Consider the following 72,089-nt stretch of genomic DNA (forward strand, 5'->3'; position numbering starts at 1 on the left):
TGCGCGCGCGCGCGTGCGCTGGGAACGAGGCATGGCGTGTGTCAGGTATGTGTGTGGCGTGTGTTTGATATGTGTGCGCGTGCTGTGTGTGGCAGACGGGGAGAGCTGGGAGGTGAACAAGGGAGGCCCCATGGGGGAAGGGAGCTGGATGAGGAAGGCTGAATATAGCGGCCGAGAGGAATGTGGCAAGGCGAGAAGGTAATACAGTATTACAGTCCATAGCAGGAGAGAAAGGACTAGAAGCCAAAAAAAAAAAAAAAAAATTAAAATGGAGGGAGGGAGGGAGGGAGAAGTGGGAGGATCCTGAGAAACAAAAGGGGTAGGGCTCTGAAGGCTGCGGGGTGTGGGGATTTCAGGAAAAGCCAACCCTAGGGGAAATGAGGGGTGGATGACGGCTGAGCTGTTGGAGGGGGGCAGGCTGGAAGGGGCCTTGGAGACGAGGCTTTGCCAAGCTTGGTTGCGGATCAGAATCACCTGATGCGCTTGAGGTACAATACAGATTCCCGGCCTGATCTCCACCACCGCGGAAGAGTCTGGTGGGCTCTGGTGGGCGGCGGGGGAGGTCCAGGAGTCTGCATTTCAACACTCCCACCCCCTAGACCAATGCCACAAGCATCCAGGTTTGGAAGGTCCTGCTTTATACACTGTTTGGACCGGAGGAAGAAGAGATTTTTTAGCTCCTCCGATATGGACACCTCTAAAAACAAGGGGACCCAGGGAGTGTGTCCACTGGTCTGGGCACAGGGGAAGTGTGTAGAAGGCAGCCATCTTTCCTTCGGCCCCACTCAGACTTTGTTATTCTCTCCCAATCCAACTCATCAAAATCAGATGTGTTAAGGTTCTGAAGGAAATCTCCCACTTAGCAGTTTTTCCTTGTGGAAGAGATTCAGAAGACCTACTTTGTAGGCATGTAACTGTCCAAATCATTTGAAAAAACCACACCTATATTATTTGTCCCTGAAGTGGCACACCTGGAGGCATTGTCAGTAAACATGCGAGTGTAAATACCTGCCATTACGGAGCTACACCATAAATGACCTGATGCCTGGAGCAGCAGCATATGATGGTGGTTTGCAGAGTCATCGAGAAGAACCTAGGCCTGTGTACAGAGCACGACGCTGGGAGTGAGGCCGCCTGGGTTCTCCGCCTGGTTGGATCACTGACCAGCCGTGTGGCCTGGGGCAAAGCGCTCTTCTCTCTGGGCCTTCGTGGTCCCTCTTCAAAATGATAAGGATGGCCCGTTGTGAGCTCTCTCAGTCTCTACCTGCACTGTCATCCAGTGAGGCCATGCCTATGTGAGACTGTCACGGGGAAATGATACTTCATGTTATAAAGGATTCCCAAAGGTCATCATGTTTCATGACGTTGTTGTACGCAGGGCACTTTTGTGGCCTCTGGGAACAGAGCAGTGAACAGAACAGGCAAAGAGCTCGGCTCATGGAGCTTACACGCTAGTGAATGTACGTTCTGCTGAATAATATATTAATAATTAATATATAATAATATATTAATATATAATATTAATATATTATTATATATAATAATAATATATTAATATATAATATTAATATATTATTATATATATAATAATATATTAATATATATTATTATATATAATAATAATATTCTCCAACGACTTGCGGTGCTCCCCTCAGATCCTTTTAGTATCCTGTGACCATGGCTTCTGAAACGGCGAGGTCCCAACCCGTGGCCTTGGCCTATTTACCTTCCCTAGTGGAGATGGTACTACGTAATGCTGATTAGAAACAGCTGTTTTTCTTTGGAAACCTATGTGCTTTTAAAAGTTGATCATTAATTTCATCTAACTTGTAAAAATAATAAAAAAGAAAAAATCCCGGCAGATTGAGGTTTCAGGTGACCAGGCCGTATTGAGACTCAGTCTGTTCTTATACTTGGCGTGGTGGTTACCCGAGTCATGAGCTCAGCCTTTCCTGTCAAAGGTGCTGCTCAGTCCGCCTTTGGGGAAAGAACACTGTTTAAAGTACACTGGATTCTTTTCATTTACTTGTGCAATATTTAAATAAGTCTAAAAATCCACTCGAAGGACCTGCAGCATGATTCACTGCTCTCCGAGACTGACGTTTAGTATCACGTTCTATATAATAGCATAATATTATGTATAATGGCATTGAGATATTTTATAGGATTTCCAGTCTTCTCTTCAGCACCCCCAGAACCATGCCATGTCTCTGTTGACAGGGAAGATTATGTAGATTTCTGAACCACCAACCCTCATAACATGATGTCTCCTGCAGATGCCACGTGTTGACGTTGAACACAGATCTCTGGACCTTTGCCACCCAAGAGCTCTATCATTTTGACTCATTAAATTATATTAGAGTACGTGTGAGATGATGTTGGCATTTAAACGAGTTGTTTCTTATCTGCAGAAGCCAGAACTTTCACTGGTGTAGCCCAGGTGCCTAGAGCAGAGCCAGGCCCCCGGCTCAATGTCCAGAAGTTGAATTCTGACCCATGAACTCAGTATTATCTTGCATCATTCTCTGCTAACCCCGCCACCCCCGGCCAGGAGATAATCGTTTATGGCTTTTTGATGAGGTATTTGAAAACATCCCAGGAAATGGATGCTAATATATATAGCATTTTGATTTAGTTTTAGTTAAAAGTTTCATGACCACCCGTCTTTATCCACCACATAATGATCCAAGTATCAACATCCCTTACGATTTCCAGATGGAACTTGATAGTCAAGAAGCAGGCTCTCGCTGTGGTAAGGAAGCCATTTTCTGTATGAGAACTACAGAGCAATTGCATGTCTGATAAAGAACCGGTCTTTGGTCTGGTTTTGTTTTGTTTTGTTTTTAAAGAGGGGCCGTACGGGGTCTTTGCTGGAAGAGACGCATCCAGGGGCCTGGCCACGTTTTGCCTGGATAAGGAAGCCCTGAAGGACGAGTACGATGACCTTTCTGACCTCACTCCTGCCCAGCAGGAGACCCTGAATGACTGGGACTCTCAGTTCACTTGTAAGCATTTTTTTTTTTTATTGTGCCTGGATCAGATTTCTACCAGTAATGGGGTTCAAGGCAGTACAATAGTTATTACTGGGCACCGTGCAACTGGGGAGCATTTTGATAGGCTCCTGAATCTTAAGACGGATCAAGTTCATGGCTTGAAGTAAGTGCAGCAGTGCTGAGTCACTTGCCGTGATTGCATACCACATCCTAGCTAGTTCTCTATGGAAACCTGGGTTTCTGGGGTTTGGATTTTTTTTTTTAAATTTGGGGAGGGTTGCATAGATATCACACTAGGATTTGGTATGCAGGGGAAAAGAGAGTGGCCATCTCTGCTACCAAAAGGGATTTTCATAAGCCCTCGCTTGTAGAACTTGCTGTTTAAAAGCAGCCCACATTTTCTGTTAAAGAATGAGAGACTTGTTTTCTACAAAACAGCTTCTCTTTGAATCTAATTGAGCCTAACTATAGGCCTCATCTACAAATGATGCTTATAATCTGCCCAGCAACAATGGTGTCTGCGTTTTTTAAGAAGAAAGCAAAAAGGAGACATTTGTTTCCTAGCTTACACTATGGGCTGAGGTCTTGGGCGGGGGGTGGGGGGGTAAGGGTGGGGTTAAGTTCAAATTTTGAGAATTGTGGAATGGGCTTCTGTCCACCCTAAGTGTTTAATGATCATTATAGCACTAGTTCACTGCTAAGAACTTGAATACTAATCTTTCCCAGCTTTGAAACCGTATGTAAGGACAGTGACCATATCCTCCAGGGGGGGATTTTTTCATTGCAGGTGTTTTCTACTTGCTGTTCTCAAATAATCAGTTAAATATTACTGGCTTGGGGGGGGGGCTAAATCCAACCATTTTCTTTGAAAATAATGCTGACTTCAGAGAGTTCTGGGTTAATAATTAGCCAGATATGGCTCTACCCTTCGAGTTTGGATCCCAAGCAGACCGGCTATAGCTCGCCAAGTCTAGAGGCAGGCCTTTTGACTTTGAAAACAAAATCTGGCTATCTAACCCAGTCCCTCATTTTTTTTGCATCTTCAGGATGCCTTCAATAACAATAGATTCTTCTCTATGAAACCCATGAGTTGTGATGCATAATTTACAAAGCTCTACTTTCTAGCGCTTGCCCTCATCAGTGGGGTAAAAAACATGGCTTCCCCTTCCCCCTTAAACTAAGGCTCGTCCCAAATACTGTTGTGACACTTGAGCTGCACTCCGAGCTGGCGTGGGTTCCCCTTAAAGCAGGTTTCTCAGGTACCGCCCAGCTTTTATTTGTCTTGCCACAGTCCCAAGCACCCTAGGGACCTTTATATTAGGTTCAAATAGGGAAGTTCCAATTGTTCCTGACAGTTATTTGACACAAAAGCAGCTCCAGTTCCCTGGTTAAACAGGTTGGTTCTGCCTCTCCTTCGTACCCACGTTCAGAAAGAGGAGTCTTGGCCTCTGACGTTGAGATGATCAGCCCTACGTGAGCCTGGCCCCGACCCTCGCCAGTGTGGTGCTCTTTGCTGACCCTGCCCCTTCTCGGGCCTCTTCCTTTCTGCTTACCCTCTGAAATCTGTTTTCTCCAGCCTCGCCAGGGCTTGTCCTGCCTCCTTTACCACTTCCTTGAACTACCTGTAGCTTTTCCCCCACGTGGGGGGCAAGTTCTCTCTCCTGCTTTTATCCTCTTCATCCGCTGGACTATTACATTCCTTCCCTTCGCTGTCAAAGAACCATCTAGTAATTCGTGGTCGTCCCCAACCACTGCTTCATTGCCTCTCCGTCCCTCCTGGCTCCCTACAATGGGGTTTTCTAGCCCCACAATTCGTGGAACTTTCTCAAACATTTCCCGAGGCCTGCTTGTGGCCAGTGCTCATTTCACGTGGCCTGTCCTTGTTCTAAGTCTCCGGCCCCGCGCCCCTCCGAAGGCGCTGCCTCCCCAGAGTCCCCGTTTCGGTCCACAGAATCTCGTCTCCAGTTCATTACGTCCTGTTCCCAGTTTTCCTTCAAAGTATCTCCTGGCTTTCTCTTTTCATTCCATCTCCCCCTCCTCCTGGCTCTTGTTCCTCCACATGCGGATCTGCCCCCTGGCCTCCCGGTGACCTTGCCCGGGTCTCTCCTTCCCATAACCTGCCCTGCCCCCTGTGTACCGTGATACCGTTGTTGCCCAAACACCGCTTTGCCCTGTCATTGCTTTGTCATAAACTTTCAGTGCCCTTTGCCACCCATAGGGTAAGTCCGGACTCCTCAGGCTAGCTTTCCCCATCTTTCCTGATATTTCCCCATCCTGTTGGGCAGCGCTACTGCTGCTCTCCTCCTGCCAGCTTGGTCTCTCTGCTGCTGCCCAGATATGTCCAGTGTCACCTGCATGCCTCTCTGTGTGGTGTTGGCATTGTCTGGAAACCCCTCTCTCCCCAAATCCTACACATTTTCCAAAGCATGGCCTTCTTCTTCTATGCGTGATGAAACCCTTCGCACTCACAAGGAGCCCTTGCTCTGCTCGACACTCCTACACACAAACACAACGCACTTTGCCATTGCCTTGCCCACTCATTGTCAGACATCGCCATCTGCTGTGTGTGTCTGTCTGCTGCGCCAAACTCTTACCTCCTGGTCGGCAGGGACTGTGGTGTAAGCCACCTTGGCGCCCTTCGGGAAGCCTGGCACATCGTGAGCCTGACCATCGTAGGCCTCTAATAAGTGCTTTCAGGTGGGATATGGTTGTGATTTTTCTCGAGCGTGACAGTGACCATGTGTGTCGCCTTCTCTCCTTGCAGTCAAGTACCATCACGTGGGCAAACTGCTGAAGGAGGGGGAGGAGCCCACCGTGTACTCAGATGAGGAAGAGCCCAAAGATGAGAGCGCTCGGAAAAATGATTAAAGCCTTCGGTGGAAGCATATCTATTTTTGTATTTTGCAGAATCATTTGTAACATTCCAGTCTGTCTCTAAAACATGGTGATTTCAATATTTAGAAGAGTTTTGAACTTGCTGTACATTTTTTTAATTAACATCACTAGTGACAGTGATAAAGCTAACCTCTGTCTTAGACTGCATGATGTGTTTGTGTGTCACAAATCCAGAACGTGAACTGCAGTGCTGTAATACAGACGTTATTACTGTTTTTTCTTCTATCCATAGTTAGTACAGGCTGAATTTGGATTCGTTTTTTGCTTGAGAGACAGGTAAGACGTGGGTATTTCCCCCCAAACAGGTAAAAATGTTAAACGTGCAAAGTCCTTCAAGCACCAAGGAACAGGGGATCAACTTTTAGTCGTGAGGTTCTCTAAATGAGACAGCAAATCCCTTATTTCTCAATTGACCCAACTGCATGATTTCTGTTTGATCTACCTCTAAAGCAAATCTGCAGTGTTCCAAAGGCTTTGGTATCGATTAGAGAGCTCTCCAGAAACAAAATGAAATCTCAAAGCTGGGGCTCTGTCGGAAGCAGTTTCCTTGCCGTATTTTCATACTGCATCGCTGTCCTTGTCCACCCTGGGACACTCAGAGGCCCTCACCAACGTAGTCATCCACGGTGAGGACTAAAGCGGGACCTGAGCACCCAGTGGCGAGCCCTGGGGACAAAATCAGCCGGCTTGCCTAGAAACCGAAATATACGAGGAAGATTGAAGTCCTATCTTCCCTTTCCCCGTGTTCACGGCGGGGCAGTGGTTCTTTCACACGATTGGACAGAGAGAGGGGCCCCGCAGAGTAGGACCGGGCGGTGGCTCTCCTAAGAGCCTCCCCCCACACCCCCAAAGCTCAAGGGAACAGTACGCATTACCAGCCAGGCGGTTTTTAAAGTAAAGCGTATTCATAAAGTGAACAGTTACTCTTCTGTTACAAAACTTGTAGCCACTGCAAGAGTAGTAAGCGTCTTGGTCTTTGATATTGGTCGTCTTTTGGTTAACAATAAACTTAGCTGAAGTAGACTGTACAGTTGTTTGAATTGTAAAAGTATTATATGAACAACTAGTGAGGTTTCAAACTCTTGTAATTGTAGTTGAATAGTCATTGTATTTTTCTTGTGAACCGTGTTTAATGGTTTTACCTCAAATCAGAAAACAAAATGAAGTGCTTTGGTCAGTTAATAAAATGGTTTTACCCGGTACAGTGCAGTGGCTTGCTGTTTTTTTAAACCATAATCTAAGGAACCAGATTCAAGAGTTTCTCTCTGGAGAGATTTTTTTTTTTGTATTCTGAAAGAGACAAGCAAAGGGGCCTCAACCGTAACCCAAATAATACCAGCTTGTCCTGTTCAAAAATTAGTGAATTGAATTTATTTCTCGTGACTTGTCAAACTCTGCCTAAGTCAGAATGTCATGAACTCTCAGAGGCAGGTCTAGAGCAAGGTTATTAAGGAGTATCTCTACTAAGGCTGTGAACAAGTGCCAAGCGGGTTTTGTTTTTGCTTTACTGTATCTGATGGGGAAAATGTTCCAGAATCCTTACAGTAGCAAAGTTGATGGGCCTCATGTCAGAAGGATAGCAGATCTGTCCATGCCGGAGGTTGTATGAACAGACAGCTGTTCCTCTGAACGTTAGTGTTTGGCCATTTTCATGTTAAGACGGGCAGACTCCTCTTAGAAGGGAGGTACTCCCTGAACCAAAGAGGGCTCACAGCTTTCCAGCTTTTATGTTCTCAAACCATATTGCCTGTTTTTGTTGTTTTTTAAATGTGTCCTTTCCCCCTCACTAGTTTTCACTCAACAAATAGCCGAGTTGCCTTGTTTGTGCCAAGCAACCTGTTAGGCCGTATGCTTGGGCAGGAGGGGGGCAGGGGAGGGGAGGCAGAGAGAAACTTGGCCACCTCTGCAGCCTGAAATCTCATTTCGATGTGAAAATTACACTCCTCCCTTTACTGAGTGAAACAGGTTTGTCTGATGCCAAGGGGAAAACATCCAGAGCCTGGTTAAAAGTGTCAGTCCCAAAGCCGAGTCCCCTCCATTTGGAACTAAATCAACGTTGTATAGATTGCAAAGGGATAGTATTATGAGGCAGGACTTTGATCTAAAAAACTTCGCAAGTCCAGGAGTTCCTGTCATGGCGCAGTGGTTGACGAATCCGACTAGGAGCCACGAGGTTGCGGGTTCGATCCCTGACCTTGCTCAGTGGGTTAGGCCATGAGCTGTGGTGTGGGTTGCAGACCTGGCTTGGCTCCCGCATGGCTGTGGCTGTGGCATAGGCTTGTGGGTAGAGGTTCAAGAAAAGGCAAAAAGACCAAAAAAAAAAAAACTTCCCAAGTCCAGCTCTCACATTCACAAGCTGTATAATGTAAAAGGTGCCATTTAAGAAGATGAGCTAGGGAGTTCCTGTCGTGGCGCAGTGGTTAACGAATCCGACAAGGAACCATGAGATTGCGGGTTCGATCCCTGGCCTTGCTCAGCGGGTTAAGAATCCGGCGTTGCCGTGAGCTGTGTAGGTTGCAGACGCGGCTCGGATCCTGCGTTGCTGTGGCTCTGGCGTAGGCTGGTGGCTACAGCTCCGATTCAACCCCTAGCCTGGGAACCTCCATATGCTGCGGGAGCGGCTCAAGAAATGGCACAAAGACAAAAAAAAAGATGAGCTAGAGGTTACCACCACCCCCACACCCCCTCCCCACAGGGCAGGAGAGGGGTCAGGTGAACAGCCCTTGGCCCACCCCCACCCCCCTGCCTTTTTCCAGCCCCTGCCCAGGCACTTTGTTCTCAGCCCCAGCATCTATGGGTCCAGCAGCTTTAACTCCGAGTTTACACTTTCTCTGGCTTCTCTACATAATGTCACATAATGTCCTGTTCTTTACTTACCTCAGAGGGCCAAACTGCATGCAAATCCTTGATCCAGAACAAGCAAGAATAGCCCTTGTTGTCTTGAATGAGCTGTTTGAATCCAACGAGAACCCTTTCAGCTCCAAAGTGCCCCGAGTGTGCAGACTGCCTTAGTGAATCCTTAGAGGCGGCTGCTTTACGTGTCACGTGAAAATACAGTTCACTCTTAAGGGCTCAAAGGCTGACTGACTAAAGACCCTCGCTTCTGTGACTAGAGCCCACCCCCACACCCACACTCGTTTTGGGACACTGCACACCTTGAACACTTGCACGCGGGCCTGAAGGGCTGAGATGAAATTCCCTGGCGTCCATTTTGCTACCTTAACTTTAAAACCTCTCCTGAGGGGAGGGCAGTCTTAAGTCCAAATTTGGGATTTTAATTTATCCCAAATGAAAATACACCAGTGGTTTCCAGGAGCCCTGACAGTTGATTCCCATGAACTCACACCATGAAGGGGAAAGTTGCATCAAAACAATATTGATGGCGTTCCCGTCGTGGCTTTGGGGTAACAAACCTGACTCGTATCCATGAGGATGCAGGTTCGATCCCTGGCCTCGCTCTGTGGGTTAAGGATCCAGTGTTGCCATGAGCTGTGGTGTAGGTTGCAGATGCGGCTCGGATCTGACATGGCTGTGGCTGTGATGTAGGCTGGCAGCTGTAGCTCTGATTGGACCTCTAGCCTGGAAACTTCCATATGCTGCAGGTGCGGCCCTAAAAAGACAAAAAAAAAAAAATTGAAATTGAAGCTAGACATGGATACCATCATAGAAAAAACGTCATTGTAGATGTGCCACATCCTAGCCAATACATGAGGTCAATGAACAAAGACTCTTCACTATGACAATTTTATTTTTAATATATTTGAAAATCAAATATGTATTATTTCCCTAACAATGCAAACGAGAAAAAGGATCAGCAACGTTAGAGCAAAGCAGCATATACTGCGGGTAGAAACCCCCCCCACACCAAAGTGGAATTATCAGCATTTATTTAAAAGTTAACATTTCGCATGGTCTTGCAACAAATACAAATACATTTATTTGGTTCTTATTTTCAAAATGACCAGGTGATATGGCTTTCTACCTGAGAAATTCAAGCAAATTGAACAAAAACACATTGACAGATTTTTTTAGCTTTCTTAGAGCACTATTGCAGCACATACAAGGGGAAACATGAAAACATCTATTGAAAAAGACACAGTTTAAAGTTCAGGCCCTTACTTAGTTGGACATCAAAAGACAATGGGAGAAAATACTTCTGCACCACTTAAATAACAGCACAACGAAGAATAACAATGTTATCAGAAAGGGATTACAGCATCTTCCATTCTATCTCGTCCCTTACCAAGCCGCTTATTCGAAAAGTTCGGCATAAGTTGTTCTCTTCTTCGTTCAAGGCTTACATACACCAAAAAAAAAAGAGGTTTACTCAAATCTAGAATGCATTTACCACAAGACATAAACATCCAAGGTTGTACGGAAAGTAAACATAAAACCAGTATTTTCGCTTTCTTCTAGGTCACAGGATGGTGTTTAGCAAACCAAACAAGACAAAAATATTATATGGAAGTGACTTAGCACCAGTTCTATTATACAAAATAACTTTTAATTATACATGCTGTATTCTGCAATTTCTTTTTTTAATGTCTGGTTACTGAGCAGCAAACCGTTTTCATGCCTAACATCTCTGCAAAGAAAAATGAAGTGACAGAAGAGATTGAGATTTTTTTTTTTTTCCCCAAAGCAAGCATAGCTGCTTTCCATTACAAACCCATTACGTTCTTTGTTTCAAGGGCACAAAAACATGAAAAAATAAGGAGGTGGGGTCTCATTGGAGGAGAATAATACCTGGTTACCAAAAGTTATCTGACAAAAATACAAGCTGTTGGTAGTTTAAAAGGCTACTCCGGACAACAGTACACTGAACATTAAGAGTCATTACTAGTCCTCAGAGGAGAAAAGGCACTCATCCTAGGAGCGATTTTTTCAGATTTGACAGAAGCCCAGCCTGGTTTGGATGGCAGAGTCACTGGCTTGCAAGTAGAACCGAATAAAGATCAGTCATTGGTTATCATCATGTGAATAATAAACTTTATCTGCTATGTAACATTCATTTCCGAACTTTTGCCTGTGCTGGCGGACCTCTAGCCCGTGTGATTAGAAGAGATCAACAAAACAACTCTTACTTGAGATTAATTTGAAGATTTTATAGCCGCTTCAGATACCAGGTCGCCTCGTCATTCTGCGCTTGCCTTGGCTTTATCAGCTGGTACTTTTCCAGACCATCAAGACTGTATGAAATGACTCATGTCATGTGAAAATGTTGCCTTCCACTACTTCGGTGGATTAAAATCACCTTTCCCTGCTGCAGGCGGTCTGATCTTACTGATGTCATCAATTGCCACGTCAGCTAACGCTTGGTTGGAAGAGAAAAGCCATCTACTGCCCCCTGAAGTCCGAAATCCAACATAAGGCAGAATGAAATCAGCCGAGCTTTCCACAGAACGTGCGCTGCATTAAGACGTGAGTCTCTACGAATCTATAAAATATCTCAATTTAAAAACATATTCAAGAGGTCCAAAACCGGTAGGTAAAAAGATAAATTGCTTATGTTAAGAGTTTACAAATCCTGCACACATACAATTTTTCCCCAGCTAGAAAACTATGGGCTTTGCCCTTGACTCTTCCTAACTCCATGGCATTGAGGATTGATGAGGCACTTGTTACTGTTTTATAAAAGTCAGTTTGGGGATATTCAGTGGCTTTTTACAAACTGATGTCACCCAACCCTGAGTGAAAAGATTACATAACCTGAAATGGAATACTGTCACGCCCTCTCTTCCCAAGCGAGTGCCATTATGGGTGCCCCAGCATGGTTCGATATTTCCTTTTGCAAATCCCATGCTGTATCACCTCAATCCTGTTGCTTTTCTAGGATGGAATGACAGGGGGTTCTCCCCAAAAAACAACTCTGCAGATGGTTCACTACCTATTTCAGCCTCACAGGGCAATCGGAGCCCCTTTCAGATTCTCCTTCTAAGGCTTTGTTTCTAAAAGGACAACCCTTTGAGTCCTATGAACATATTCACAAGATTAATGTCCTTCGGGTGGGTGCTCATGAAACCCTCTAATGTCATGAAGAAGTCCGTTTTATGTTCTAGCTGTCGTCTCTCTTCTTTTATCTATAAGAATTTTTAGACAGACCAAAGTCAGGAAAAGTTGGTTGCTGAACATGGCGCTCTGACCAAATCAAAGAACAAGCGAAAAGACTCTTATTCTTTCATTGCCATCCCCTTGGAAGATAAATGATACTAAATGATAACGTTATGACAGCTACAGAGCCACAGAAGGCTATCTTAACTCCTCTCCATGTTAAGTTGCTCCTTTGCCGGCACCCAATTAGAGTTGCCCTCGAACTATAGAAATGCCTGTTCTTGAATAAAGAGGTTTTGTAAGCACATTGTTTTACTAAGCTTCAGGATCGGGATGTTGTGCGTTTCCAAAGCCTGCCAACACACCTGCAGTCGCTTTGATCTATCCTTTGGCAAGACCAACAGGGTTTTGCATTTGACCTTGCGCAAAGCTCCTAAGAGTTGCTCTCTTGCTCTGTGGCTGCTATCTATCTACATGGCTACGTTTGGTTTTACATTTTCTTCTTGCAAATCTTTTCACCGTGAATAAGGGTATCCTGGCCTAAGAGACCCTCAAAACATTGGAAAATAGAAAGAACTAGTGTAGTTGTTTCCAATGCAGCTTCCATAGTCCATGTGCTCCTGACTTTTCTGTCGAACATAATAATTGACAGAATTCAGCGTGACCTCTTCGGAATTGTCGTGTCTCTCAAACCTTCTTGCTTCCTGGGTATATTGTGACTTCCGCAGAGTCTCTCTTCTTTTGGGAAAATCCATCAGGTAGGAAGCATTAGCCCTTTTGGATGATGTCATTGGCACACGAAAGGGCCTATAGTCAAAGGTACCGTCAGTCAACCGCCTCCTCTTTCTGGCCATGTTGTCGAATTGTGCGCCGGGACGGGATTCGTGGCAGTAGCCTTTATCAAACAAGTACCTGGGGGCTGGTACTCCCCTCTTTCTGCTGTTGCCCTTCTCATCGGTCATGGACTCGTTTTCATCCTCAAGCCATGAACATCTCGGTTCATACTGAGACCTCTTGCCCGGTTTCCTGAGCTTGTACGGAGAGTGTCTTTTCTCCCCATCATCTTTCCACTGTGCGTACAAGGGCTGCGGACTTGACCTCACTTCTGGATCACAAGGGGTGCCTTCATCTGCATCAAGCGACCCCTGCTCCGGGGAGCTATCCTCTGTGGCCACAGACTTCTCCTTCTCCTCTTGGTTTTCGCTAAGGATTTCGCTGAAGCATTCAGAATCACTGCTGATTTCCTCTAAGAAATCTGTCAGCACCAAATCGAAGTCTGCCGACCTGCTGGGCGAAGAAACCTGGCTCGGACTTGGGGATCTGGAGTCTCTGACCTGGTGAGCGTGCGTCTTTTCCAACAGATGGCTCCTTCCGTCTGGTGGGGACAGCTGATCACCAGCTTCCCTGGCCGTGTCCTTGCAGAGATACTGAAAGTCCTGAGTCCGTTCCGCAGCGTAATCCACGTGCCCTCTCTCTTGGGGTCTCTGCCCAGGATCTGGAAGCCACGTCTTTGGCCAGGGATCATCTTCTTGCACCTGTTCGCTGCTGCCCAGGCTTTGCCTTTGGCTCACACTGGTTGAGGGACACTTCCGTTTTCTCAGACTGATTTGAAAGCCATTTCCTTTAACACGGACAGCCCTCTGCCACTGACACGTGCTTGTTGTGTGACGGGGCTCTAGGCAGATACGGGCATATTTTGGAGTTTGGTAATAGTTTAGAAGATAATCAATAAATTCGTCGGTTTCATAGATCTTCTGTTTCCTGCCACGGTCTCTCTCGGATAATCCGGGAGAACAGGACTTATCAGAACCATGGGGGTCTTCTTTCTCAAGAGACGGACCCTGAATCATTGCAATTGGTGAGGCCTTCGGGTCGGGGACCAAACTGTGGTTGTGGTCATTGGATAATAACTTTCCAGGTCTCTCTTTTCTAGCTGAATATCTTAACTTTTTCCCCCTATGATGGGGGGAAGATTTACGCTGGTGAGCCCTTCCTCTTTTCTTCATTTTTTGTCTTCGTTTGGTGTCGGACTTGGAAACCTGGTATCCTGGCACCTCCTCCTGGTTTTGAAGATACTGTGTGTTTAACTCTTCTTTCGTCGCACCTCCCGATGTGGTCCCTGCAGCGCGGTCAGCTCCGGAGCCTGCAATATCTACCACCTGTGGATGAAACCACATGGGCTCCTTCAAAGAAAAAGGTTCATCATTTCACATGAAACACTAAACAGATTAAACATTTCCAAGAAAAATGGGGCTTCTCTCACATGGTTCTGAAGAGGTCTCTAATTTCGCCTAGACTAGGTCCAAATTAGGAAAAACACTACACTGAAGCAACAGGAGGAACAAAAAATTCATGTCTAAAATGAGCTGTTTTTACCAGGTCTGGGGCCGTCCTTATGTCAGAAGGCACCACGGTTTACCTCCCTTCAAAGCACAGGACCCTTTTGCCTTTGTTCCCAAAGGATGAGTCTACCTAACTGTTCCGGGTACTGTGCTAGGGGCTGGGGACATGAAGAGGAATAAGAAATGCTCTACAGGAGTTCCCATTGTGGCTCAGCAGATTAAGGACCCAGCTAGTATCCAGGAAGACGTTGATTCGATCCCTGGCCCCACTCAGTGAGTTAAAGATCTGGCATTGCCATGAGCCGTGGTGTAGGTTGCGGATGAGGCTCGGATCCGGCGTGGCTGTGGCTGTGGTGTAGGCCGGCAGCTGCAGCTCTGACTCGACCCCTAGCCTGGGAACTTCCACATGCTGCAGGTGCGGCCCTAAAAAGAAAAAAAAAAAATGAACTCTATAAAACGAATGCCATTCACTCTTCATCCTTAAGAATGCTGAATGTGGATTTTTTTCTTTTTGGAGATTAAGCCCTTGTTAGTTGCAACATTTTCACCCATTAGTAGGTTGTCTTTTTTTTTTTTTTTTGGTCTTTTTGTTCTTTTAGGGCCGCACCCACAGCATATGGAGGTTCCCAGGCCAGGGGTCTAATCAGAGCTGGAGCCGCCAGCCTATACCACGGCCACAGCCACACCAGATCCAAGCTGCGTCTGCGACCTACACCACAGCTCCCGGCAACACCAGATCCTTAACCCACTGAGCGAGGTCAGGGATGGACCCCCGCAACCACACGGTAGCTAGTTGGATTCATTTCCGCTGCGCCACGACAGGAACTCCTGAATGTGGATTTTCAAATGAACACTTTAGGAGGCCTTTCTGGCCTTCCCTCTGGCACATCTGCCGAGTCTGGCTCTTTAGGACGACCCTAAATGGGAGGGGAAAAACCTTCCAAAATGGAGACGCTCCAAACTAAACAATTGGCCTGTGATATAAGATATTCCTTAGCAAATAGTTTAAGGTTCGACCAACGTGAGCTTGCTCCATAAAGGTCTCTGTTCAAGGATCTCCCTTCTCATCCAAGCCTGTGGCTGATGAATGGCCGAGGTGAGTTCAGGGAGGACCACCAACCAAACGCCCACGCCATCCACTTCTTCCCCCTGGCATTTGCTGTCATATCCTTGGGAATTGAGGCGAGTAGATACACGAGCTGCCTCACCCTGGGTGAAAGCGTGCTGAGGTTTAGGAGCACAGAGTGTGTGTGCCAGAGGGCCGGGGGAAAGGTGCCCCCGGGGGTCTTAGAGATCTGCCTGCTGAAAACGAACCCCCGTGAATGCAGGGAGTCTTCCACGCAGGGGATGTGAAATAGGCCGCTGTTTAAAAAGGAAAGCGTGGGGCTCGGGAAGGTCAGTACCTACCCAAACCGGAGAACCCGGACAGAGCGCCGCTGCAATCTTCCTCAGGAGCGCCCGCAGCAGCCGGAGGGCCTCCACCCGCCTCCAAGCCAGCAGGTCCTTCGTCTCCTCCCAGTGCTCCGCCGGGGCGGCGGCCTCCAGAGGTGCCTCGCCTCTGGTGGGGTCCTTCTGTTTCCTTTGCCGGTGTCTCTCCTTCAGGGCACGCCTCCTGACCCTGGCCTTTTTCCTCTTTTCCTGGGCTTTCCTCTCCTCCTCTCTTCTTTTTCTGGACAATGATCAGGAAAGTGGGCCATTCAGCAGGTGTGCACCAGGCATTTGCTCCCCCCGCTCCCCAGCCTCCAGAAATCCCTCACTGCGAAACCCCAGGGCCGGACATTAGACAGCTGATGATAGGAGGCACAGGGAACGTCGGTCCAGGGGAAAGACGCATGATTAAGTTGAGCAGTTAGAAACATGGAGAGCTTATGTCGAGAGAGTATCCAAAAAGAAAAAAAAGAACAAAAGAAAAGGGAGTTCCCGTCGTGGCTCAGTGGTTAAGGAACCCGACTAGCATCCATGGGGATGTGGGTTCCATCCTTGGCCTTGCTCAGTGGGTTGAGGATCTGGCGTTGCCGTGAGCCGTGGTGTAGGTCACAGATGCGGCTTGGATCTCTTGTTGCTGTGGCTGTGGTGTAGGCCACCGGCTTCAGCTCCGATCCGACTCCTAGCCTGGGAACCTCCATACACCATGGGTGCGGCCCTAAAAAGACAAAAGACAAAAATTTTAACAAAGGCTACTAAATTCAAAGGAGGGGCCTCCAGCCCCCACCTTCTCAGACCACAAGCAGAGAGCCGTGGATCCTGCTTTCACTGTGATGCTTTCATTGCTCTTGAAATCAAAACTTTCCATGAGTTGCTTTCGAGGAGGCAAATAAAGGTAAGCCAGGGCACTCAGAAAACCTTAAGGGGGAGTTCCCGTCGTGGCGCAGTGGTTAACGAATCCGACTAGGAACCATGAGGTTGCAGGTTCGATCCCTGGCCTTGCTCAGTGGGTTAAGGATCCGGTGTTGCCGTGAGCTGTGGTGTAGGTCACAGACGTGGCTCAGATCTGGCATTGCTGTGGCTCTGGCGTAGGCCAGTGGCTACAGCTCCGATTGGACCCCCTAGCCTGGGAACCTCCATATGCCGCGGGAGTGGCCCAAAGAAATAGCAAAAAGACAAAAAAAAAAAAAAAAAAAGAAAACCTTAAGGGAGGTTTGGTACAGACTGCTTAGTGCACTGTCACAAGAACATCCCGGTTTCGAAGAAAATGGGCTTATTTTTCAGCCGATTTCCGACAAAGTGAGCTGTTTGGGTTAGGCCCTCATGGAACCATGGAAAAGGGGGCGAAGAGGGGGGCACAAAAAGACGAGTAGCGGAGGGAGGACTTGGCCAAAAATTGGAGGATGATCTAAACGGCACGCTCGATCTGGAAAATGGGGGGGATCATTAGCTTGACTGTGCTCAGCTTCTGGCCAAGTGTCACAGACATGACCTCAAGTAACTCCTGGCACTCGACGGCCAGCCAAAAAAAGTGCGAGGCATGCGGAAGGGGATCCTTTAACTCCTCCTTTGAACGCCTAGCATTTGCATAAACAATGGAAGAAGCAACATGCAAAGGGGAGGAGCCGGGAGGTCCAACTGCTTTTGGCAGCCCTGTAGTTCTGGCGCATGTGTCCCCTCCTGGCAAAGCTCTGGCAGGCCAGTAGCCTGTCCAGACACGAGCTCCTACACCCGGCAATGAGACGCTCAGAGAAAGAAATATGGAGGTTCCTGCAATTCACAGAAAGCACTTGGGCCAATAAGAAAAAATAGTCTCAACAAATCCATGCCTTCTGGCCTGTGGGTTAGTTGGGTTACTGACCATTTTTAGGAAGAAAATCTTCTCCAGACCTAAAAAGACTTCTTCCCCCAAATTTCAACTGAGAGGCGAGGTAAAATTTGGTACACTTTAGGGAAATTGGTGACACTTTTAAGGTGGTAGGCTAGCATGTTCACTCTAAAAGTTCCTGGTCTTGGGAGTTCCGGTTGTGGCTCAGCGGGTTAAGAACCCAACCAATAACCACAAGGATGAGGGTTTGACCCCCTCCGCCACCTTGCTTGGTGGGTCAAGGATCCGGCGTTTCTGGGAGCTGTGGTGCGGGTCGCAGACGCGGCTCGGATCCCCCGTGGCTGTGGCTGTGGCTGTGGCGCAGGCCAGAGGCTACAGCTCTGATTCGACCGCTAGCCTGGGAACCTGCATATGCCACGGGTGTGGCCCCAGAAAAGACAAAAAAAAAAAAAAAAAAAAAAAAAAAAAAGGTTCCTGGTCTTTTTTTTTAAAATCACCATTTCCTCCCAGACATCTTAATCTGGCTGGTCCCACTATTTCTCATTACTTGTTCCTCCCGACAAGCCTACTTTTCAGGTCTCTTGTTTTGAACCGTTTTCCCGATTTGGGTTATGTAACAAACAACACAGCAGAAAGACCGCAGGCTTCCACGTAGTTGTCCAAGCTGCGCCCATTCCCGCTCCCCGCCGCCGGGCTATCAAGCGTAGCCAGTCCCCTGAAGGGATAAATCTATAAATGCAAAGGAAAAAAGAAAAAAAGACCCTCGGCATTGACGTCCGTCTCCTCACCTTTCAGCCTCTTCCTCTTCTCTCTTCTTTTCTTTTTTCCTTTCTTCCTCCAGCTCCTGTAATTTCAGCCTTTCTTGATTCCGCCTCCTTATAGCGCCTTCGCTGAAGTGTTTGGTTGTATCGAACATAACCTGCCCCCAAACAACAGAAAAGTGTGTCCTCATTTGTATGGAGTGATGACAAACTAAAGGAATAAAAAATGCCTTCTCTGCATCCCAGGACCTAGACTATTCCATTGCTTCTCAGTCACCTGCCAGACTGTCCTTGTGGTGCTCCAGAATTTTCTTTGGCAGAACCCTTGAAAAGCTCACTTGACAGCCATAGGTGGCATCACAGTGCCGTTAGAGGCACGGGTTTTAAAGGAAATGAGTATATTACCTCTGGTCTGTTATACTCATTAACTGACTTAACATATATATTTTTTAATCCTGGGAGACAAAAACAACCCCAAAAGAGGTGGGGGAGCAAAGATGTAAGAAGACTGACCAAATGAGATAGAAGATCTGACTACAGTGATTATTAAACAACTTTGAAAATCTTTAAATAAAGTGAAAGTCAGATGGAGGCACTACAAGTAAATTTGCTTAAAAGATAAAAGGAGGCAGGAGTTCCCATAGTGACGCAGCAGAAATGAATCCGCCTAGTATCCATGAGGTGCAGGTTCGATCCCTGGCCTTGCTCAGTGGGTTAAGGATCCGGCATTGCTGGGAGCTGTGGTGTAGGTAGCAGATGTGGCTCGGATCAGGCCTTGCTGTGGCTGTGCTGTAGGCTGGCAGCTACAGCTCCAATTCAACCCCTAGCCTGGGAACTTCCACATGCTGTGGGCATGGCCCTAAAAAGCAAAAAAAAAAAAAAAAAAAGAAAGAAAGAAAGAAAGAAAAGAAAAGAAAAAAAGAAAAGGAGGCAGAAGTAGGTAGTTAAATATGCATGGAGTTCCCATCATGACTCAGTGGTTACGAACCCAACCTGTATCCATGAGGACACAGGTTTGATCCCTGGCCTCGCTCAGTGGGTTAAGGATCCGACACTGCTGTGAGCTGTGGCACAGGTCACAGACTCGGCTCGGATCAGGCCTTGCCGTGGGTGTGCTGTAGGCTGGCAGCTACAGCTCCAATTCAACCCCCCTAGCCTGGGAACCTCATATGCTGTGGGTGTGGCCCTAAAAAGACAAAAAAAAAAAGAAATATGCATGAATGATAAACACCGAAATCACAGTTATCTCTGAGGGGAGGGAGGGGGCCTGAGACTGAGGACGGTACAAGAGGGGAGCACGTGCTCATAGGACTGGTGATGCGTTCTTGTGTAAGCTGGGTGTGGTATGCGGGTGGTCAGCAGCGTACGTGCTGTATCGTATGTCTTGTGACCACATCCCTCCTAATTTTCAAATATACATTCTAACCTAAGGAGCTTCACTCCTAAAGCACCCACGCTCGCTCACTCACTCACTCATACACAGGAAGCTGTGGAAGCGGAAAGTCTAAACTCATGCTAAAGACTGATGTGGAGAAAAAGAGGGTTTGGCTGCACTTTTTTCTTCTGCTGAATTAAGGCTCCGAGGAGGTGACCAGGTCCTCGGACAGGGATGACGCGACATGCCTAGACAGACGGGCTGGCTTTGAGAGAAAAGGATCCAGGTTTGCTGGGATTCTGTTTGAGCAACTTGCCTGACAGGCATCACAAAAGCAAACTGAGACCCTGACAGTAAAATGGGAGTAAACCGCTCTCCTCGTGGTTTCAGGCCGCGGGCTGCCCTCTCTCCCAGCAACTTGTCAGATGGAATAAGCACATGAGATGCTTCCATAAGGACCACGAAGAATCCTTTCATGCCCTCGAGCAGCTGGCACAGAGCCCCCAGACTCTAACAAGCGTCGCTTGCAAACTACAGCTGGCAGCAAGGCTGAGAGCAGAATGTTCAAATCGGGAGGATAGCATTTTCCCCCCGAAACAGCCCCTTGTTAGTGAAAACACAAATCTTTACCACGGCTATGGATCAGAGGCTAGCGGGGTCTAAGGAAATGTGTTCCGGATGCTGCCTTCTAGCCTTTACGCAGGGCCACCTGAACGGGGGGAGCCTCTTTTTTTAATACCTCTGGCTGCTCCTTACCTTGATGTTACACGCCAGAGCCTTCCCATCATCCCCTTTAAGCATCAGCTTCATCCCTCGCAGGGACTCCATGGCCTTTACGAAGTCCGTGGACTCCTGGTACTGTATAAAGGCCTCGAACGTCTGCAAGCCGAAGCTGAGCCCCCCAAAGCTCCCACCGGTCATGACTTCTCGGTAGGGGTCGAGCATCGGAATGTCCACATTCTTGATCTTCCCAAAACTTTCAAAGACCACCCGAAGGATCTCCTCGCATGGCTTCTCCCCGCTGGAACCTTTAGGTGCAAACCACTTGCAGGGTAGGCCTTCAAAGTATATGGAATCCGGGCTCTTATCCTGGTCCTGCTCCTCGGGCCCATCAGCCGACGGGGCCCCCCTTTCCTTGGGGAAGTGTTCCCACTCTCCCTGGGCATCTGTGGCCACGACTCTCAGGTCTGTTTTCAGCCCGTTTAGCTTGATGAGCTTCCCGTGTAACTTGGCCTTCAGGATCTGAACCAAACTTCGTGTTTCCGCCTCCCCCTCAAAGCGGATGAAGTCCTTGGTGCTCTTGGAGAGCCGGACGGTGGTGAACTGGTCGGGGCAAATCAGGCTCTTCAGCTGGTCAAGGACCTCCCAGTTGGAGAAGGGCCTCACGGGTTCCGTGCTCTCCGGGAGCAGGACGCTGATCATCAGCTTTGCTATGGGCTTGAGGTAGAGGTGCTGAGCCGCACAGAGCTCGGTGGCCTCGGAGTTATCATACACCACCGTGACCGTCATGGTATCCGCAGGAAACCTTCGAGGGCGAAAGGGAAGATTTTGCCAGAAGTGGAGCAAAACACAGCCTGGGATCTTGCCCGGGGCTAGCATTGGCCGGACCCAGGTCCGACGGTCAGAGGAACAGACACTATCAGGAGAATTAAGACAATAGCTTACATTTGTTGAGTGTGTTTTAGAGGGTGCAGTTTCCACAGACTGTGCCTCTCAGTTTTCTCAACTGTAAGACAGAAACAATAGGATTTCAGGAAGGAGGAAATGAGTGAGTACAGCTGAAACCCTTAGTATCGTGCCTGGCCCACAGGAAGCTCTCCATTGACACAAGCTACGACTCTTTCTTATACGGCTTTATCTCATTTGATTCATGAAGCAACCCGGGAGGTCTTTTCATGCCTGTTTCATAGATGGGGAGATTCAGATGGATTCAGGCAAATGAAATGACTGGCCCATACACTGGGACTCCCAGATTCCAAATCTCCAATCTTTTGCACCATTGAGCTCAAATGTAAAGTCTCAAAGAAACCTGCTGGGGGGCCACAGAAACAGGGCCAGCGAGAAAGACATGTGGCACGTTCATGAACGCACAGCCAGCCGACAGTTCCAACCCAGGCACCTGATCGAGCATCCTTTGCCCAGGTTAGTTCCCAAGCCTGATGTGGCCTATCTACTCTCATTCCTCCGGTCCACCGACCTTCACTAAACCGAACTCTAAGGTCAAGGGAAGAGGAGACAGCCTCTTCTAATGAGCGACAAAGTGAACCTGCCCTCTATTTTGGGACTGGAAAACCCTCCAAACCTGAGTGCTTGGTAGCATTTCATATGAACAAGTGCTCTTAAGCTGTCCCAAGGTGAGTAAGATCACTAATACTGGGAGTAGGGATTTCTGCTCCTATTTTCTTTTCTTTTTCTTTTTATTTATTTATTTTTATTTTTATGTCTTTTTGCCTTTTCTAGGGCCGCTCCTGCAGCATATAGAGGTTCCCAGCCTAGGGGTCCAATCGGAGCTGTAGCCACCGGCCTACACCACAGCTACAGCAACGTGGGATCCGAGCCTCGTCTGCGACCTACACCACAGCTCACGGCAACGCCGGATCCTTAACCCACTGAGCAAGGGCAGGGACCGAACCCGCAACCTCATGGTTCCTAGTCGGATTCGTCAACCACTGCACCACGACAGGAACTCCCTCTGCTCCTATTTTCTGACTTCCCATAGCACTTACTCATGGACTTCCCGTGTGGCTCACAACAATACAGCACTTAGTCATGAAGGGGTTTTTATTTTTTGCCAAAAAGTGGATATATTCAGAATCTGTATCACCTGAGTTTCTCATTAATGCCAACGTGGAGGCGATTTAGACCCAAACGTATATGGCCAAATGATGGACATTCTAACACTAAGTCTTACTACTTAGTCTTACTTACTTACTACTAAGTCTTGGTTAACTTTATAGGTACATATTTCTTTCGTAACAGACCCTGAAGGACAACCCAAGTCAACTCCCTTTAGGTGACTAAGTTTGTCTAAACTGGTTCTGAAATGGCTGCCAAAAGCACTATCTAAGATATTAGGTTCTAGAAATCCTCATGACAGCCAACACTGAACTGGGATGGTGTTAGAATAAACATGTGCTCTTTCTCCAAAAACATTATGTAAAGAGCAAAATGAAGACAAAATCCAGTTCGTTTGCTGTAATTTGCAACAGAAATAAGAGTCAACACTTAACTCCTTTCAATTAATTTGGAATTCAATTAGGATATACTGAACCCCCAAACATTTCTGTAGTCCATAGGTATTTATTTATACCACCTAAAGTAAGGCTTTAAAAAATGTTCCAGAAAAAAACACACACAAAATAGTTAATTGCTTCAAAGTAACTGATGTGTCATGCTCTCTCCATTTAGTCCAGGGATACTGCCTTTGTTTTAAACATTTTAGAATGCTTCGCTTGGGTTGATTGCAAAGTCTGGCTACATTCTTTTCAATATTCTTGATGGAGGTCAATTTTGAAATTCTTTTATCATGGATTGGGTATTTTGAAATCCTCAAAAATTATCTAGAACCAAGAATGTTGGATAAAATGGATGACTAACAGACAAACTGATTTTCTTAATTGGCTTATAACCCACACCGCCCACAAGGAGATTCTGAGAAAGGCTCTACTTTTTTATTTATTTATTTATTTATTTATTTATTTATTTTGGCCATGCCTGTGGCATGCAGAAGTTCCTAGGTCAGGGATTGAACCCAAGCCATAGCAGTGACCCAGGCCACAGCAATGACAATGCAGATCCTTAATCCACTGAGCCATTAGGGAACTCTATTTTTTTTTTCCATTCGTCGGTACATCACTGGACTGGGTAGAGTGCTTTGAAAGAGGGCAAGTTTGAAGGACAAGAGTGGATGTTGTAGTATAACAAACATTTCTGCAGTTGCAAAATGTTTTTGTAGTTGCAAAAATGATCCTGATTTTCCACCATCCCTGTACCCACACCCTTTGTAATGTGACTTTGAGTGGTTGAGTCTATTTTTCCCCAGCCCTTGAATGTGACTGAGCTTTTTTTCCCCTAATAGAATGTGGCAGAAGTGACCAAATGCCAGTTCTAAGACAAGGTGTCAAGTGGCCCTCTCTCTCTTGGAACCCTGCCTTACCATGAGGGCAATCCTGGGCTAGCCTGCTTGAGGATGAAAGGTCACATGAAGAAGAGCCCACCAGTGACAGATGAGCCACCAGCCAGCCCTCGGCCAACCCACCAACTGACAGCTGCCACATAAGCAAACCCCGTCAAGATCAGCTGCAGCCAGCACAGATCAGCAGAATATAGACTTGTGAGAAATAACAAATGTGTTTTGTAATTGGGATTTGGGGACTAGCAGAGGCAAACTACTATGTATAGGATGGATAAACAATAAGGTCCTACTATGTCACACAGGGAACCACACTCAATATCTCATAATAAACCATAATGGAAAAGAATACAGAAAATAATATGTATATGTATAACTGGATCGCTTTTCTGTACAGCAGAAATTAACACAACATGGTAAATAAATCCACTGTACTGCAATCATTTTTTTAATTAAAAAAATAAATGGTTTTTGTTTAAGCCACTGAGTTTGGGGATGGTTTATTATACAACAAGAGCTAACAGATACAAATGTCTAAATTTTAGTCTCAAGATATACAATCCATTTACTAGTTCTTATACAAATAAATAAAAATTATAAAAACTCATTCCTGGGAGAGTTTTGGGAAGAAAGGAAAACTAGGCACCTTCATATCTTGCTAGGGATAGTGAAAATTGATTACATCTTTTTTAGAATAACAGTCCAAGAACCATAAAAATGCTCATCCCCTTTGATCCAGTAACCTCATCTAGAAAAGCATCCTAAGGACATAATTAAAAATAAGAAAAGAACATGTTCAAAGCTGCTTATTGCAGTGTCATTTTAGATACAATTTTGTCAAAACTATGTATTACATAGGAATGAAGTTTAGAAATTGAGTTCTGTTTTTGTTTTTTGGGTTTTTTTTTTTTTTTTTGTCTTTTTGCCTTTTCTAGGGCCGCTCCTGTGGCCTGTGGAGGTTCCCAGGCTAGGGGTCGAATCAGAGCTGTAGCTGCTGGCCTACACCAGAGCCACAGCAACGCCAGATCTGAGCCACGTCTGCAACCTACACCACAGCTCACGGCAACACTGTGAGCAAGGCTTGCTTAACCCACTGAGCAAGGCTAGGGATCGAACCCACAACCTCATGGTTCCTAGTCGGATTCATTAACTACTGAGCCATGACAGGAACTCTGAGTTCTGTTTTTTTTTTTTTTTTTTCAAAGTGGTTTTCATAAAACTTCTTGCTGACTTACACTGTTAACAGATGAATTTTTAACCACTCATTTGAAAGTAAATGGATTTTATTTAAAACTACCATTTTCCCTTCCACTTAAAAGTATATTCATGAAGATGACTAAAAATCATCAACCCCTTGAGATTAGATATATCCTCATATCCTTACCAAAAATGACTTCTACACAAAGAAACAGTTTCTGTTTTTAGCCTGATCTCCACTTTCCTGAGGTGTAACAAAGGATCTCATCAAAATTGGAGGGAAATGAGTCAAATGGTATTTTACAGTGTTTAACGTGCTTTTTTTTTTTTTTTTTTTTGGGCCGTGCCTGCAGCATGCGGAAGCTCCTGGACCAGGGATTGAACCTGCGCCACAGCAGCAGCCCAAGCCACAGAAGCGACAATGCTGGATCCTTAACCCACTGAGCCACCAGGAAGTCCTAGGTGCTATATTTTTGACAAAAAAAAAAAAATGGCTATCACTTTCATCTCACACCAAAGCAAAACCAAGCAGTAAATTCTATACCAGAGGTCACAACTCAGATGACCACAGTGAACAACAAGGTGGTCTCAGCGAGCAGAGACCACTGAGCAGGGGCAGAGGCAGATGCCCCATCTGAAGGCACAGCAGCCTCCGTGAGGGAGGGCCTAGCGTGGCCATGTCCTCCTATTCATCCAGAGGCCAGACATCTAGGCCCTTATGAGAAATCGGATTTTCAGAAGTTGGCAGTCAATGGGAATAATTTACAAGCACTGCAAAGTGCATATAAACATACCTGCAGGCCTCTCTGGCCTTCCTGTCCACGGCCTGTGCTCTAGAGTTTATCTTTGTTCAGCCAGCCCACTGGTGACAGGGCTCTATGCCTCGATTCAGAGGCATTTATTTTCTGACTTTCCCAAGAGAACCCAGTGGTTGGGGTTTTTTAATGGCCACACCCATGGCATATGGAAGTTCCCAGGCCAGGGATCAAATCCAAGCCACAGCTGTGACCTATGCCACAGCTGAGGAAACGCCAGATCCTTTTATTTTATTTTTTTCAATTGTTTTCAAAAATTGAAGAAAAAAAAAAAACTGGCCTTCTTTAAAATCCTCAACTCCGATTCAATGTGTTTCCCAACCACAGCAACAGCAGCAAATTAGATACCCCTTCTCTCTGGCCCTGTTGGTCACAGGCTTTAAAATGCAATGTTGATGAAGATTTCATCTTCAAATCCTCTCCCACAATAGGAAGCTAATCTTCCAATCTTATTTTTTTAAATATAGAGGACCTATTTTTTTAAATATGGGGAACTATATCCAATCATTTGTGATGGAACATGATGGCAGATAATATGAGAAAAAGAATGAGTATACATACGTATATATGACATGACTGCGTCGCTTTGCTGTACAGCAGAAATTGACAGAACATTGTAAACTAACTATAAATAACGATAAATTATAAACTCTAAATTAACTATAATAAATTTTTTTTAATATAGAGGACCTAATGTGTACCAAGAAGTAAGCTTTTTACGTAGGTCATGGCTTCGATACTACAGCAATGTCACCAGCAACTTCTGCCAGATCAACTGAAAATTGACCAGTCAGTGCCCGGTGCCTAGTAATGACGACTTCTCAATGTGATGCTTTTTCCTTAACTAAGCCTCAAGCCAACACTAACACAAAAGCGGCGGGGAAGGAAGAGGATTACTGCCAGGAAGACAGTAATACAGTAATACAAGTAAAAGAAATACACATGCACAGTGGGCACATGCACGCGCGTGCACACACACACATACACACAGACCTCTGTATAAAGTCTAGAAGGATGTACATCAAACTATCAAAAATATTTTGTCTAGGAAATGGATTGAGAGTATTCTTATTGTTTCAATTTTTGAATATTTACAATAAACGTGGTATTTTCTATTAAATTTTTAGTTAAAAAGAGGAAACTCACATGATAATAAACCATTAAAATGAAGCCATTCGGGGAGTTTCTGTTGTAGCTCAGTGGGTTAAGGACCCAATGTAGTCTCTGTAAGTATGTGGGTTCAACTCCTGGCCTCCTTCAGTGGGTTAAGGATCCGGCGGTGCCGCCAGCTGCGGCACGGCTCACGGATGCGGCTCAGATCTGGTGTTGCCATGGCTGTGGCACAGATCTCAGCTGCAGTTCTGATTGGACCCCTAGCCCAGGAACTTCCATATGCCGCAGTTGCAGGAGTAAAAAAAAATAAATGAATAAAAATAAATAAAAGGAAGCAGTTCGGGAGTTCGCTGGTTGGCCTAGTGATTAGAGGATGTGGCATTGTCACTGCTGTGGCTCAGGTCACTACTGTAGTGCGGACTCAAACCCTGGCACTGGAACATCTGCGTGCCACAGGCACGGCCAAAAAATAAAAATTAAAAAAAAAAAGGTAGCAGTTTATAGCTGCTGATAGAAAGTCCCCCAGAAAAGAACCAAAGCAGAGCAATACAACAACAACTCTTTCCCCTGTCAAAGACTCCAAAAACACCCCTCTGTCTGCCATCACTGTGAATGTCCAACCCAAGTTTGTCTGAGACCTGCCTGAAGCCTGGGAGATGAGAATAGGACTTTGGGTAATAAAGGAGCACATGGCTACTTCAATACTAGCTACACCATAAGCCGCAAAAGTTATTTTCCAAAACTACTTTATTGGAGCATAATCAATATATGATAAACTATGTTTCATAAAATAATAAACTGCACATGTATCAAAAGTATACATTTTGATGAGTTTTGACATATATTCACATACTTATGAAACCATCACTGCAATCAAGAGAGTGAAAATGCCCATCACCCCACCAGCTTCTTCGTGCCCCTTTGTAATTTTTCCCCTGCCCCGGCAAACACGGATCTGAGCGCAGAATGTTTAAGTCTTCACTGATTCATTTTAGAGCAAAAGCAGACTGACATTTCTGGAAAATACTCATAGTTACATACAATATTCAACTTGAACAGGTGCTTTCTTCTAAATCAGGATACTTTATTTCTTTTCTTTTCTTTCTTTTTTTTTTTTTTTTGCTTTTTAGGGTCACACCCACAGCATATGAAAGTTCCCAGGCTAGGGGTTGAATCAGAGCTGCAGCTGCCGGCCTACACCACAGCCACAGCAATACCAGATCCGAGTCGCATCTGCAATGCCGGATCCTTAACCCACTGAGAGAGGCCAGGGACAGAACCCGCAACCTCATAGCTCCTAGTCGGATTCGTTAACCACTGGGCCATGACAGGAACTCCTAAATCAAGATACTTTCTTGACTCTAAGCTTAAATATGCCAACTCTTGAATCTAGTTAAAGCTATATAGGGCTCTGCCTCGCTCTTGAAAATAGGTTTGAAAAAGTTTGTGCTTTTCTACCCATACAGTCCTTGTTTTTAACCCTGTTTAAACATGTTCAAAAAGTAATCTATTGCTCGACCTTACTAATTATTAGAGAAATGCAAATCAAAACTATAATGAGGTATCACCTCACACCAGTCAGAATGACCATCATCAAAAATTCTACATATAAATGTTGGAGAGGGTGTGGAGAAAAGGGAATGCTTGCACACTGTTGGTGGGAATGTAAATTGGTGCAACCACTATGGAGAACAGTATGGAGGTTCCTTAAAAAACCAAAAATAGCACTACGAGATGATCCAGCAATCCCACTCCTGGGCATATATCTGGACAAAACTTTCACTGAAAAAGATACATGCCCAGTGTTCACAGTAGCACTATATACAATAGCCAAGACATGGAAGCAAACTAAATGTCTAGCAACAGATGAATGGATAAGGAAGTTGTGCATATATACAATGGAATATTACTCAGCCATAAAAAAGAATGAAATAATGTCATTTGCAGCAACATGGATGGACCTAGAGATTATAACACTAAGTGAAGTAAGTTAGAAAGAGAAAGACAAACACCATATGATATCACTTATATGTGGAAACTAAAAAAATGATACAAATGAACTTATTTACAAAATAGAATCTGACTCATGGACATAGGGGAAAAAAGTATGATTACCAAAGGGGAAAGGTAGAGGAGGGATAAGTTAGAAGTTTGGGAATAACATATACATATTACTATATATAAAACATAAACACGGAGTTCCCGTCGTGGCGCAGTGGTTAACGAATCCAACTAGGAACCATGAGGTTGCGGGTTTGATCCCTGGCCTTGCTCAGTGGGTTAAGGACCCGGCATTGCCATGAGCTGTGGTGTAGGTCGCAGACGTGGCTTGGATCCCACGTTGCTGAGGCTATGGTGTAGGCCGGCAGCTACAGCTCTGATTAGACCCCTGGCCTGGGAACCTCCATATGCTGCGGGAGCGGCCCAAGAAAATGGCAAAAAGACAAAAAAATAAATAAATAAATAAACAACAAGTATCTACTGTATAGCACAGGGAAATATATTTAATATCTTATAATAACCTATAATGTAAAAGAATCTGAAAAAGAATATATATATACACACATACATATATATGTATAACTGAATCACTTTGCTATATACCCGAAACTAATGCAAAATGATCAACTATACTTCAATAAAAAAGTAATTTATTTTAAATTAGATATATTATTTAGTAGATACGGTTATGCATTTTATGTGTATTTTTATGTATTAATAAAAATATATCCACCCAATTATTAGGGAATGATTTAAAATTGATTCTTTAGAACAACATAATTTGCCCTCTAAATATCCTTTTTTAAAAATTGAGGGGGAGTACCCTTCCTGGCTCAGTGGTTAACAAACCTGACTAGGATCCATGTGGGTTTAATCCCTGGCCTCGCTCAGTGGGATAAGAATCTGGCGTTGCCATAAGCTGTGGTGTAGGTTGCAGGCACAGCTCAGATCTAGCGTTGCTGTGGCTGTGGTGTAGGCCAGCAGCTGCAGCTCCAGTTTGACCCCTAGCCTGGAAACCTCCATATGCTGCAAGTGCAGCCCTAAAAAGACCAAAAAAAAAAAAAAAAAGGAAAAAAAAAAAAGAGTCCTGATGGCAAGGAAAGGCATAGGTATGGCTTCCATAAATTATCAAAAACCTGAATTTTAATCAATATTTTTAACTCGTCCCATGTTCTAGTATGTTCCACCACCATGACCTCCCCAGTGGCCCCACACATACACACATCTTTCTTCTAGCCCTGTGGTTAAAAAAGCAGCACTATCGGAGTTCCCGTCGTGGCGCAGTGGTTAACGAATCCGACTAGGAACCATGAGGTTGCGGGTTCGGTCCCTGGCCTTGCTCAGTGGGTTAACGATCTGGCGTTGCCGTGAGCTGTGGTGTAGGTTGCAGACGCGGCTCAGATCCTGCGTTGCTGTGGCTCTGGTGTAGGCCGGTGGCTACAGCTCCAATTGGACCCCTAGCCTGGGAATCTCCATATGCCGCGGGAGCGGCCCAAGACCAAGAAATAGCAAAAAAAGACCAAAAAAAAAAAAAATCACTTGTTCTTTAACACTTTTGCAGAGGCAAATGAGAGCTCCTCCAACCTTAAAAAAAAATTAGAGTTATCCAGGGATGTTGACACAGTGTGCATTCCAGCAGTATCTTGTGTACATAGCTTTTCACCCAACCTGTTCCCAATGCCAGAACATTTCTAGCAGATTCTCAGAGAAACAGAGCTGCTTTCTCTAGGCATGCACCCCCTCACTGTCCTTGCTTCTATACCTAGTAGCAAAGCTGACTAAGCAGCAGTGGAATAAGAGATTAGAGAAAAGGAAACAGTTTTGAGATATTTCCACAGACCTAAAATGGTTGTTTGAACTTGCGGTGAACATTAAATAAATTCTACAAGGGTCTGCATCTGAAGCTCCTCTAATACCTTCTCTCGTTTCAGAAGACACTAGAGAGACGCCTCTGTTATACTTCAGGGGCTTTAGATCAGAAATACGACTCCAAAACGTTAAAAGCACTTGAGGCGTGGGAGTTCCTGTCGTGGCTCAGCAGTAACGAACCCAACTAGTATCCATGAAGATATGGATTCAATCCCTGGCCTTACTCAGTGGGTTAAGGATCCAGTGTTGCCGTGAGCTGTGGTGTAGGTTGAGGACGCAGCTCGGATCTGGCGTGGCTGTGGCAGTGGTGTAGGCTAATTCCACAGCTTGGGCTCTTACCTTCCTTGATAATTATATAGCTATCCTCTTTTATGTATTTAATACATATTCAATAGTCTTTTGTGCTTATTTTATATTAGGCCGTATTGGTGCACAAGACATGAGGCTTGATCTCCACGGATTAGAGAGACAAGGAATCTAGTAACGTTAATGCAAGTTATAAGGATTTCCTAGCTGAGGGTGAACACAGGGTATTTGAGACGATGTAGGATTGGACCCCTAGAACCTCCATATGCCAGGGGTGCGGCCCCTGAAAAGACAAAAAAAAAAAAAAAAAAAAAGCACTTGAGTTGTGAGCAAAGTATCCCTCATTCATTTTCTCTCCCTTTTTTCTCACTCTTATAAATATTTTCTGTCAGAGTGCTAGCAAGGCCATTTGGATTGAGGCATGTTTCTTTTAAAAACAGTGGGGAAAAAAAATACGACCATCTGTACAACTCGGTATTCTCTTTCAAAACAGTTCTTTCCTACAGGATAGAGGATAACATGAGAACAAGAATGTGTATGTGTGAATGACCGGGTCACTTTACTGTACGGCAGAAATTAACACAACATTGTAAATCAACTATAATAAAAATTTCTTAAAAAAGAAATTGACAGAACACTGTAAATCAACTATATAATAAAAAACATTTTTTAAAAAAACCAAGGTAGTTCTTTGCTCCCTTTCTTTTTTCTTTGGGCTTTTGAAACTTAAAGGCATTTTGAAAGCACTTAAGATGATAGTTACATCAACATATTTATTGTCAGCAGAGCAGCCAAAATGTATTTGGTTCAAATCAACCTGGCCCATTTCCAACTTCCTAACCAGTACAGAATCCCAGTAAATCTTGACCAAATAGAAATATTCCCTGGTTTTTCAGTCAAGAGGTCATTGACAACACGGATGTGTTTTGACACATCATTAACCCAAACAACCATTTTCAACTGAGGCTGACCACATGCTCTGATCTTGAAAATTTTTATTTTTATTTATTTGTTTATTTTTGTCTTTTTGCCTTTTATAGGGCCGCTACCGCTGCACATGAAGGTTCCCAGGCTAGGGGTCTAATCAGAGCTGTAGCCACATGGCCTACGCTGGAGCCACAGCAACGCGGGATCCAAGCCTCGTTTGCGACCTACACCACAGCTCACGGCAGCGCTAGATCCTTAACCCACTGAGCGAGGCCAGGGATTGAACCCGCAACCTCATGGTTCCTAGTCAGATTTGTTAACCACTGTGCCACGACGGGAACTCCCTGAAGAATTTTTAAATTGCATCATTAAAATGAGCAGCATACAGTGTTGCAATAATAGGAACATATCCAATACAGGACCCATCAAATGACTAAATTCTCAAATTAAGATGGTCCTAAAGCGCTCACTGGGGCACTGGAGGCTTTCAGGACAGACAGGAAGTGACTTTTGGAGACCCGCAGCCATGTAGCAATGATAAATTTGTGACCATGAAATACTGGAGTCCTACTGAGAGAGGATCTCTTCTACCTGCACTCAAAGAAAATCTACTCAGAGGTAGAATTTAGTTTGGGAAATCTTGATTTTGGTTGTTTTTTGTCTTTTGTCTTTTAAGGGCCACACCCATGGCATATGGAGGTTCCCAGGCTAGAGGTCGAATCAGAGCTGCAGCTGAAGAAAACTGGATTCATGTTAATTCATCGCTTTGGGCAACTTAATTTCTTGGTTTTGTTTCCCCATTTTATTTTGTTTATTTATTTATTTATGTCTTTGGTCCTTTTTAGGGCCGCACCTGTGGCATATGGAACTTTCCAGGCTAGGGGTCGAATTGGAGCCATAGTCGCTGGCCCACGCTGCAGTCACAGTCACGCCAGATCTGAGCCACATCTGCGACCTACAGCACAGCTCACGGCAACGCCAGATCCTTGACCCACTGTGTGAGACCAGGATTGAACCCGCAACCTCATGGTTCCTCGTCAGATTCGTTTCCGCTGCACCACGACAGGTACTCCCTGTTTCCCCATTTTAAAAGATCATACAAATGTTTCCTTTATGTGATAATGTTGGTGAAAGCAAAGTATTTCTGAGGCTAATAAAAATAAATTAACCCAATTACTCAGCCGTAAAAAAGAGTGAAACATGGCCATTTGCAGTACTGCGTTGGGACCTAGAGAATATTATGCTTAATGAAATAAGACAGAGAAAGACAAATATCACTTATATGTGGAATCTAACAAATAATACAAGTGAATCTATATACAAAACAGAAGCAGACTCACAGAAAACAAACTTATGGTTACCAAAGGGGAAAGGGGGGTGGGGGACAAATTAGAGGTATGAGATTAACATATACAAACTACTATACATAAAATAGATAAGCAGCAAGGGTTTCCCGTATAGCACAGAGAATTATGCACAATATTTTGTGATAGCCTATAATGGAAGATAATCTGCAAAAACACTGAATCGGATTTCCCGTCGGGGCTCAGTGGAAACGAATCTGACTAGCATCCATGAGGTTTCAGGTTCAATCCCTGGGCCTCACTCGGTGGGTTAAGGGTCCGGCGTTGCCGTGAGCTGTGGTGTACGTCGCAGACACAGCTCGGATGCGGCGTTGCTGCGGCTCTAGTGTAGGCCGGCAGCCACAGCTCCGACTGGACCCCTAGTCTGGGAACCCCCATACGCCATGGGTGTAGCCCTAAAAACAAATAAATACTGAATCACTATGCTGTACACCTGAAACCAACACAATATTGTAAATTGACTCTATGTCAATTAAAAAATAAAAAGAAATAAATTTGCCTAAATAAAGGTTCGTGTTCAGCTTTTCTACGCAAATGCACTTACATGACCCTCTCTGTTAGTGAGTACAAGAGTCACTCTAGGGTTGCAAGAGAGGGAGCCCTGTTTTCAAATATGCACAGGGCAGTGGGCAGACCTGTCTGACCCATCGTTTAGTCTTTTGCGCCCCGCCCCCCTTTTAGCGCTGCGAAAAGTTTTGTTGCAGAACACCCCTCTCTAGTCACGTGCAGGCAGGAGTACAGCTTTAAACCTTGGATTCCTTTACTACAACGCTATTATGTAGACTCGTTGCTTTTTCTTCTTCATATTAAAAAAAAAAAAGCTATCAGGGATTTGTTTTTTCCTAGGGCTGCTCCCCCGGCGTAAAGAGGTTTCCAGGCTAGGGGTCTCATCGGAGCTGTAGCCGCCGGCCTACGCCACAGCCATAGCAACGTGGGATCCGAGCCGCGTCTGCAACCTACATCATAACTCACGGCAACACCAAATCCTTAACCCACCGGGATCGAGGCCAGGGATCGAACCCTCAATCTCATGGTTCCTAGTCGGATTCATTAACCACTGTGCCACGATGGGAACTTCCCGCTATCAAGGATTTAAAGGAATGTCGCTGAGTATCTTCTGCACTTTGGCCTCATTCACTGAACAGTCAGAGCATTATTTGTGGGAAATGCTTATCAACAAGCCACCAGTGTTTTCCGTCTTGGTTTTATCTTTACAGCCTGAAAATTACCAGCAAAATTCCTGCCCACAGTCGCCACCTACAGGGGGAAAGCAGCCTTTACATGGGGACGGTGCTTTGCACTCCTAAGCAGTTTCTGAGAGCTGTACTATATCTCAACCTTCTTAAAATCCCAAGGTAAACTTATTTGACTACAAGTCCCACAGAATAGGATATTACTCAATACCTTCTGGTGAGAATGTGATCAAGCGAAGAAACACTGGAGAAGCCACAATTCTTGTGAACTCTTCAGGGTGGATCACGGTGTCATAGCATCCTGACCATGGAACACTGCCAGAGAGAAAGAGGCACAAAGTCAAAAGCCAATTAAGTAGGTTAAAAAAAAAAGCATTGTACATTCACATTTACAATTTTCAGCATGAACTCTGTGAGGTTTGCACAGTGGCACCTGTGAAGTATCCATCATGACCTGGGTTTTTTTTGTGTGTGTGTCTTTTTTTTTTTTTTTTTTTTTTTTGGTCTTTTTTTTTTAGGGCCGCACCAGAGGCATATGGAGGTTTCCAGGCTAGGAGCAGCTGCCGGCCTATACCACAGCCACAGCAACACAGGATCCGAGCCGTGTCTGTGACCTACACCCCAGCTCACGGGAACGCCAGATCCGTAACCCACTGATCGAGGCCAGGGATCAAACCCACATCCTCACGGATGCTAGTCCGGCTCGTTAACCCCTGAGCCACAACGGGAACTCCCATGACCTGGGTTTTGCACCTATTTAATAACAATTACAGATATCAGTGTGGCCAACCCATTTCTCACTTTTCATGCCTACATTAAACTTCTGTAGAAATTCTATACAGAAAGAAAGTCTATAGAAACTCTACAGAGTTACTATATATTTAGTTAGTGTTATGCCTTCCAGTTTTTTTTTTGAAAGAGCACTACTCTAAAATTGTACTACTAGTATGAGAAAGGGCACCACTAACAGAAATCTTTGTACAGATCTTTAAAAAAAACTATTTCCTCAAAATATAGTCCCATGTCAAAGGATAGGAGTATGTTTATACGGCTCATTACATATTGTCAAGTTGTTCTCCTAAAAGATAAAATCAGTTTATTGTGCCATCAGCAGGATTAATGTGCCTGCTTTCCTTGCAGCCCTGTTCACATAGGATCCTTATCATTCTGATTTCTGCTACCTTTGTTAGTATATAAAGGCAACTTACAGTGGCTCTAATTTGCATTTCATTTTTCTGGGGCTGAAGCTCCCGTCAACCCTGACATTGATATTCAACCGCCTAGACAATGTCTCCAAGCTGGATGTTCCATCTGCATCTCAATCTCAATTCCCATCCCCCCACCCCGCCACAAACCTGCCCCTCAACCCAGTGACTCCTATCTCCCTAAATAGTGGCACCCACTAAGGTGCTCAGGCTCAGAACCAGGCGTTCTTCCTCCCCTCCTCTCGGACCCAGTCCTTCAGCAAGTCCTTCTGAGCCCGCCTTTACCAGATGTTCCAAATTTATCTCCGTCTTCACAGCTACTCCCTGAGTCCAAGTCGCCATCATCTCCCACCTGGATTATTACACCACCACCACCGCTCTCTCCTCCCATCATTGCCCCCCCCCACCCCGTAAAGTCCAAGCTACACAATGGTCAAGGTGACTTTTTTTTTTTTTTTTTTGTCTTTTTAGGTCCACACCCGCAGCATATGGAAGTCCCCAGGCCAAGGCTCTAATCGGAGCTGTAGCTGCAGGCCCACACCACAGCCACATCAGCACCAGATTTGAGCCATATCTGCGACCTACAACACAGCTCACGGCAACGCTGGATCCTTAACCCACTGAGCGAGGCCAGGGATCGAACCTGCAACCTCATGGTTCCTAGTCAGATTCGTTAACCACTGAGCCACGATGGGAACTCCAAGGTGATTTTTTTTTTTTTTAAACCTTAACTCTGATGGCACTGCTGCTCCTCTGTTCAAAATCCTCCGTGGCTTCCCATCACACTTTGAACCAAATCCAAACTATTTCCCCTCCAATACAACGCCTGGCCACCTCTTCCTTCCCATCCTGTGCCCTTCTCCCTACTACCCTTGCCCTCTCCATCCCAGTCACACTGGCCCTGACTATTCCTCGAACACATCGCAGTCCACTCTTCAGAGCCTCTGCCCTTCTCGTGGCCGCCTCCTTCCCAGAACACGGCTCAGAGAAGCCTTCCCAGAACACGGTCTTAAATGGCACTCCTCCCACCCCTGTCACTTTGCAGTGTATCAGCCCATCTTATTTTCACTGTCACACCGAAATGCTCAAATTATCATGTGGATCCATCAACCTGCTTTTTTTATCTGCCCCACTCCACCCCTTAGTCTGTCAGTTCCTTGAGGGTAGGTAGGGCTGTGTTTGTCTGGTTCACTATTTTATCTTCAGAGCCTAGAACAGGGCCTGGCACATCATGGGAACTCAACAATGTTTCTGAATTTCTGAATTTCAGAATTTCTGAAACAGAAACTCTGCTCATCAACTACATTTAAAACAGACTCACTTTAGGGATTAATCTCCAAAATTTATAAATACCTCCTGCCGCTCCATACCAAAAAAAACAAACCACCCCATCCAAAAATGGGCAGAAGATCTAAACAGACAGTTCTCCAAAGAAGACATACACATGGCCAAAAAACACAGGAAAAGATGTTCACCATCACTCATTATTAGAGACATGCAAATCGAAACCACTCTGAGGTACCACCTTCCACCGGCCAGAATGGCCGTCATCCAAAAGTCTACAAACAAGAAGTGCTGGAGAGGGGGTGGAGAAAAAGGAACCCTAGTACACTCTTGGTGGGTTTGTAAATTGGTGCAACCACTGTGATTCCTCAGGAAACTAAAAACAGAATTACCATTTGATCCAGCAATCCCACTCCTGGGCATCTATCCAGAGAAAACCAGGACTCGCAAAGACACAAGTACTCCGATGTTCATTGCAGCACTCTTTGCAATAGCCAAGACTTGGAAACAACCTAAATGTCCATCGACAGAGGAGTGGATAAAGAAGATGTGGTACATATACACAATGGAATATTACTCAGCCATTAAAAGGAACGAAATACCAGCATTTTTAGCAACATGGATGGACCTAGAAATAAATTATCATGCTAAGTGAAGTCAGCCATACAATGATGCACCAACATCACATGCTATCACTGACATGCGGAATCTGAAAAAAGGACAGACTGAACTTCTTTGCAAAACAGATGCTGACTCACAGACATTGAAAAACTTATGGTCTCCGGAGGAGACAGTTTGAGGGGTGGGGGGATGTGCCTGGGCTGTGGAATGGAAAGCCTGTGAAATCAGATTATGCTCATTATGCAACTACAGATGTGATAAATTCATTGAATAAAAAAAATTAAAAAATAAAACAGACTCACTTTGCTGTACAACAGAAACTGAAGAAACATTGTAAATAAACTATATATATATATATATTTTTTTGTCTTTTTGTCTTTTCTGGGGCTGCACCCACGGCATATGGAGATTCCCAGGTTAGGGGTCTAATCGGAGCTGTAGGTGCCAGCCTACGCCACAGCCACAGCAACGCAAGATCCAAGCCGCGTCTGTGACCTACACCACAGCTCATGGCAACGCCGGATCCTTAACCCACTGAGCAAGGCCAGGGTTCAAACCCACAACCTCATGGTTCCTAGTCGGATTCATTAACCACTGAGCCAGGAGGGGAACTCCGTAAATCAACTATATTTAAATTAAAAAAATAGACTCACAGACATAGAAGACACATTTATGGCAGGAGGAAGGATAAATTAGGAGTTTGGGATTAACAGATACACACCACTACATATACTGATTTTTATTTTTTCCATTATAGCTGGTTTACAGTGTTTTGTCAATTTTCTACTATATAGCAAGGTGACCCAGTTACACATATACATGCAGACATTCTTCACGACACTACATATAATATAAACGACAAGGTCCTACTGTATAGCACAGGGAAGTATATTCAATATCTTGTAATAAACCATAATTTAAAAGAATATGAAAAAGAATGTGTGTGTATATATATGTATAACTGAATGTATATATATGTATATATGTGTATAACTGCCTGTGTATATATATATAATTGAATCACTTTGCTGTACACCTGAAACTAATATGACCCTGTAAATCAACTATACTTCAATATTTAAAAAAATGTGTTATTTCCACATTGAAAATACTAATAGTAAATAGCACCTGGAGATGACTAGTGAAATGCTAATACAGACTTGCTGGTCCTTTGAAGGTTCCTAGAGCTTCTACCTTTAATCAGTGAGCACAGAGATCAGCCAAGTGCACCTCCGTTTAAGGCACTTCATAGGCTACAGTGATGACTTACCCTCAGAGAACTGAGCCTAGAAAGAGAACAGAATTAAGACAGTGACCTGCCATCTGAGGAAGAAAACAGTGAATGCCATGAGAAACGCAGGATGCTTTGGGCCACAGAGAAGTGAGACTGGGTTTAACCCTCTTCCACATGAAACGCGTGTTAGAATCCCTGGGAATAGACCTCAGTGGTTTTCAAATGCGCTCTGGCGCTGGACCCTTTAAGAGCGGTGGGTTGCACATAGCTACAGTTGACAGTAGTTGTCACAGTGAGTGGCACACAGCGACAGGCACCACTGTCACTGCTGAGCAGGGGGCCAGAGCTGCTAAATGTCCCAAGTGCCTGAACAGACTTGCACAATGAAGACCGCTCACCCCAAACGCCAGCACGGAAATGGCTCATACCTGTCCTTCTAGAACATACGGAGTTGCCTTCAGTGCCTTCCAGCTTAACCTTTCTAACACGTTAGTTTTTTGGTCTTCATTTCTTTGTTTGGCCGCACCCGTGGCATGTGAAAGTTCCCCGGCCAGGGATGGAACCCACACTGCAGTTACAACCTATGGCACAGCTGCGGCAATGCCAGCTCCCTAACCCACTGTGCCACACAGGGATTTCCTAGGTCATCATTTCTGAGTTGGTTTTTCCCCCTGAACTCTTTTCATCATTTGGACTCAGGTCCTATTCACACTAAGCATTCAGCAGAAAGAAAACCTGAATCCAAGCAAGGCGCGCCAGACGGTCTTTTGGGGACCCTAGCAGAGCGGGCTTCGAAACCCTAGCCCAGAAGAAAGCTACCACGTACAGATAATGCTCAGTTCCCGGCCAGGAGGCCCTCCCCACGATGGCCACAGCATTCCTGTAGGTTACAATTATTCGCGTTGCAGAGTCAGTTCTACAGCAGGTTCGATAATTCCCTATTTACACAGTAAGACAGGAAGTTAATCCTAAATCAGAATCTTCCTGATTGGGGGCTAGTTTCCCTAGAGCAGGGGTCTGGGGCCCACAGGGTCAGGTTACAGCCCAGGACATGGGGGATGCGACCCCAGCTAAAGCAGTCAGCACCGCACAGCTCTGCCCTCTATTGGCAAAACTCAGACCACACCTTCTGACATTTCAAGAGAAGCTGGAAATCCTGACTTTTATTGAGCGCTTTGGTTTTCAGTGTTGGCCCCTAATTTGATTGTTTTTTAAACTATGGTACAGGCTGAAGCACACCCATCTAGGGCTGAACATGACTCAGGACCCCTGGCTTTCTCCTTCTGCTTGGTTGCACGTACCCAGTGTTCTCCAAAGAGTCAGAAAATTTTAGTTAGATAGTTAGTTATTTTTGTCTTTTTGCCTTTTCTTGGGCCGCTCCCGTGGCATATGGAGGTTCCCAGGCTAGGGGTCTAATCGGAGCTGTAGCCACCAGCCTACACCAGAACCACAGCAATTTGGGATCCAAGCCGTGTCTGTGACCTACACCACAGCTCACGGCAATGCCGTATCTTTAACCCACTGAGCAAGGCCAGGGATCAAACCCGAAACCTCATGGTTCCTAGTCAGATTCGTTAACCACTGAGCCACAACAGGAACTCCAAGATTCAGAAAATTTTAAAACAAGAATTAGATATGCTATATCCAGACAAAACTCTAATTGGAAAAGATACGTGCACCCCTATATTCATCACAGCACTATTTACAATAAATAGCCAGGACATGGAAACAACCTAAATGTCCATCAAAAGAGGAAAGGATAAAGATGTGGTGTACTATGGTATACACACACACACACACACACACACACACACACACACACACACACACGCAATGGCATATTACTTAGCCATAAAAATGAAACAATGCCATTTGCAGCAATATGGATGCAACTAGAGATTCTCATGCTAAATGAAGTCAGAAAGAGAAAGACAAATACCATAAGATGTCACTTCTATCTGGAATCTAAAATATGGCACAAAATGAACCTTTCCATAGAAAAGAAACAGACCAAGGGACACAGAGAATAGACCCATGGTTGCCAAGGGGGGTGGGGGAGGGATGGGTTGGAAATTTGGGATTAGCAAAATGCAAACTAGTACATATAGAACAGATAAACAACTTGGGCCTACTGCAGAGCACAGGGAACTATATTCACTATCCTATGATAAAACATAATGGAAAGTAACATGAAAAGGAAATTAATACAACATTGAAAATCAACTATACTTCAATAAAATTTCTTTAAAGTTTAAAAAAATAGTTAAGTATGGGGTTCCCACTGTGGCTAGTTAAGAATATGACTGCAAAAAAAAAACAAAAAACGAAAAAAAGGAGTTCCCGTCATGGCTCAGTGGTTAACAAACCCGACTAGGAACCATGAGGTTGCGGGTTTGATCCCTGACCTGGCTCAGTGGGTTAAGGATCTGGCATTGCCGTGAGCTATGGTATAGGTCGCAGACGTGGCTCGGATCTGGCATTGCTGTGGCTGTGGTGTAGGCCAGCAGCTATAGTTCCGATTCAACCCCTAGCCTGGGAACCTCCATGTGCCTCGGGTGCGGCCCTAAAAAGACAAAAGACATAAAAAATAAAAAAAAAAAAGAAAGAAAGAAAGAATACAACTGCAGTGGCTCAGGTGATTCAGGTCGCCGTGGAGGCATGGGTTTGATCCCTGGCTGGGTGCAGTGGGTTAAGGATCCAGCATTGCCACAGCTGTGCAGAGCTGTGGCTCGGATTCCACCCCTGGCCTGGGAACTTCCATGTGCCATGAGTGCAGGAAAAAAAATTAAATATGCTGACAGCTGGACAAGGGGACAAGCAAGAAAAAGTGAGATGGGGACTGGCTCAAGGACCCAGGTAGGGCACACCAGGAGATGAGTACAGGCTCTGCCATGTTCTTCTTTGTTCAGAGCTTCTTGGAGTTCCCATCGTGGCACAGTGGAAACAAATCTGACTAGCATCCATGAGGATGCAGGCTCGATCCCTGGACCCACTCAGTGGGTTAAGGATCCGGCGTTGCCGTGAGCTGTGGTGTGGGTCACAGACAAGGCTCAGATCCTGCATGGCTGTGGCTGTGGCGAAGGCCAACAGCTGTGGCTCGGATTCGACCCCTGGCCTGGGAACCTCCATGTGCTGTGGGGGCAGCCCTAAAAAGCAAAAACAAACAAACAAACTTCCCGACATCTCCCTAATTCTTACTGCATCAAGTCATGAGTTCCTTTCAAGGCTCTCCAAAACATGACCCCACCCCAGCTCACCAGCCTTATATATATTTCATCATCCCCTGGGTCCATCCCCCAGTCTCTCTTGAGTCCCTTCAAACATGTTGATCCCTTCTTTCCAAATGTCCTCTCTCCCTAGGTGAGTCCCACCCACCCTTCAAAGCCTTACTCACATCCCACCTCATTTATGAAACCTCCTCCGTGACACTGAACAGTACAATGCTTTTGAACTCAAGGGCTGGTGTCAACCAGACGTGGGGTTCAAATCTCAAATCCCACCTCGGCCGCGGACCAGCTGGCTGATTTACATAACCTCTCTGAGCTTCAGAAGATGATAAGAGCACCTAGCTTACAGGATTTTTGAAGGTTTAAGGAAAATGATGCGACTAAAGTATTTAACTCTCATTAGTGCTCAATTAATGTGAGCTCTTAGACAGTGAAAGACAAACATTATATGATATCACTTATACGTGGAATCTATAAAAAAGGGATACAAAATAAGGATGAACTTATTTGCAGAACAGAAACAGACTCAGACTTTGAAAAGGGTTAGGGTTACCGAAGGGGACAGGTGTGTGTGGGGGGTGGACTGGGGGTTTGGGACTGGCATATGCACACGGACGTATGTGGAATGATTGGCCAATGGGGACCTGCTGTATAGCAGAGAGAACACTACCCTGCATTCTGTGATCATCTATGTGGGCGAAGAATCTGAAAGAGAATGGACACCTTGTGGTACAGCAGAAATTATTGCAACCTTGTAAATCAACTCTACGACCATAAAACTATTTTTTTTTTTAATGTGAGCTCTGGAGGTCCCCTCATGACTCAGTGGAAACAAACCCGACTAGTATCCATGAGGATGCAGGTTCCATCCCTGGCCTCACTCAGTGGGTTAAGGATCCGGCGTTGCTATGCGCTGTGGTGGAGGCCGGCAGCTGTAGCTCTGATTCAACCCTTAGCCTGGGAACTTCCATATGCTGCATGTGTGGCCCTAAAAAAAAAAAAAAGAAGAAGAAGCAAAATAAAGAAGTTAATTAATTAAATACAAGAAATAAAAATGTGAGCTCTTATTATTATTACGGCTGGCCTTCTCCTATACGTGGTCGGGCCCTTACACTGTCTCTTCTGAGCAAGGCCCACTGGATTCCACTCCTCGGCTGCTCAGACTGAGCCCCAGGCATTAGTCTACCTCAGCCTCCAGCTTGGTTTAAAGCTTCTTAAAGTTCGAGGCGCATGTGGGCTATAGCACAGATACAGGCCCTAGTGGACCCTAAGTCAGGCAGTTGCACAAATAACACTACCCTGGCTGCAAAACCATTCAGCAGAAGTCCCTCTCTCTAGCAGAGGCAGCAATGCATGCTGGGAAAACAAACATGTAGCCAGTCTCCATGGCAGAGAGCTGCTTCGGCATCTGAGACAAGTCTTCCTCACACACACACACACACACACACACACACACACACACACACACCCCTGCCACCATCACCTTCACATTCTCCAATCTCTGTACCTCATCTTTCCTTCTCATGCTGAAGTTGACACATGAAACCAGCCAGAGGCCACTCTCTTCACATGAGTGTGTGACGAGGAACCCAGACAAATGAGCCCCACTGCAGGTGTCAAGCCCCACCGCAAGAGCCAAGATGGTCTCTGCTGGTTCTGCCCCACCCCCCATCTTACTCCACCTCCAGTAAGCCCCACCCATCCTCTGGTGCACACGACAGCTGGCATCCCCTGGGTACCGAACAGGCCTATTCCGCTTGCCACTTTTCTCTGTACAGAACAAGAGCCAAAGGAAATATATCTTCATGCTCGTTACTCTATGCTTCGAGTTACTCCATGCTTGGAGTGACTCCCTCCCAAAGAAACAGGGCACAGAAAAATGTGACTACTAAAATGCTACACTTTTCTAAAAGCAAACACACACACACACACACACACACACACACACACAAAACAGAACTGGAGAGATTCCAACTATATTACCCCCAAAGAGTGGTTCTCTCAGCATGAAGACTGAGCCCTATCCATCGCGCTGCACAAGTTCACACTCTCAACAGCACCAAGTTCCAAAGTTAGCTCATTGGCAGGTAGGAGTACAGTGCAAAATGAGCATAACCTTTGAGACCTTATTCTCAACCTAGAAAAGACACAGAGACAATGAAAAAGTCTAAAGAGTAACCAACCACCCCTCGTGCTGGAACCCGGTGTTCCAATAAAACTCCCTCCTCCGAGTTAGCAGCATTTGAAAGTTCTCCGGTGGTGGTTGGCTTTAAATAACATTGCAAAAAGCAGGAGACCAAATGTAAGCAAGATGCAAGTCCCAAGGACCAACACTACCCCGCGGTCCAGGATGGGCGTTTCTCCTACAGCACGGGGCTCTCCAACATGCTTCTTCCCCAGCCCCCCTGCCCTCCAACCCAAGCTCAGGACTCCGTGCCCGTGGGTGAGCCCTGCTGTCTCAGTCACATTGGGAACAGTTTTATTCCACCCGCGCTGGAAGCCTCAAGTGAGGCTCTTGACAAATCCCTGAAGCCAAGGACCAGGTCACAGAGGGGCGGAGGCGGCGGCGCCCTGCTGCTGATTAACTGGATGAGTGCACTGGAGCGGGGAGGAAGGGGGAGGGAAGCAGAGCGCCAGGCCCTTGGCCCGTGGACTGAACAGGAGGGGGCACCTTCGGTTCGCATTAGCGGGATGCCACTACCAACCTACCTCTGGGAAACGCTTCGAGTGACCTCAGCTGGAGCCGTGGCCAGAGCAAGCCCTTGCGTGGGTGCCAGAGCGCCCCCTAGTGCGGCGCCAGGGTCAGGGGAGGTGCGGCAAGGTCTAGGGTGAAGGGAGAGGGCCAGGGGAAGAACCCGGGCACATCTCTGGAAACCCTGACTCTGCGGGGGCTAGGCGAGTCGTCTCGGGTCTCCAGTGAATCCCCTCTCCTATCCCTGCCGGGGGTTCGGCGTGGCCTTGTTTGCTGGCACCCAGCGCCCCTAGGCCAGGGCGGCCAACCGGCCGAGACGCAGCGGGACGTGGTTGCTGCTCTGCAAGCCGAGCCAGGGCATTTACCGGGAGGCTGGGGAGCCGCTGCGTCTCCACGCGGGTTTCCGTTGAGGTAGCCGGACTGCCGCTGCCACCGCCTCTTCAGTCGCCGCAGTCTCAACCGGCAAAGCTCCCAGTCGCTCCCTGCAACTGTGGCCCACGAGGCCAGCTGTTGAACGGCTCGCCTCGAGCGCACGGGGCGCAGAAGCGTCCCCGCCGCATCCAAGTCGGCGACGCAGGCGCGCGTCCGGGTGCCAACGCCCCGTGCGCCCCTCGCCCCGCTGCGGCCCTGGCGAGCCCGCGCAGCCGCCTCCCGGGCCCGAGCTCCCGACTCCCGGCTTCCAGCTGCGGGCTCGCCGGCCGTCCCGCTCCCCTCGGTGGGCTCCCACCAAAGCTAATTGCCTCCCCTCGCGGGCTCCGCCCCCCTCGCTGCCATCCCTCAACTTGCCCGCAGGACCAATGGCAACAATGGACTAGTCCCGCCCCCTTCGAGTCCCCCGGGGCCAATCACCTTCTCCCGAGGACCCGTTCAAGTAACCCCGCCCCTCTCGTGCGGCAAAGCTCGAGCCAAAGTTTATCCCACGGCGCGGTTGCTCCTGACAATTGGAAGGCCTTGCCCAGGCTCCCCTCGCCCTCCACCCCTGCACGAAGTTACGGTGATTTAGAGGCTACAACTCACCTGGTCTGCCGACCTCCACGCGACCTATTTGCTTGGAATAAACAAGTATAAAAAAGCGAACGAGAGAAATGCTGTTGTGCACCTCATCTCAGAGGCAAGACTGCAGAGAAACGTACACCCCATTGGTCAGAACTTCCACATCACAGGGTCAGCAGGAATCTCGAAGGTCATCGACTGACCCTATCCCCGCACTGGTTGTTTTTGCTTGGGGTTTTTGGTTTTGTTTTCCCATGCACAGTGTCCCCGCCCTCTAGTCTGGACAACTTCCAGTGTCAAGGACTCACTGGCTCCAGGGATAGCCGTTTGGGTCTCTGCCTCATAGCTTGAGGCTGAGTGAAACCGACCCCCTGGTACCTTCGCATAAAGCCAGCTTTGCCCCTCTTCCCCATGGTGGATCAGTCATTGGAGGACAAGTCTTCTGGTCGCACAATTCTTCCAGATTCTATTGCTCCGGAGATTTGAGTTCAAGTCTCTTCTTTAAGCCAACTTCTTTTTATCTTTCAAAAGTGGAAGCCTGGGGGAGTTCCTGTCATGGCGCAGTAGTTAATGAATCCGACTAGGAACCATGAGGTTGTGGGTTCGATCCCTGGCCTTGCTCAGTGGATTAAGGATCTGGAGTTGCTGTGACCTGTGGTGTAGGTCGCAGACACGGCTGGAATCCTGCGTTGCTGTGCTCTGGCGTAGGCCGGCAGCTACAGCTCGGATTCGACTCCTAGCCTGGGAACCTCCATATGCCGAAGGAGCAGCCCAAGAAATGGCAGAAAGACAAAAAAAAAAAAAAAAAAAAAGTGGAAGCCTGGGAACTAAGTCTAAACTCCCCTCCCTCCCTCTAACCCCAGATCCTTCTGGACCGTCACATCCCTTGTCCAGACTCTTTTACTTGAGCTCCCCAAGGCTGGCATCTGCTTTCTTGACTGTGATATCACATGGCTGATGCATATTAGATTTACTGTCACCTCACTCAGGGCTATTTCTCATTGCCGCCCCTATCACAAAGCTCTGTTTTCTACTTGATTAGCTGGTAAATGTCACTGGATTCTGAGTGGTAACAAACCAATGAGTAGTCAAGGGGATTCGGGTTTGATCCCTGGCCTGGTTCAGTGGGTTAAGGATCTGGTGTTGCCATGAGCTGTAGTGTAGGTTGCGGATGCGGCTCTGATCCCGAGTTGCTGTGGCTGTGGCATAGGCCAGCAGCTACAGCTCCAATTCCAGACCCCCAGCCTGGGACCTTCCATATGCCCGAGGGTGCAGCCCTAGAAAACAAAACAAAAAAAGACCACTTTGCCCACTCATTCTGTCCTAAATATCTCTCCATCTCTTGCATGCTATCACTGCCTTGTTCTGGCCCCCATCCTGTTTGGACAACTGCCAAAGAGCCTCCTAACCAGGTCTTTTGCCTTTAGACATGCACCCTCCTGGCTGGCCTTACAAAGCTCCTCTCCTCATCCATTGTACAGCAGGGTCTAGAGTTGTCGCTAAAACACAAATATAATCATGCCACTACACTCCAGCTTCAAAGCACATCCCAGTTTTGAATCCTTTTCGACTTCCTTTCTGCCCTCCTTTGCTTTCAAGATAAGATCCGAAATCCATGTCAAAGTATATGAAATCCTTGGGGATCTGTTGTCACCTGTGCAGCCTGATTTCTGAGGGTTCACCTCCACCCCAGAGCACTCTACACTCCAGGTTACAAACTCCCTGTTGTTTCTCAAATTAGTCATGATCTCCAATACTTATATGTCTTTGATATAAAGTCTGAAATAACCTACATCCTGCCCTCCTAATCCTGAACTACAACACACTGATGTACTTTTTTTTTAAATTGAAGTAGATTTACAATATTGTGTTAGTTTCAGGGGTACAGCATAGTGATTCAGTTATATATGTGTCTGTATACCTACTGAATAGCACAGGGAACAATATTCAATATCTTGTAATCATCTATAATGGAATCAAATCTGAAACAGGGAACAATATTCAGTATCATGTAATAACCTGTAAGGGATAGGTTATTACAATAGGTCCTTAAGAACAGCAATATTTTGAATTCCTGCCATGGCACAGTGGGTTATGGGTCCGACTGCAGCAGCTCAGGTCCCCGTGGAGGTGCAGGTTTGCTCCCCAGCCAGGTACAGTTAGGTTAAAGGACCTGGTATTGCCACAGCTGCAGTTCAGATCAAAGCTGCAGCTCGGATTCCATCACTGGCCCAGGAAACTTCTATATGCCACAGGTGCGGTCATTTAAAAAAAAAATGCCAGTATTTCATCATTTTATGGCTGAGTAGTATTCCATTGTATATATGTAGCACATCTTTATCCATTCATCTGTTGATGAACATTTAGGTTGCTTCCATGTCTTGGCTATTGTAAGTCACACTGATACACTTTTTTCCTTCGTTGAAAACATATCCTGAGCACCTACTACATGTCAAGTACTGGGGGTATAAACATGTGATTTTTTTTTTAAATTTGGGGAGTTCCCATTGTGGCTCAGCTGGTTACATGCCCAACTAGTATCCATGAGAACTCAGGTTTGATCCCTGGCCTTGCTCAACAGGTTAAGGATCCGGCATTGCTGCAGGTAAAGCCTTAAAAAAATCAAACAAAAAAAATTTTTTTGATTTGATGCCTCCATCAGGTGCTACATAGTCGAGTGTAACAATTCTGCTTCCAGTCACACTGCTACACAGACGTCAGGCCACGGATTGGAATGACTGGTTTGGACTTCATTTCATCCAAATAACTGAAGGGTTGGGGAAAACTGAGACTGGGATTTCCTTCCTTGCTGAGTATCATTAATTAATATTCAAATTTGTTCCATTAAGGTTGGCAGTTTGAAGGCCAGAGGTTACGGCCTTTTTCCTTCATGTTTACATTAACTTACAAAAACCCAACTCGTTCTGCACGTGCGTGAACACATACTTACTACTGTGTAAGTATGTGGGTCCTTTTTCCTCTTTTTCTTTCTTTCTTCTTTTTTTTTTTTTGTCTTTTTTGCCATTTCTTGGGCCACTCCCGCGGCATAAGGAGGTTCCCAGGCTAGGGGTCTAATCGGAGATGTAGCCACCGGCCTACGCCACAGCCACAGCAACGCGGGATCCAAGCCGAGTCTGCAACCTACACCACAGCTCACGGCAACGCTGGATCCTTAACTCACTGAGCAAGGCCAGGGATCGAACCTGCAACCTCATGGTTCCTAGTCAGATTCGTTAACCACTGCGCCACGACGGGAACTCCATTTTTCTTTTTTTCTTTTTCTTTTTCTTTTTTTTTTTGTCTTTTTAGGGCCACACCCGCCGCATACGGAGGTTCCCAGGCTAGGGGTGGAATCGGAGCTGTAGCTGCCGGCCTCCGCCACAGCCACAGCATCGCAGGATCCAAGTGGCGTCTGTGATCTACACCCCAGCTCACGGCAACACTGGATTCTCGACCCGCTGAGCGAGGCCAGGGATCAAACCCAAAACCTCATGGTTCCTAGGTGGATTCGTTTCCGCTGCACCACGATGGGAACTCCTCTTTTTTAAGAACAGGAGAAATTAAACCACAATGTACACCTCCATTACATGTCAATTCTATCTCAAAGATGTAGATAGAATAAGATCGGGATAGCAACTGGTAACATGCTAGAGGTGTTCGTGTTTCTCAAGAGAAAGCCCATGAACAGGACTGCATGTTGCAAAAATGAACCGACTGGAATCGAACAATTACAGAACTTCAGTGTTAAAAGCAGCTTTTAAGTTAATGTAATGAAACTCCATCCTGGATGCTAGAACTACTGTGTGGGCAGTTTTTCAGGTTCTTTACAAAGTTCTTAGCTTCCTAGCCTCTGAAAGCAGGCTTTGTTCTTACCGCTAAAATATATGGCTTTGCCCGGCTAAGTGCTTTGAGGGGCATCCAGAATGCCTTTCTATCCATTTCTTCCCTCTAGGGTTAGATGTGTCTTCGGGACCTCCTCTTTTAAAATGCAAATCCCATTCGGAAGATCCACATGCTAACATTTATTAATTAACGATCCTTTGCATAAAAAAAGCAGCATAGCTTAATTGGAAAAAAAAAAAAACCAAAAAAAAAAAAAAAAACAACACTCTAAGGTACCTATACCAAATAGCAATTTTCAAAGTGCTTTCACTTCTTTTGTACTATTTGATCCTCACAGTAATTTGAGTAAATATCTTGCTTTCTCTTTACAGGGGAGGAAGCTAAGACTCATTGAGGTTAAATCATTCCTCCTGGTATTCGAATTCCAGTCCTGCTAGTAACCTTGGGCCAGTGGCCATGCCACTCTAGGCTTCAGCTTCCCCGTCGATCACATCAGATGAGATGCTTTCCCAGGTTCCTTTCAGCTCTGTCTCTAATCCCTCCTCTCCCGCTGGTTGAGATCAGGGCACTGGGGGCCTGGGCACTTTCATGGTGGCAGGAAATAATTTTGGCACTAGAGGTACATTTTGGAGAGCACAAGCAGACAGCATGAAAGAAGTGAACATAAGGAGGAGGACAATCTGAGAAAGGGCGAGACAGGGGGCCCTGAACTCCAAACTCACCTACTCTGTCACTCTCTAACACAACCACTGCAATTGCAACGGTGAGCTAAACATTTGAACTGCTTTGCTTTAGTGATTAAAGAATCTTCTATGCAGACCTTAGTTAGTCTGCTTTGCAAACTTTTTTATCACATTCAGACAACAATTATCGCAATAAACTACATAAGGAAATCTATTGTGTGTCCCCTGCTTCTTTCATATCGTAAAAGGGCAATAAGAAATCTCAGCCGAAGGAAGTCATTGGGAAGGAAAACCAACGGGCTTGGATGCATTCTAATCACTGATGCAAGTCCAGTGGTGACACACTCCCCTCCCTCCCCCCCCCCCCCATTCATTGCTGAGGACTGGAGGAGCGCTGAGACACAGCTAATTGAATGGCTCTGCGTTTGCTTAATCTTACCACGCAAACACAGGCTTTGCGCCTAATATAAAAGGCATTGCCAGGTGAGAAGTGATCTTTAAACTGGACGTGCAAGAAACTGAACGCTAATTGGATGATAAGCCTACTTAACAGTCTGTTCTTTGTGGAGTGATTAAAAACTATGTTTAATTACAGTAGAATCCGTTTTGGCTTACAGACATCTAATCACTTTTTTGTAAATGGCTCTCAAGTCAGAATAAATAACACTAACCTACTTCACTGAGTTCTTACAAGGATTAATTAATTGATTTTAAAGGGTGTCAGAAGTTTTATAAAACAGTGGCCTAGGAATCAGGGGACCTACATTTAGTCCAGACTCTGGCTTTAATAGCTCTGTAGCCTAAAGTGATTGATTTCATTACTCTGGGGCTCGGTTTCTCCATCTATAAAGTGAGGGGGAATTGGGCTAGATAACCTCTATACTTCGTGGGGTTTTGGGGGTTTCTTTTTTTTTAGGGCCAAACCCACGGCATATGGAGGTTCCCAGGCTAGGGGTCGAATCAGAGCTACAGCTGCCGGACTACACCACAGCTGAAGCAACCCAGAATCCGAGCTGCATCTGTGACCCACACCACAGCTCACAGCAATGCCAGATCCTTATCCCACTGATAGAGGCCAGGGATCGAACCTGCAACCTCATGGTTCCTAGTCGGATTCGTTTGCGCTGAGCCACGTTTCTGCTGAGCCACAATGGGAACTCCTCTACTTTGAATCTAACATTGTAATATTCTAGGACTCACCATCGCCTTTTTCTTTTTAGTAACTTAAAACAGCAATAATCTACTTTTGGTTATCGGGTTTTCCTAAAATTGGATTCCTGTAAATTTTTCCAAAATGACTGCCTGTTCCCCAGACACAGACAATTAGGCATATTGATCCCAACAAAACTGTCCAAATCTGAACAGAGGAAGAATATAATAAAAATACAAAAGAAGGAAAAAAATAGAATCTGGACTTTTACGTTTGTGAACAAGTAAACAAAAACCATTTCTTAGCAACTACAGACCCACACTTTTTTCTTCCCAACTTTTTTCCATGCTTTTCTTTTCCAAAGATTTTATTACTCTTCCTCTTCTCTAAAATGAATCTGGGACCCTCATTACCAGCTCTAAAAACGCTGCAACTATTAATAAGAGGACCTGAGAAGAGACGTTTTAAAAGGAAAATGAGGAGTTCCCGTCGTGGCACAGTGGTTAATGAATCCGACTAGGAACCATGAGGTTGAGGGTTTGGTCCCTGCCCTTGCTCAGTGGGTTGAGGATCCGGCATTGCCGTGAACTGTGGTATAGGTCGCAGACTCGGCTCGGATCCCGCGTTGCTGTGGCTCTGGCGTAGACCGGCAGCCACGGCTCCGATTAGACCCCTAGCCTGGGAACCTCCATATGCCGCGGGAGTGGCCCAAGAAATGGCAAAAAGACAAAAAAGAAAAAGGAAAATGGCATTACATGGAGAGGAAGGAAGGCAGAATACAAAATTGTATGTACAATATGATCTCAACTAGGCTAGAAAACAGTGCATACACTGAAGACTGAATGGCCACGTACCAAAAAGTTAACAGGCTGGTCTTTAGTTGGCAGGATCCAGGGTTAGATTTTCCCCTTCATTTTTGCTTTTTTTCCCCTACACTTAATGAGCATGTATTGTGCTTGTTAAGATTATTCCTCTTGGAGTTCCCTTGTGGTGCAGAGGGCTAAGGATCTGGCATTGTCATTGCAGTGGCTCTGGTCACTGCCATGACTCAGGTTCAATCCCTGGCCCAGGAACTTCCACATTCCACAGGTGCAGCCAAAAAAAAAAAAATTTCTCTCTATATTATATATATATAATTATATGTTATATAGGGATATATACAATTTGTATTTAACAAAAGGAAGAAGAGTGACTCATTTTTAAAGGCAGGATAGAGGCATAGAGCTGTGGTTAAAATGGTAGGATTTAGAGTCCAAGTTATTCAACCCCTCTGAGACTCAGCTTCCCCTCTATAAGACAGCAATAATCCAAAAAAAAGGTACCTACCTCATAGAGTTACTTTCCTGATCAAATAAGCTGCTCCATATATATGCTTAGAGTAATGCCTGGCACCCAATATTACCATTATTAAAAAAGTTAAAACATTTTTTCGTAAATGTAATGTGTGCACGTGGCAAAAAAAAAAAAAATAGAACAGAAGAAAATAAAAAGTAAAATGAGGAGGTCCTGTTGTGGCGCAGGGGAAACAAATCTGACTAGTATCCATGAGGACGTGGGTTCGATCCCTGGCCTCGCTCAGTGGGTTAAGGATTCAGCATTGTTGTGAGCTGTGGTGTAGGGCACAGATGAGGCTCAGATCCCATGTTGCTGTGGCTGTTGGTGTAGGCTGGCAGCTGTAGCTCCTATTTCAACCCTTAGCCTGGGAATTTCCATATGCTGGTTCAGCCCTTAAAAAAATTTTTTTAATGAAAAAGTAGAAATAGTTTTCCCCTCTTTAACCCCCAGCCTTGCTCCTAGAAGTAACCACTGTTAACAGCTTCTTAGGTATCCTTCCAGAATTCTTAAGGGCAAAGGTAAACATACATCCTCTTTTAAACACACACACACACACACACACACACACACACACACACACACACACGAGTAGGCACATGCAGAATCACAGCATACATGCTATTTGTCACCTTGGTTTTTCACTTAATGATCTCTTTTGGAGATCTTTCTATAGCCGAACATCCAGATTTACTCCTTTTTCCCCTTCTTATTTTTGGCTGTATCCATAGCATATGGAAGTTCCCAGGCCACAGATTGAATCTGTGCTGCAGCTGAGACCTACGAACAAGGCAGCTACAGCAATGATGGATCCTTTAATCCACTTCACTGGGCCAGGGATTGAACCAGAGCCTCTGCAATGACCCAAGCTGCTACCATCAGATTCTTAATCCACTGAGCCACAGTGAAAATTCCAGAGGTGAAGTGATTTTTGATTTGCATTTCCATTGTGATGAGTTATGTTCAACAGTTTTGCATATACTCATTGGCCATTCATATATTGTCTTTGAAGAAATGTCTAAGTCCTTTGCCCACTTTATAATCTGATTATTTGATTTTTTGCTGCTGAGTTGTAAGAGTTTCTTTCATATTTTGGATATTAACTGCTTATCAGATATATGGTTTGCTCCCATCACATTGGTTGCCTTTTTACTCTGTCATTTCATTTGAGACGCTGAAGCTTTTTCATTTGATGTGGTCTCATTTGTCTATTTTTGCTTTTGTTGCTTGTGCTTTCAGTGTCATATCCATGAAATCATTGCCAAGACCTGTGCCATGAAGCTTTTCCCCTATACTCTCTTCCAAGAGTAACTACGTCTGGTCTTACATCTAAATCTCTAATACATTCTGAGTTGATTTTTGTATATGCTGTAAGATAAGGGTCCAATTTCATTCTTTTGTATATGGATGTCTAGTTTTCCCAACATCATTTGGATTTTTTTTTTTGGTTTGTTTTTATTTACTTATTTTTGTTTTTTTTTTGTTTGTTTGTTTGTTTGTTTTTTCGGGTTTTTTTTTTTTTTTTTGGCTTTTTTGGCTTTTTGCTATTTCTTGGGCCGCTCCTGTGGCATATGGAGATTCCCAGGCTAGGGGTCGAATCGGAGCTGTAGCCACCGGCCTACACCAGAGCCACAGCAACGTGGGATCCGAGCCGCGTCTGCAACCTACACCACAGCTCACAGCAACGCCGGATCGTTAACCCACTGAGCAAGGGCAGGGACCAAACCCGCAACCTCATGGTTCCTAGTCGGATTCGTTAACCACTGCGCCACGACGGGAACTCCTTATTTTTGTTTTTTACTGCTTTATATTTTTGACATTTGTAAGATTTTTTTCTTTTTTCTTTTCCTTAAGCTACTACAAAATATTGCCTATATTCCCCATGTCCCAACACCATTTGTTAAAGAGACTATTCTTTGCTCATTTTGTATTCTTGGCACCCTTGTTGACTACACATGTGTGGGATTCTTTCTGGGCTTTCAATTCTGTTTCACTGGTCTATATGTCTATTTTTATGCCAGTACCATACTGGTTTTTTTGTTTTATTTTGTTTTGTTTTGTTTTGTTTTTTGTTTTTTCCTTTTAGGGCCACACCTGCAGCATACGGAGGTTCCCAGGCTAGGGGTCAAGTCAGAGCTGCAGCTGCCGGCCTACACCACAGCCACAGCAACACGGAATCTGAGCCGCATCTTCGACCTACACCACAGCGCATGGCAACGCCGGATCCTTAACCCACTGAGCAAAGCCGGGGATCAAACCCCCATCCTCATGGATCCTAGTCGGATTTGTTAACCCCTGAGCCACAAAGGGAACTCAGCCACGAAGGGAACTCTCATACTGTTTTGATTACTGTCGCTTTATAGCTATGTTTTGAAATCAGAGAGTGTGATGCTTCCAGCTTTTTCCTTCTTTCCCAAGATTGTTTTGGCTATTTGGAGTCCTTTGTGGTTCCATGTGAATTTTAGGATTTTTTTTTTTCTATTTCTGTAAAAAAAAGTCATCAGGATATTGATAGGGATTGCACTGAATGTATAGATCAGTTTGAGTAGTAAAGACATTTTCTTCTAAGATGGCCTGCAACAGTCCCTGCCTAGTGGTATTCATCCGCTCGTGTAATCGTCTTCCCTAGAGTGTGAGCTGGAGCTAGTTAATCAATTCTAGTGAGAGAATACGGCAAAAACTATGGGGTGCCACTTCAAGATTGGGTTGCAGGAAGACTCTGACCTCTTTCTCTCAGGCACATTGACTCATGTTCTCTCCCCCCCCCCTTTCTTGTCTTCTCAAGCTGCCCTATGGAGAGGCCCATGTTGCAAGCAGTTGAGGGAGGCTTCTAGCCAACAGCCAAGAGGAATTTAGACCCTCAGTCAACAGCCCGTGAGGAACAAGATCCCACTGACAACCCCATGAATGTGCTTAGAAGCACCTCCTCCCTCAGTTGAGCCTTCAGATGGCAGCTTTGTGAGAGACGGATTCCTGACACACAAAAACTGAAATAATAAATGTTTGTTGTTCTAAGCTGCTGAGTTTGGGGGCAAACTGTTACACAGAAACCAATCTCCCCTTTCCATTGCCACCCTCCCTGACACTGTGTCTGCTCTCCTTGCTTGGGGCCTTTCATTCTCCATCACCACCTACCCCCCTACAGAGGTTTCCTCCTCATCCCTCTTAGGCTCTGACTCCCCATGCGAGGCTGTCCTTCCATGAAGATACCTGCATCCACCTCTTTGGACTCCGATCTGTCCTTGGCAGGGACACTGCCTCATCCCACTTTGTCTCTGACACACCCATCTGCACCCCCATACTCCCCACCATGGATGCCTACCTTGCTCTGCCTCACCCAATGGTCTTAGGACTGGATTTCTTGGGAAGCTGAGGCAGAAGGACAGGGTACGTGCATTTTGATTTTAACACATACACTGTCAAATTGCCCTCCAAAAAGCTTACATCAACTTACACTCTTAGTATCTCTCCCTCACCCTGTCCTTTCCTTGTCTCACAGGATGCTGGTTGCTTTTTCCTTTCTAGGACTGTTTCTAGGTCTCATCCCAGTGAAATGTTAAATGATTCACTTCTTTTTAAAACCCTCTGCTGGAGTTCTCTGTACTGGCATGTCTAACTAAAGAGCATTTTCCCCTTAAAATGTAAATCCTTTCTTTTCCTCTCACTGACACTCATGGGCTTCCACCCTTGGTCAATGGGTTGTAATGCAGAGAAGTATAAAGGAGGAAAAAGAAAGTATTTGGGTTTTTTTTTTTTTACGCTTTCTTTTATTTTTTATTTTTTAAACAATTCTATTTTATTTTTTTCTATTACTCAATGAATTTATTACATTTATAGTTGTACAATGATCATCACAACCCAATTTTATAGCATTTCCATGCCAAACCCCCAAGGAAAGTGTTTATAAAGAAGACCAGTATGCTTTCCAACACTTTGTGACAAATTAGACATTTAAATTGTAGGCCTGCAGGAGTTCCCTTTGTGGCTCAGCAGCTAAAGAGCCCAATGAGGATCCATGAGGATGCGGGTTTGATACCTGGCCTCGGTCAGTGGGTTAAGGACCCAGCATTGCAGTGAGCTCTGGTGTAGGTCACAGACGTGACTTGGATCTGGTATTGCTGTGGCTCTGGTGGAGGCCAGCAGCTGCAGCTCTGATTCGACCCCTAGCCTGGGACCTTCCATATGCTGCAGGTGCAGCTCTAAAATGCAAAAATTAAATTAAATTAAGATTTTTTAAAAATTGTAGGACTATAGGAACATTTTCATAAGTGGTCACTTTGCCCTTTGTTAAGTTCTGAAGCAATACATATTGAGGCAAGAAGGGGCTATTTCTTTCTTAGCCCATCTTTTAGTTTTCAAGCTGCAATTTGTGCACATATGTTTATTTTCTCTACCTGGAGCTCTAACTATTCTGGTTTTATATCACTATCCTTTAAGGTAATGCAAATAATTAATATTTATAAAGCACCTTATAAAAGGCTGTTATTTCATCCCATCCTTACAACAGTATTATGAGTTTGATATTTCTGCCCCTATTTAACACATAGGGAAAAACTGAACCTCTCAGGGTATGACTTGCCCAAGATCACACAGCTAGTTAGTGGCAAAACTGGGACCGGAATTCATCTTCTGTCTCCAGACTCTGAGATTGTTCCACTCCACTGTCCTGCCTCTCTGGATTCTTCTCTTTCAAAGACGTGGGCTTGAAGGCCTGAACGCCCCTTCCAAACTGGAGCCTGAATCTCTAGGAACCTCTGCCCAGCCTGGCAGACTCAATTTGGCCAGGCTAAATCAGTTCTTTAGAAGTGATTTATCTTGGGACTTAACTGCAGCTCTTTATTGCATCATTAAAATACAGTTTTTAAAAAATGTTTTGGGGATACTAAGATTACTACTTACTGGAAAAAATACAAATAAAAAGTGGTATATTAAGCAAAAAAAAAAAAATGTCCATCAGTAACACTATGCTCGGGACTGGTTTTGTTGTCCACCAGTGAACTTTAAGAAAACAGAAAGAGAGGGAGAGAAAGAGAGAAAAAGGAAGAAAGGAAGATAGAAAGAAAGAGAGAGAGAGAGAGAGAGAGGGAGAGGGAGGGAGGGAGGGAGGAAGGAAGGAAAGAAAAGAAAAAAGAAAAGAAGCCAGATGCCATTGAAACAAATTAAATGTCCTTCAAAATGTTCTGGTTAAATGAATTGCAGTCCAAGGAGATATTATATAGATGTTAAAAAAAAATAGAAGAAGGTAAATCAATATAAGGAGTGATTTCTGAGCTATATTGTTAAGTGAAGACAAATACAGACAAAAAAAACAATGCGAATAGTGTCCTATCATTTGTGAGGTGTGTGTGTGTGCGCGCGCGTGCGCACATGCGTGTGTGTATAAAATAATAGAATCTCTCCAGACGGATACACAAAAAAATTGAAATAGCAGATGGTCCTGGGAAGGACAAATGGGTAACAAGGGTAGGATGGAGATTTTTCACTATCTCTTTACACCATTTCTTTATACTGCCTGAATTTTTACCATGTGCTGTATTACCTGTTAAAAGTATGTTTAGTTATTACATAGTGCTTTATATTTTTCAATATATGACTTTATTTAATATACATCCAATTCAAGGTAGTAAATCTTACACCTTTCTCATAGAGACCTTCAAACTGGCTTCTGCTTCAACCTATTGCCCGTTTCCCTGCTCTCTGCTCCCTGCACGTCCCAGCCACACCTTAGAGAAGACTCATCTCCGCCTTCTTGCTCCTGCCAGCAAAGCCTCCAGCTCCACTCGCTCACTCCTTTCTAATTAATGTAACTAGGCATTGTGTTCCATAATTACAGAGTTTGTCAGTGAAATCAATAGTTGCCTCCCTTGCGACGATGACATTTTAGCTTCATCAATCTCCCCGGAGCCCAGTAGCTTCTCTGAGCCAACGAAACTCCCAAGATTATTAGCATGTTCCTTTGCTCTCACTCATTTTCATGCATGCAAGTAAACGAGCAGATTCGAAATTCACAGGATTTTATACACCCTATCCATGATTATTTCAAGAGAAAATTGCAATCAAATGTATATTTTTAAGGCTTTATCGAGGGATAGTTTACATATTACAAAACCAGCATTATATGCTTCTGGTTCTGTGATCTTTAGTAAATGTACAGAGCTGTATTTTTTAATGACTTTTTTTTTTTTTTTGGTTGCTCCTGTGGCACGTGGAAGTTCCCGGGCCAGGGATCAAACCCACGCCACAGCTGCTGCAGTGACAGTGCCGGATCCATAACCTACTGCACCACAAGAGAAATCCTTAATGATGTATTTTTTTAATGTGTTTTTAATGATGATCTTATGAACCTAATTTAAAATATCCAAGATTTTATTAGGTTTCCGACATGACTCAATTTCTTTCTTCTGACTTCACCTCCCAAATTTGTTTCCTGCCCTACTCCTTAATGGAAGATATTTAATTCTATTGTTCCTTAAAACCACAGCATGGCAAAGATGGAAGGGCCCTTATAAGTAAACTAAGTAAACTAAAGTAAACTTAGTTTCTATGGGAAACTAAGATCCACATAGAGCATGTGATTTGTCTGAAGCATATCACAAGCAAGTGGCAGTTAGGACTAAAACCCAGGACTCTTGTTCCTTGCCCAGGAAACTTCCCATTACAACATAGAACCTCTTAAGTATTGCTGATGTCCTGGAAATCAATACATCAACCATCATCAATCAATTTGTCCAGCTAAATCTAAAGATTTGATGATGGAGGAATGGCTTGGGTTGAGGGTGGGGTCTAGAGAACAGGTAGGAAATATAAGCTCTTTCCTTCATCCTTCAACTCAACTCCATCCTTCTGGGTGGACTGCTTTCCTAGTGTTTAGCACAATTAACCAAGAAGACAGGTTCTTTCTGCCCAGGGAAGGACTTTAGGTTACCAGTCAATAGTATCTATTATTATTATTATTATTATTGAGTATTACTGCATTTTCTCCAGCATATGTTAGCAAGACAAGAAGGTGGACTGAAACAGTAGCAAATGAAACCACACAGGCACTGCTTCCTGCTTTTGCCAAAAATTACGCTAAAATTAGCTTCTATTCCCCACAGATTTGAGCCAGGGAAAGCAATTTCGCTTCTCCTCTTGTTTTTCTAGCAATCAGTTTGTAACAATTAAACAACTGGAGATAAACCAAGAACTATGCTTTATATTTTCGTGTGACCAAAACGGAAATTGTTCTCTAGCATCACTTACAGTAGCACTTGGGGTCACCATAGTAGGAAGGACCAGGTCAGCAACACTTTGGAAGGGTTGAATATGGCACTCTGAACTTAAGAAGAAAACTCTAAAGTATTCAGACTGACATGGAATCACTGTCAACTATTTTCCTGTTTTTTTTAAATCAGAAATCAAATCTTTTCCCCTGATAATTTCCATCTAAGGATGGATCCTAAGAAAAAGCAGATATTTATGTACAAAAATACGCATCACAATTTTTTTTTTTTTTTTTTTGGCCATGCCTGTGGCATGTGGAACTTCCCGGGCTAGGGATCGAACTGGAGCCACGGTAGCAACCCAAGCCACTGCAGTGACACCACCAGATCCTCAACCTGCTGCACCGCAAGGGAAGTCCTCATCACAATTTTTTATGACTGAAATCTTGGAAATAATTAGAAGTAATTAAATAAAATATAATTCCATTAAAAAGAACTTTAGGCAGTCATTAAGATTACTCTTTCAAATACTTTTTTCATTTTTAACAGCTTTACCGAGATATAATTTATATACCATAAAACTTACTAGTTTAGGGAGGTCCCATTGTGGTACAGCAGAAATGAATCCAACTATTACCTATGAGGATGCAGCTTCCATCCCTGGCCCCGCTTAGTGGGTCAGGGATCTGGCGTTGCCGTGAGCTGTGGTGTAGGTTGCAGACACAGCTCAGAGCAGGTGCAGCCCTAAACAGCGGAAAAAAAAAAACAAAAAAAAACCTCACTGGTTTAAAATGTAAATTCGAAGCTTTTCAGTGTAGTTACAGAACTGTGGAACTATCACTGTAATCTAATTTTAGAAGATTTTCATCACCCCAAAGAGAAACTTGTACCTATTAGCAGTCACTCTTCATATCCTCGACTTATAAATTGATAAGAAAAATACAAATAACTCAAAAGACCCTGGACAAAGGAAAGGCAGTCACAACAGAGGACACACATGAATAATACACATATGAAAAGAAGTTCAGCTTTGCAAGTGATAAAGGAAATGGAAATAATTTGCGACACCATTTCCCCCAGGTGAGATGGGCAAAAATGGAAAAGATCCATAACGTCTGGTATTAGCAGAGGTGTGGGGCAAAGGCATTCGCACACACAGCTGGCAGGAGTATGAATTGCTAACAACTGTTTTTGGAAAGTAATCCGGCACCATTCATTTACTTTTCTGTATTCTTTTTTATCAAAGTATAGTTGATTCACAACGTGCCAATTTCTGCTGTACAGCAGTGACTCAATCATACATATATATATACATTCATTTTCTCATATTATCCGCCACCACGGTCTATCCCCAGAGATTGGATTTAGTTCCCTGTGCTATACGGCGGGCCCTCATTGCGTATTCATTCCAAATGTATTCGTTGGCATCGACCGACCCTGAACTTCAGTCCATCCCATTCCCTCCCCCATCACCCTGGGCAACCATAAGTCTGCTCTCCATGTCTTGTGAGTCTGTTTCTGTTTTGTAGATAGGCTCGTTTGTGCCATAGTTTAGATTCCACATGTGAGTGATATCATATGTATTTGCCTTTCTCTTTCCGACTTCACTTAGCCTGAGAATCTCAAACCAAGATTTCTTGTCAAAAACGATAATTTTCTGGTTAGAATACCTGAAACTCCCTCAGTGGGGGTGGAGCTAATCTTTTGGGACATGGGGGGCGGTTATTAAGATGCAAAGTGAGCTCCTGTCTTGGTGACCAGGGTAGAAATTTGTGATGTTGGAATTGGACAAGAGACTAGTAAGTGGAGGGCTGGATTATGGGGAGAACATGAAAAATTCATTTATTTATCCATGCCACAAGTGTTTAGTAGCTTTTACTATGTGACAGGCAGCGTTTAAAGCACTGGAGTATGTGTCAATGAACAAAACAGAGAAAAACCTCTGCCCTTGAGAATTTACATTCAGTGGGGATGAGGCAGAGTATCAACGAATTATACTTTCTAGGAGTTCCCATTGTGGCTCAGCAGGTTAAGAACCTGACTAGTATCCATGAGGATGTGGGTTCGACCCTTGGCCTCACTCAGTGGGTTAGGAATCCGGTGTTGCTGTGACTGTGGCGTAGGTTGCAGATGCGGCTCCAATTTGACCCCTAATCTGGGAACTTCCATATGCCACATGTGTGGTCTTATAAAGAAAAAAACAAAATTTAATTTCATAATTTTTTTTTGGTCTTTTTGCCTTTTCTAGGGCCACTCCCGCGGCATATGGAGGTTTCCAGACTAGGGGTCGAATCGGAGCTGTAGCCGCCGGCCTACACCACAGCCACAGCAACTCGGGATCCAAGCTGAGTCTGCAACCTACACCACAGTTCACCGCAACACCGGATCGTTAACCCACTGAGCAAGGTCGGGGATCTAACCTGCAACCTCATGGTTCCTAGTCAGATTCGTTAACCACTGCGCCACGACGGGAACTCCCCAGAAAAATTTTTTAAACCAAATTATACTTCCTGTAACAAAATATACTTAATATATAATTTAACAGAACTACAGATAGATTAATAGAGATAATACATGAGATGATGAACACAGCTGTGAAGGAAAATGGGGGGGACAGTAAGGGAATAGGGGTGTTGAAGGGGCATTGTGATTTTAGAAATGGTGGCCCGAGAAGGACTCATTGAGAAGGAAATATGTAAGCAAAGTTCTGAAGGATGTAAGAGAAGAGCCATGCAGACACCTGAGGGAAAAGCATTCTAGCAGAAGGAACAGTAAATGCAAAGGACCTGCAATAAGCATCTATCTATTAGGTTCAAGCAGCAGCAAGGAGGCCCTGGGATAGATGCCACGGGCAGGGAGGGACCCGGAAGTCCAACTGTACAGAGGCTTGTGGGCCATGACTTTACCTTATCCTTGGAACAGGATGGGGAACCACTGGCGTTATAAGAAGGAGTGACGTGATCTGACTAACATTTGAGAGGGTCACTGTGCCAGCTGTGTTGGAAATAAATTGAAGGGAGGCAAGGACGGAAGCAGGAAGACCACGCAGAAGGCTAACGCAAGGGTGAAGGAGAAAGGGGATGGCGGCTTAGGCCAGGTTGCGAGCGGGAGAAGTATAAGCAGAGGTTAGAGTCTGCATATGTGTGGCAGGTCGAGTCAGCGGGATTTGCTGATGATGGAGATGTCGGCTGTGCGAGGAAAGTGCCTGCATGAGAAGCTGGAAAACTGGACTTGCTATTTACTGAGATGGGGGGCTGCTTTGGGAGGGGCAGGCCGAGGGTGGTACAGACCAAGGGCCTCATTGACTCACGTGAGCTCAGAGGGACACCGGCTTCAGTCCTTAAACTCTGTTGTAAATGAGACCCAGCTCCCTCAGGACTGAAAGAAGCCCTCCCAGGGTCTGCTGGTTTACACTCAGGGATTCCCTGCCCGTGAGGAATGTGGGCGTCCTTTTCATCCCGAGGGGCAGCTGACTAAAAGCCAGACCCAAAAGTAACAAACGCAAAAGCCAGAAGGTTCTTATATATCTGTACAGTGAATATAAACAGCCCGGCGCCAGGCATTATGGGAGATGCCGTCGGGAAAGGTGTCTGGGGATGATGGGGAGAAATGGCCTCTTCAGAGGCTAGAGATGGGAAGTCGTGGTAGGCGGAATAATGCCCTCCCCCAAAATATCCACATCTTAAGCCTCAGTGGCTTGCTTTCAAGATAAAACTTAAAGGCCGTGAGCCTTGGCGTTCCGGTCCTGGCTCAGCAGAAACCAATCCGACTAGTATCCATGAGGATGCAGGTTCGATCCCTGGCCTCGCTCAGTGGGTTAAGGATCCGGCGTTGCCATGAGCTGTGGTGTAGGTCCCAGATGCAGCTTGGATCTGGCATTGCTGTGGCTCTGGCGTAGATTGGCAGCAACAGCTCCGATTCGACTCCTAGCCTGGGAACCTCCATGTGCCACAGGTGCGGCCCTAAAAAGCAAATAATAATAATATAATAACAGTAATAGTAATAATAATAATAAAAGCTGTGAGCCTTCAATTTTTCCAAGGGAAGGAGAGCTCATTTCCTTTCCCTGAGAGTCGGCCCTTCCCGAATTGGGGAGGATTTTCTCTTCTTTCCTCAGTGTCACTTTTCCGGCCTCCTCTGGAGACCTCCTATGATTCAGGCTCTCAGATTTTCAATTTATGGTGATGCTTGAGTCATACTCGAAAACCTGTTAGAGATTCCAACATATTGTAGATCGCAGAGCGTTAGCACCGCCTGCCTGTTAAGCAGACAAGGTCTTGTGCGATGTGCTGACTCAACTTGCCTCCCAGCAGCACACATCTAATAGGAGTATAATTAACGTTACCCAGAGAAACACATGCTAAGAGCCACAAGAACAAGATAGAAAAATACCTTAGGAATTCAGATCTGCATCACTCCTGTCTTCCGGGAATCAGCAGCCCAGGCAGGAGCCAAGGGCTCCAGAGAGCCTTTCAAACCTCCCTACCATCGTCATCACTTCTGCCCGCATTTCCTACGGCTCCTCTGACAAATTACCACAACTTTCGTGGCTTCAAGCAACATAGATGTATTATCTTACAGTTCTGGAGATCAGAAGTCCTACAATCAGAACACCAGCAGGGCAGCATTCCTTCTGGATCCTCTAGGGGAGAATCTAATTCTTTGCCTTTTCAATCTTCCAGAAGCCATTCTTGGCTTCTTGGCTTACGACCCCTTACTCTGTTTTCAGAGGACATCACTGCAACCTCTGCTTCCATCATCACATCTCCTCTGAGTGACCCTCTCAATTCCCTCTTTTTTGTTGTTGTTGTTGTATTTGGTTTTTTGGTTTGTTTTTGTCTTTTGCTTTTTTTTTAAGGCCACGCCCGAGGCATATGGAGGTTCCCAGGCTCAGGGTCGAATGGGAGCTTCAGCTGCCTGGCCTCCACCAGAGCCACAGCAACGCCAGATCCAAGCTGCATCTGTGACCTATGCCACAACTCATGGCAATGCTGGATCCTTAACCCCCTGAGCAAGGCCAGGGATCAAACCTGCATCCTCATGGATACTAGTCATGTTTGTAACTGGCTGAGCCACAATGGGAATTCCTCATCTCCCGCTTATAAGGACCTCAGTGATTATGTTGGATAATCCGGGATAATCTTCCCATCTCAGGATCCTTGACATAATGGCATCTACAAAGTCTCTTTTGCCATATAAGATAAAAGGTTCCAGAGATTCTTATAGACGCTCTCTCCTGAGTTGAGGAAGTTCTCCTCTATTCCTAGTGAACCGAGAGTTTTTATTCTGAATGAGTGTTGCATTTTGTCAAAAGGTTTTTTCTGCATCAGTGGAGATGGTCATGCAAATTTTCTTCTGTGAATATGGTGAATTACATTCATTAATTGTTGAATATTGAATTAATCTTGCATCCATGGAATAAACCCCATTGGGTCATGGTGTATGATTCTTTCTATACGTTGCTGAAATCTATTTAATAATAGCTTGCTAAGGATTTTTGCATCTACATTTGTGAGGGTTATTGGTGTATAGTTTTTTGTTTATTGTGTGATACCTTTCTCTGGTTTTGATATCAGGTTAATACCAGCTTCATAAAACAAATTGGAAAGTATGCCCCCTTATTTTCTGGAAGTTATTGGTAGAACTAGTATAGCTCCTTCTCTGCGTGTTTTGTGTAGTTCTCCAGTGCAGCTATCTGGGCCTGGAGATTTCTTTCTGAGGCGTTTTTAAAGGATAAATTCAATTTCTTTAATAGTTACACGGTTATTCACATAATCCTGTGGGTTTGAGAGGGACCATGGCCCTGCCAACAGCTTGATTTTGGATTTCTACATTTCAAAACTGTAAGAAAAGAAATGTCTATTGTTTCTAAGCCACTCAGTTTGTAGTACTGTGGCCGCCCTGGGAAAGTAATACAGCGTCTATTGATTCTCTTTTTTCAATTCATGAATCTGAGATCTTCATGGTTCTCCAATAAGTGGGAATGTAAATTTGGGCAGCCACTATGGAAAGCAGTCTGGAGGCTCCTCGAAAAACTAAAAGTAGAGTGAGCCAGAGTTAACAAACCCGACTAGTATCCATAAGGATTCAGATTCAATGCCTGGCCTTGCACCAGTGGGTTAAGGATCCAGTGTTGCCATGAGCTGTGGTGTAGGTCACAGACACTGCTTAGATTCTGCATTGCTTCGGCTGTGGTGTCAGCCAGCAGCTGCAGGTCCAATTCGACCCTAGCCTGGGAACTTCCATATGCTACAGGTGTGGCCCTAAAAAGCAATAGATAGATAGATAGATAGATAGACAGACAGACAGACAGACAGATAGATAGATAGATATAGAGTGGGTTACCATATGGTCCTGCAATCCCATTCCTGGGCATACATCTGAAGAAAACTTTCATTCAAAAAGATACACGAAGCCCTATGTTCATAGCAACACTATTCACAATAGTCAAGACATGGAAACGACCTAAATATCCATCAACAGATAAATGGATAAAGAAGATGTGGTACATATATACAATGGAATACTACTCGGCCATCAAAAAAATGATATAATGCCATTTGTAGCAACATGGATGGACCTAGAGATTATCATACTGAGTGAAGTTAAGCCAAACAGAAAATGATAAATATTATATGATATCACTTATATGTGGAATCTAATCTATGACACAAATGAATGTATCTACAAAACAGAAACAGACTCACAGACATAGAGAACAGACTTGTGATGGCCAAGGTGGAGTGGGGTGGGGGAGGGAAGGATTAGGAGTTTGGGGGTAGCAGATGCAAACTATTACATACAGAATGGATAAACAAGTCTTACTGTATAGCACAGGGACTCATGTGCAATATCCTATGGTAAACCATAATGGAAAAGAATATGAAAAAGTATGTGTGTATATATATATGTACACACACATGTATAATGAACAGAGTCACTTTGCTGTATAGCAGAAGTTAACACAAATGTAAATCAACTATACTTCAATAAAATATATTGTGAAAAGTAAAATAAAATAAACCTTCTGTCTTAGCTGGCTTCCTGTGACACTGTTCTTTCCAGGGAAAAGGAGATGCTGCCAGCTACTGCCAGGTGGTGGCGAGGGTCCAGGTTACCCCGGACCTCCTTTCACACCTGAAGAGGGGCTGCTGAGTGGGCCAGAAGCTCCCGCTCCCCACGCAGGCCTCACTGATACCTCCTGTACCGAGAGGTGTGGGTGCCTTGTCACTGGTCTCCACGTGGCTTCTAGTGACACTGTGAGGGGAAGTGGCCTCATTACTGCTGGGCAGCACTGAAAGTCGTCACTCTCTTCCAAGAATCCTCTGGTCCCCCATGGTGGGGGAGTGGGGGTGCATCCCCACAACCTGGTGAGCGTGGAAGCTCAGCTCCCCACTTGGCCTTTGCTGGTGGGGCAGAGAGTGAGGCCATGTTTTTTTCTGTAGTGCTTGGCTGGGGTAAAGCAGTTACTGTCGCAGCATTTTCTGTCATTCTAGGCTGTCCCTTTTCTGGTCCTTGGCTAAAGAGAGCAGGCCTTTCTTGAGGCTTTTCTGTTTGCATTCATTGCCAGTTCCAGCTGGCCTTGGCCATTCTGGGTTGTCACCTTCTTCAGCTCCAAGTCCAGGCCATTCTGGGTTGTTACCTTCTTCAGCTCCAAGTCCAAAAAGGAAACTCAAGGAACTCACCACCACGTCTTTTCCTGGGTCCTAAAATCCCCAGATGGTCTGCTTTCTTCTCTCCAACTTTCGGAGTCTTCACAGCTTTGTTTTGTATATGTCAAGAATTTTTACTTGTGTTTCATCAGAGAAATAGCAAAAAGTTTGTGTTATTCTAAGTACTAGAAAGAAGAAGTCCTGGACTTTTAAAAAATAATAATTAATTCAAACAATATAGACCAAGAGTTTTCCTATGGCACAGCAGGTTAGGTAGGTAGGGATCCAGGCATTGTCACTAAAGCAGCTCAGGTTGCTACTGTGATGCAGGTTCAATCCCTGGCCTGGGAGATTTTCCATATGCCACGGGTTCAGCTAAAACAAACAAACAAAAAAGTTTTCAAATGCTCATGTTCATTTCTATTCATAAGGTGTTTTTTTTTTTTTCCAAATTGAGCTCCACAGAGCACCTTCCTTAGAATCATCTTGACATACTTATTAAAATACATTCAGACCTGCTGAACCCGAGCCCATGACTGGGGACTAGGAACCAATATTTTAACAAGCATCCCTTGCCCTCTAGAGATTCTGGTGGAGTTCCCATTGTGGCGCAGGGGAAACGAATCCGACTAGGAACCATGAGGTTGCAGGTTTGATCCCTGGCCCTGCTCAGTGGGTCAGGGATCCAGCATTGCCGTGAGCTGTGGTGTAGGTCACAGATGCAACTCAGATCCCTCGTTACTGTGGCTGTGGTGTAGGCCAGCAGCTGTAGCTCCGATTCGACCCCTAGCCTGGGAACCTCCATATGCCGTGAGTGCAGCCCTAAAAAGAAAAAAAAGAGAGAGAGAGAGATTCTGGTGTACCCTAACATTTGAGCACCACTGACCTAACCCAGTGAGTGATATAACTGCTGAAACAGACCAGGCCAAGGATGAAGCCTTACAACAGACCTGGAGACTATCTTTTGGGGAATATTAATCATCCATCAGGGCCCTCTGGGCAGAACGGATCAACCAGTTACTAATCCCCCTCAATGCCATCACGGCCAGTCACTACGGTGCTGCTTTGAACAAAAAACATCTTGAAAGTCCTCAGCTAGTGCTTTGCTACATTTCACTTGCTGCTCTGAGCTATCATTTCAGTAAACCTACCAAAGATAATGAAACCTGTCTGACAGGTTTTGTTCTCAGTGAAGTCACACTGGTCCAGTGAACACAAACCATCCTTTTCAAATAATCCATCTTAGATTGTCTCCTGGAATCAACATCAAGCTGACTCATCTGTCCATTACGCTTCCTCTCATTTCCTTTTTGGAAATCTCTGATCACACTCACCTATCTCCGGGCCTCTAGCATCTCTCCTCATCTCCACACTGATGAAAATAAAAGTATCCTCAAGAGTTGTTTTGTGGTGTCATTTGCAAGCACTCCCAATACTCCGAGAGATGTACTTTGACCAGACTGGAGACTTGAACTTGGTGAAAGCAATGAGATGCTCTTTGGATAACGATCTTATTCATCCTGGACTTTTCTTCCTCTCTCTCTCTCTCTCCTTTTTTTTTTTTTTTTTTTTTTTAATGGTTGCACCTGCGGCATATAGACATTCCCCAGACTAGGGATTGAATCTGAGCTTCGGCTGCTAACTACACCACAGCTGTGAAAATGCCAGATCCTTTAATCCACTGAGCCTGGCGGGGGATCGAACTTGCACCTCCAAAGTAACCTGAGCCTCTGCAGTCGGATTCTTAACCTACTGCACCACAGCAGGAACTCTGAAGGTGTGTGTGTGTGTGTGTGTGTGTGTGTGTATTTGGCTGCGCCCACAGCATATGGAAGTTCCTGGGCTAGGGATTGAACATGCACCTCAGTTTCAACCTGCGCCCCAGCTGTGGCAATGTCAGATCCTTAACCTGCTGCACCGCAAGGGAACTGCCCCTCCTTTACCAGTGTTTGGTCTGGACTCCTGCTATTCAAAGGATGGTCAGAGGACCAGCGGTCTCAGCATCACCTGGGAGTTTGTTAGAAATGCAGATTCTTGGGCCCCACTCAGACCTCCTGAATCAGACTCTCCATTTCAACAAAATCCAGAAGTGATGCATATGCGTGTTAAAGTTTGAAAAGCCTTAGGCTAGACTTTTCAGGATGAAAATTTCTCCTTGACAGAAAATACAGATACAAAGTGAGAGCAGAGGAGTTCTGCTCTGTCTTTATCACTCAACACTCTGTCATCGTCAAGTGCATCCCTTTCTTGGTTGTCTTGCTTTGAAAAAGCCTTTTACGCTGACCTTAGCATTCTTTGAAAGCCTTGGGTCTACTTCTGGCATTTAGTTTTCTGAACACTGTTTATGCAGGTCTACACCAGCCTCCTGCACTTATCATTGGCTTCGCGGGGCTCCTTTCCAAACTTTGCCTGACTAAGAACTGAAAGGAGGGCACGTTTCTTCATCAAGAATCCACACTGAGAGTTCCCACTGTGGCACAATGGGATTGGTGGTGTCTTGGGAGCTCTGGGACACAGGTTCGATCTGGCCTGGCACAGTGGGTTAAGGATCTGGTGTTGTCACAGCTGCAGCTTAGGTCACAACTGCAGGCCAGATCTGCTCCCTGGCCAGGGAACTCCATATGCTGCAGGGTAACCAAAAAAGAAAAAAAAAAAAGAATCCACAAGGTACAGGAATTGTCTGCACAGGGTAATCTGTTGAAGACCAGGCTGCAGAGCACTCAGAAGGAGTTGCTACATCCCTCTTCTACATAGAGCCTCAATCAAGAGTCCCTAAGACTGGCCTCTGAAGGATCTACTTAGTTCAGAAAAGTAGACAATTCTACTGCTGGCTCCCAGTGAGTTATATATGCTTATTAGGTAGGCGTCCATGTTACAGTAAGACCACAAGTGGTCCTACCCCATCCCACTTGCTCCTGGGAGTCCCACCCTGGTTTTGTGTTTCTTTTTAAACTGTGCCAGCTTCCACATCTCCATGTCCTCTGACTGCAAAGCTACTTAGAGAAATCTGACTGCTTAGTGTCCTCGATGAGATACCAATGCCTACACTACCCGTGCTTCCTGCAGCTCCTCCCAAAGCCTGCAACCCTTGGGGTGGCCGAGTGGTTCCGGATTTGATGGGCATCCCCCGCAACTCTGTGCCATGCTCTGTCACCTGGGCCTGGAAACAGCCCTGCTTTTGGTCAGTCTCTCGACATCTCCCTTAGGCAAGTCCGGCAACTCACGGTTCTCATTTGCCTGATCAGAGAAGTTAAAGGTCCAGAAAAGGAATCCACGCCGCTGGGTCCCCTTGGAGCTCCTCTTAGGTTTGTCGAATATACTAACACAACATTGTCTAACATACATAAGCTCCTCTTATGTTTGTCTAACCCTCTTTCCCACCAAAAACTCTTTTCTTCTCTCATGATTACAAAGCAAAAGACCCCACTGATATTCTTTTGGTTTCAGACAGTCCATTGCTTTTGTAGCACATTAATAAATGAAAACCAAGTCTTTTATATTTATCCGGATATTTACCATTTTCAGCGTTTTTCATTCTTTCATGTAGCTCTGAATTTCCAACTAGTATAATTTCCCTTAGGTCTGAAGAATTTCTTCTAATATTTCTTATAGAACGAGTCTGCTGAGGACGAATTACAACTGGTTCTCATTATCTGAGGTAGTTATATTCTACAGAGTCACTGTACCCACTGCGTTCAAGAATCCTCACCAGTGCCCCTAGAGGAAATATAGTTAGGTTCCTCCTAGGCTCTGGTCAAAACAGGAGTTCCCGTTGTGGCGCAGTGGTTAACGAATCCGACTAGGAACCATGAGGTTGCGGGTTCGATCCCTGCCCTTGCTCAGTGGGTTAACGATCTGGCATTGCCCTGAGCTGTGGTGTAGGTCACAGACGCATCTCAGATCCCGAGTTGCTGTGGCTCTGGTGTAGGCTGGCAGCTACGGCTCTGATTCGACCCCTAGCCTGGGAACTTCCATATGCCTCAGGTGAGGCCCTAAAAAGATACCGTATTTAATAGATGGTTGATTCGTTAACATTGAACTCATCCTAAACAAAATTTATCTCACACACGTACTTTCTCTGTAAGGCACATCAAGGCTTCTCACACTTAGGAACGCCAGACAGCACTTCAGCATTACCCCTGGGGGTCATTTTAAACAGCAAAATCACCAATAAAAATGTGGCACTAAATAGACCACAGAAAAGACATTTGTTTACAACATAAGAGCTGAAACAAGAAGGCATTGCTTTGCTTGCCCTCCCCTGGGAACATGCACTTCCGGTAATTCAAATTTTTGCCGCTCTGCGCATGTCCCTGAGTGATGTCAAAAGTGCCATGAGAGTACAGATTTGGGGATTACAGATAAATTTTAGCCAGTAGATGAA

At 45.1% G+C, this 72,089-nt stretch overlaps 2 protein-coding genes across 8 annotated transcripts in view; one reads left to right on the forward strand and one right to left on the reverse strand.

Annotated features, from left to right (window-relative positions):
* PGRMC1 (progesterone receptor membrane component 1) overlaps positions 1-7,090 on the forward strand; it is an 8,103-nt gene extending 1,013 nt beyond the window's left edge. The window contains 2 exon segments of the mRNA NM_213911.1: positions 2,850-3,005; positions 5,758-7,090. Coding sequence (NP_999076.1) covers positions 2,850-3,005; positions 5,758-5,861 — 260 coding nt within the window. The 3' untranslated portion in view covers positions 5,862-7,090.
* Positions 7,091-9,618: 2,528 nt separating this feature from the next.
* On the reverse strand, positions 9,619-45,652 carry AKAP17B (A-kinase anchoring protein 17B). 7 transcript variants are annotated; one of them, XM_085008279.1, is made up of 7 exons: positions 45,216-45,598; positions 34,799-34,902; positions 21,336-21,396; positions 20,427-21,195; positions 18,323-18,453; positions 15,689-15,950; positions 9,619-14,098 (listed from the first exon to the last, which is right to left on the reverse strand). In XM_085008279.1, coding segments are annotated over exons 3-7 (2,772 nt in total). In that variant the 5' UTR covers positions 21,338-21,396; positions 34,799-34,902; positions 45,216-45,598; the 3' UTR covers positions 9,619-12,490. The 7 variants fall into 7 exon arrangements, with proteins under 7 accessions (XP_084864405.1, XP_013841833.3, XP_084864407.1 ...); XM_013986379.3 differs by having other exon boundaries at positions 9,619-14,122; XM_085008281.1 differs by lacking the exons at positions 20,427-21,195; positions 21,336-21,396 and adding an exon at positions 45,637-45,652 and having other exon boundaries at positions 9,619-14,122; positions 45,216-45,338.
* Between the last annotated feature and the right edge of the window lie 26,437 nt (positions 45,653-72,089).

This window comes from Sus scrofa, chromosome X, assembly GCF_054392235.1.
Source record: "Sus scrofa isolate SSC_HxYL_T2T_F1_AM1 chromosome X, Sscrofa_HxYL_maternal_Yorkshire_Landrace_v2.0, whole genome shotgun sequence".
NCBI lineage: Eukaryota > Metazoa > Chordata > Mammalia > Artiodactyla > Suidae > Sus > Sus scrofa.

Excerpts from the sequence above, each read along its gene's own strand:
- AKAP17B (XM_085008277.1), bottom strand. The coding sequence starts at position 21,269 with ATGCTAGCCCCGGGCAAGATCCCAGGCTGTGTTTTGCTCCACTTCTGG. Across the intron at positions 18,454-20,426 it reads CTCTGGCGTGTAACATCAAG|GTTATGTTCGATACAACCAA; the intron begins GTAAGGAGCAGC and ends GTTTGGGGGCAG. Across the intron at positions 14,123-15,688 it reads GTCCGGGTTCTCCGGTTTGG|GAGCCCATGTGGTTTCATCC; the intron begins GTAGGTACTGAC and ends TTTTCTTTGAAG.